Source organism: Antechinus flavipes, chromosome 6, assembly GCF_016432865.1.
Source record: "Antechinus flavipes isolate AdamAnt ecotype Samford, QLD, Australia chromosome 6, AdamAnt_v2, whole genome shotgun sequence".
Taxonomy (NCBI): Eukaryota; Metazoa; Chordata; class Mammalia; order Dasyuromorphia; family Dasyuridae; genus Antechinus; species Antechinus flavipes.
Window position 1 is genome coordinate 4030447 of NC_067403.1, and position 72089 is coordinate 4102535.

General features: G+C 41.8%; 1 protein-coding gene across 1 annotated transcript; it reads right to left on the bottom strand.

Moving 5' to 3' along the window:
• Window positions 1-9920: 9920 nt before the first annotated feature.
• HS3ST1 (heparan sulfate-glucosamine 3-sulfotransferase 1) lies at window positions 9921-52306 on the bottom strand. The gene is made up of 2 exons (XM_051964009.1): window positions 51932-52306; window positions 9921-11784 (listed from the first exon to the last, which is right to left on the bottom strand). Exon 2 carries the CDS (start codon window positions 11661-11663, stop codon window positions 10716-10718), a length of 948 nt encoding a protein of 315 aa, XP_051819969.1. The 5' UTR covers window positions 11664-11784; window positions 51932-52306; the 3' UTR covers window positions 9921-10715.
• Window positions 52307-72089: the final 19783 nt, after the last annotated feature.

Below are 72089 nucleotides of genomic sequence, written 5' to 3' on the forward strand. Positions count from 1 at the left end.
CCCTCATGCTCCCCCTATGGAAAATTAAAGATGGGACTGGGTGGGCTCTAAGGTTTGCTTTTAACAGTCAATCCCAACATTCAGCATCACTTAGAAAAATAATTGAATAAAGTCTGCAAAGAATAGCAATTACAGAAAAGCAGAATTTAATAAAAAAGGTGAGTTGGGGCATTGTGGGCCACTTTTCCACAGGTCGTATGATTTGATAAAAATGAGGTCATTGGAAACAGGAGAATAACTCAAGAGAGGGAAGTGGTTTTGAATCATTTGTTCTGATATTTCAGGCCACACCATTTTGCACCTTGAACTTGTATGTGATCCTAGAGTTTTATTTCCACTTTCCCAATTGTGAAGGTTGCTCAGACTGTTGGAAATGGCGTTTCTGATAGGCACGAGAGAAACCTCTACTTTAGTATCTGGTGCGATGACCAGAGATTGGAGAACAGAGCTTTTGGGTCAGAGTGGAATAGTTACTGAAAGCTAGCTTTCATGTCTTCCTGGCTTAGAGTGTGAGTTCCCTTCCGGTATTGAACTTCCTCATGTGTGAATGGAGAGTTGGATGCCAGATCGAATGCACCGAGATCTCTAGCCCGTGTTGACGTGCCCTTCTTGGAGTCCCTTTGTCTTGGTCGCCCGCATCACACACACAAACACCCATCACCCTAATTATTAGATCTGTCTTGTTGGTTCAGGAGCTCAAAAAGCCCCAGTTCCTTGGAGATGAAGCAGAAGACAGGGAGGTGGCCCTGGGGAACCCTTCTGGCTCTGACCTGATGATTCTATGACTCAGTATTATTCTGCATTTGCTGCGACATTCTCCCCCAGGCCAGACCCAGAATAGAGGCTCACTGTGCTATAACAGAATCAGGAAAGTTTGTAGCTTCTTTTGTTCAGTCATTTTCAGTGGAGCTTTGAAATCCCATTTGGGTTTTTCTTGGCAAAGATATTGGGATGGTTTGTCTTTTGCAGCTCATTTTATGGAAGGAGAAACTGAGGCAAGCAGGATCAAGCAGCTTTTCCAGAGTCTCACAGCTAGTAAGTCTCTGAAGCCAGAACTCAGATCCTCCGGACTGCATGGCCTTCCCCCTGAACCAACAAAAAAAAACTACATATTATAAATATATTCTATGTCAGGGCATATAATCCAGACAGGATGACATTCAGCTGGGTGGTGCAGTGAGCAGAGCACTGACCCTCTGGTCAGGAGGACCCGAGTTCTGGATTCAGACTCTTGCTAGCTGTGTGAGCCTGGGCAGGTCACTTCACCTTGTTTACCTCAGTTTCCTCATCTGTAAAATGAGCTGAAGGAAAGGGAAAATGCCTCCAGTGTGTTTGCCAAGAAGACCCCAAATGGGCTCACGAAGAGTAGGATGTTCTCGCACAACCACAAATAGAACGCGATAGTTTGGGCTAACCGATGGGTGCAGAGAGGGGTGGGCTGGCTCCCAGCCAGGGAGAGGTCCCGGTCTCCTGCACAGCCCGGTCAGCCCCGGCTCCAGGAGCGATTTCCCCGGCACCTTTCTGGCTTCTGCTCTAAGTCAAAGCGCCAAGGCCAGAACGCAGCGGAGACCTCCTGTGGCCCGGCCGGGGAGAATACGGCCAGGACGCTGTGGCCCGGCCGGGGAGAATACGGCCAGGACGCCAATGGCAGGTGGCCTTGGGGAGGATTTTCCCGGTGGAATTGAAGCGATTTGCCGATGCTGTGCTGTCTGTTCCCCAGCGAGCTGGCGTCCGAGGGCAGCTGTCTGCCTGTCACAGACCGGGCACAGATCGCTGGACTTTCCTGTCCACATTTACAAGGTGGGCAGGTCTGGGCCGAGACACGCTTCGGCCTCCAGGCCGGGGTTCCGTTTCCCAGTAACGTGGGTTCGCATTTCCAGCCCCAGCAGTCAGAACTATCAGATATCAGTCCTCACCTTGGCAGAGAACTTGGCTTCCGGCCAGAGAATCCCTGCGCGGAAAGCTTCCCGGGGGCTGCGGCCTGGAGAGCTCCTCCGGGAGGGCCGGGAAGGCGGCTGCCTCCCCCTTGGACGAGCAGTTGCGTGGAGATTCTTCCGAAGGAAATATTATGAAACCAGTCGGGAGCGTCAGCGGCTGGAAGCGCAGGCGGGATTGCGCAGCCGGGGCTCGCCGACGTCAGCCAGCAGCTGCGGGAGCCCCTCCGGGCTTCGTTTTCCGGCGACTTGGAACAAGTTTGGTCTCTGGCCATGGCGATGACTTGTGAAGTTGGTGCCTTGGGAGGAGCTGGCTCGTCAGGGGACTGAGGCTGGTGGGGAAGGGGAGGACTGGGACATGGGGGCAGGGAGTGAGGCTGGCTTGTCGGGGTACTGAGTCTGGTCAGAGGACTGAGGCTGGTCCAGGGCCTGAGGCTGGTCGGGGGCTTGAGGCAAGGGCCATTGAAGGGTTGACCTGGTGATTGGAAGGTGGGACCTATCAGGCCCAGAGCCACAGGAACGGACTCCCGAACGTCATGAACAACAAAAAAGAGCCTCCTGGCTCATTTGCCACAATGAGAGGGACGGTCAGTTTCCGGCCCTCAGCCGTGTGGCTCTAAGTCACTCACTTGATCTCTCTGGTATAAAAGGAGCGGCTGGAGCGGCTGTACACACGGCTCTAGCTCCCGCGCTGGGACTGTCCCCATCACCGGTCAGTCTATCACACGCCAGCAGAAAAATGAACCAAGAGTTGGGAGGGAGTTTTGCAGAAGCCACAGATGCTACAAGAAGGTGGGAAGATGACCCAGAAAAAGTGGAGAATATGTGTGGAGTATTGGGTAATGTCTAGACAGTTTATCTTTTCATAACATAATAATTCATTTTATTCTCTGGTAAAAAGGGAGGGCCAAAAAGTTTTAAGCGCGTTTTCAAGATGGGGTCCTGCATCCCTAAGGAAGGGATAACTGGATTTCAGCTCTAAATCTTAGGCCCCCTTGGTCTTTGGGGCTTGGCCATGGGGATCTTGAAAGTGTCTTCTAGTTTTTAGAATCCCTGTGAATGGGATAGGACTCTCACGTGGGAGCTGCAGGGAGCCTGGAGAAGCTCTATTCCACTTTGCACATTTCCCCATGGAATCAAAAGATGGAAGAAAATCCCCTAGCAAGAGAGAGGGCCAGAAAAGTGAGGATCCGGCCGCCTCCCAAGCCTCATCTTCCCTGACTCCATGCTGTTGCCTTCTCTTTGTGTGCAAGGCAAATAACAGTGAACTTCCCCTCTTCTGGAAAATTAGATCCTGGCAAGTCTAGAACCTTCAGTTGATAGAATGGACCTAAGACACTAAGTCCAATGCCAAATGTTAGAAATAAGAATCAAAAGATGAACCTCAAATTGGATAAAATAATAAGAATATAAGAATTATATGATTATGCTTATGATTATTATAGCCAGCAGGGTTAGTTCAAAGCATTTATGTTTCTCCTCAGTATCTGGCACATCCTAAGTGCATCCTAAGTCCTTTTGCAAAAGCAAAAAGACAGAACAAAAAAAGGGAGACACTGTCTGGGGGAAAGCCACGGATGTAAAGAAGTGGTAGCTCCAGAAAGGAGTTCCAGTTGGGGATCATCGCGATTGCTCACCATTATTCCCTAGCACATTCATTGGTTTGCCCTTTCCAGAATGGACCACGGTACTAATGTGATTTCTGCATCCAGAGCAATAAGTGGAAAGAGAAAGGAGGGAAATGTTGGGGAGATTGACAGGACGAATGGCAAGATGGTGGAGTGGAGTTCTGGAAAATTTGGCCAGGTCTGGTTAGAAATGGGGAGGCAGGGGACTTGGGCTAACTCTCCAGTTAAGACAGCAGAATTTCCAAAGATCTCAGGGAAGATTAATCCTCCGACACCAGTGTATTATCTGGAAGGCCCATGGTCCAAGTGGTGAGAAGCATGGCGGCGGGTGACAAGAAGCCGCAGGGATCCATTCAAGTACGACATTTATGTCTAGTTCTACAGTTTGCAAATTGTTCCTTTTATCCTTAAGATGAGGGAGGTGCTATTTTTGTCCCCATTTTCCTGGTGAAGCTGGTGCTTGGAAAAAGCATGTTGACCTGCCCAAGGTCACACAAGCAGTAAGTGTCAGAGGCAGGATTTGAACCTGGGGATTTTTGACTTTAAGACTATCCTATGTGGCTAAAATATGTTGCCTCTCAGCTACAACTTAAAACTCCCAGTGGAATGAAATAAAATTCCATTTAGTTAGATTGGAAGGATTATCTCAGAGAAATAATTGACTACAGAGGTTCTCAAGCTGGGGTTTGTAGATAGATTTCAGAACATAAATGAGCTTAGGAAACATATAAATATATTTATTAAAATTTTTAAAAATCTGAGAAGGAGGTCTGCAGGTTTCACCAGACTGGCAAAGGAACCCATGACATCTTAAAGGTTAAGAACCTCTTAGCCTAACCTAGTTTTATAGATGAGGAGTTTAATGTGCAAGGTCTTAGAGATTACTACCCATATTTAAACACACATGTTTTGGTGTTGAACCCAAACCTCTTTCCTGATACTATGTGCTCTTCCCATCATGGAGAGCCTTCTGCTAATATTTCATACATATTAAAAAACTGGATTTTCTACAACACAAATAAAATTCTTAGTAATGTTCACCTGATTGTCACCAACAGTCTTTTATAGAATTTGACCTTAAAAACCTCTAAATTGTTTTTGAGATGAACTAAGATGGGGGAAAGAAGGCAGAATGTTGGAAATTGGAATTAAAATTAAAATGGAAAATGGAATTAAACCAAAAAAAAAAAACCCAAAAACAAAAAACTTTGTCCCCTTGTGTATAGGTGAGAAATATTGAGAGGATTTGGTTTTGTCCCTTCTGGATATTCTGGATAGTCCTTTCCACGTCTGTGGTTTAGGAGATCAATCCTGAGCTGCCTAAAACACAAGGAGATAAAGGGACTTGCCCCAGTATCAGAAGCAAGAAATCACCCTACTCTAAATCCCACATACTAGAGATACTTCCATTCTACCTGACAGAAATGAGAAGATAAATATTTATTTTCATGTAGCCAAAGCCAAACATAATGCTTTTCCAGCCTTCTCCCATGGCCCTCCAAAGAGGGGGAATAAAAGGCTGATATCTTTCCATTTTACTGAACTAACCTAGGGCTAACATGTGGAAACCCGGTCTTTAGGAGGAATAATTCGATTTTACACCATTTGGGACAGAGCTGTCTGATGGGCTCATTAATTGCTTGGGATTGCCATTGTTTATGAAGTTGTTATATAACTTCTGCATGGGGATGTTAGAGAGGGAACATCTGCTTCTGGTCATAGAGCGGGGAACCTCTGAGGTCATTCCCAATTCTCAGATGCTCAAATTTCTTTGTTTCTGGTAATTAATTATTTGCAATAAATATACTTTCCCTGAATTACCTGCCCATTTCAAGAAATACTTTGGCTAACCTAGTTTCCTAGGGGAGTGTCTTCATGGCCTACCTGCCTTGGTGCAGAAACCGGCTTTCTCGGTAGCTATAAGGTGTATTTTTAGGGCCTGGGAGTGTCCGACTGATTTGAAATACATTTTCTGAAAATAGTTAAAGGTTCTGTGACCTTTCTGTGACTGCCTTTTTCTCAGCCTTACTTTCAGGCTCAATGCAGAGCTTACCTTTGCAGACATCTTAACAGTCCACCAGGATGGTTCTTCAAAGTATAGATTAATTCACATTTTTAAAATTAAAAAAAAGAAGTGTTCCTTTGAGACAGATGTGCAGAAAGATGTCCCATATCAACTGGATACTTCAAGCAAAACAAGATAGTATTGTGTAAGGTTTTGGATTATGTGGAAAATAGACATAATTTCTCAAGTGTATAATTTTGAAAAGCTGCTAGGATTTAATCGCTCACTTTTCCAATTATTATGGAGTCACTTAATTCCTGGTTCTTGGTCTTCTTATGGAAAATGGTGGAATGGGACTGACTTCTGGACATCTAGGTTCCCTTTCAGTTCTAGATCAGTGTTCCTTTGGGTTTCAAATTACAGAAAGGAGTAAAAGTCAATCTACATTTTGCCTTTCTCTATAGATCAGCTTGTAAGGGTATTCATATATAGAGTTCTCCCTTCCATATCATAAAAGTTAGGGTCACAGTGCCCCTGCAATCTGGAAAATTCATGGAAACTGTTTTGGCCCTCCCTTTGTACTAGAGGAGAAGTCTGACTTTTTTTTTTTCTTTTTCTTTCATGAGGTCTTCCCAGTACCTTATTATAAAATTTGGATTGATATTATATAATACCATACATATATTTAATGCATTTTTCAGTTTCCAACCTCTTTCTGTGTTGTCTGTAGCCTTTACCTATGGATAGTTTCTGCAAAACTCCCCTCAAATTTCCATTTCACTTCTTACGTTTCCCAGGATATAGAAAAACGTGATGGGGAAAGTCGCAATATGGAAGGGGATAACTGTATTTGGGATCAGATCTCTTCTGGGTTTTTTCATCAATTGAAATCAACCCTGAGGTCACAAAGTCACAGACTTTGTTGGAGGAGAGGGATCTGAGGGATCAGATCATTAATTTTGCAAATGGAAAACAAATGCTCAGAGGAGTGATCCAGCTTGCCCAAAATTATACACCTTGTAGGGTGACTGAGCCAGGACAAGAATTCAGTGTTCCCAACCTGATCTGGTTCTTTCAAAAGGGCTATAAAAGGGCAAGTCTATATCAGGCAAAGGTATCCAAGCAGACCAGGAAATTTGCTCCAAACATAGCTCTTTCTCACACTAGTTAGTTGGCCTATAATGAAATGCAGTGTGAACAAACACACAAGAAATGTGGCTGGATCTTAACAATCAAAGTGTTGATGGAGATGGTTTGATGAGTTCTTAAAGCAGCCCCAGGAAAAAATGGGGGCTGGTGGGGGCTCAGCTAGGGAAGATGGAGGGACCAAATAATCACATGCTCAGCAGCTGGATCACAAAATCTTGAAAACGTCACTCTTTTTTGTTGTCTGGACCTGTTGTCTCATCTGTCAAATGAGGGTGAGAGATTCTATGACCCCGAGATACCTTCCTGCTCTAACTCAAGACTGTTATTTCTCTTCCTCCTATCGTGGTGCCCTTCAGCTTCCTTGATTGTTTGTCAGCATTACCTTTCCTTTCTCTCTTGTATTTTTCCAAGCCCTTCTAGAGTCTGCATGAATAATCAGAGCAGGGTTAGCTCCTAAGGGAGGAATGAGTGCCCCTTGTCTTTAGCCACTGTCTACTTGGGAGTATTCACCTGATCAATGAATGGATGTTGGGAGAAGCTCATCTTCCGTAGAATTTCTCATGCTGGTTCAACAAATATATTGGCAACCCCATGTCTTGGCGAGGTAACTTGAAGCTGGTTCTGAGATTGAAAAACCTGGATAACTAAAACTATTGCTTAGATGAACCTGTAATTGCCTACAATATTTCAGCTAAACTTATTTCATTAACTTACATTATTGGAGCCATTCTTCTAGTCTCTAATTCGATGTCTATAATCTTGGTTTTCAATAAAATTTAACATTAATACTTGCAAATCATTGGGCTTGGTATTGAGCTAGATTCAAGGCTAATTTTATAGCTTCAAAGACCCTTAGAATCTGTTGGAGAGATAGGTCATGTCCACAAGTATTGACAAACCAAACTCAGAAGTATATTAGAATCACAGAAATTACCAGTACGAGGGTGAAGGAGAAATTACTTTACACCCTCTAACACCTATTTAATGTCAAATTGTCATGGCGCTCTGCACCTAATAGGAGGAAGATCTGGAGGACAGGGGAAGAAGGAGGAATGAATCGTTTTCATTTTATAATTTTTCATGGGAACATTTCCATTTAAATGTTTCAGAAAATATGCTTTAGTGAGGAAAAAGTTCCAGTTATGTCAATACTCGATGGATTTTTTTCTTGTTGACTACAAAAATGGCTCTTAGCTGCTGAATCAAGTCCTTCCTCGTTTACCTAGTTTTTAAGAGTCTCGGTAGTCTTGTAGTAGCAACATTACATCATAAAGGAGAGGAATCAGTTGTACTCCAACACCTAGGCTGGGCTGTAGTTCTACTGGTTTCTTTAAAGTACTCCCCAACGCCAAGTATACCATAAACAGTCTGACTTCCTTGCCTCTACTTTGGCTATTCCTTTTGCTTGTGTGCTCCTTCTGTCTTCTTCCTTTACATACCCTACATCTTACCCATCCTTACCTTCAATCCCTGTTTGGCTTTTTCCAGGAAACCTTCCCTGACTACCCTGGTCCACTTCGAACACTGGCTTCTCTGAGTTCTTGTGCGTGTGTGGTCAGTCTCACACAATTTAGCCCTTCTCTCAATTTTTAGGGGGGATAAATTCAGTTAAAATCCATAAACACGTATTAAGTGTCTTATACAATACTTTGACAACTAACCTTTAAGAGAATAGAGGTCATTTCATTCTATTCCATTTTATGATTGCTGTGTGCTCTCTTGGTGTTTCAAATAAATTGGATGGTCCCTGGGGGCAAAGAATACATCTTCTACTCCTGAATAGTATCTGTCTACATTTTCCCAATGTTAGCACCTGAAGGAAACTTGGAACACAAAATAAGAGAATTGGAAGGGCCTTGGGGTCAAGAATTAAGGGATTTAGGACTTTTAGATTACTCAGTCCCCTCTACTTTATCTCCCTTATTTTATAGACAAGGTGAATGAATTTCAGAGAAGCAGACTGACTTACTGAGTCACATAGTAAAATAGCAACAAAGCTGAGGAGCTGGGACCCAAATAGACCCTTGTCCCTCCTACTCCATTGCTTTTTGTTTGTTTTTTTGCCTTGTTTTGTTTTCTTTTGCAAAGCAGTGTGAGGATCCGTTCTTTCCACCACCCCAGTCCCTGGCAGGTCAGAAGGATGTTCTTTCATGGTAAAGGAGTTTTTCATCCCACCCATGGGTAACTCCTGGGACATCCTCGGGGCAGGTCAGTCTCCAAAGTGACCTGCTGGAGCAGAGAATGGCCATGAGTGATTCATCCAGGAGACTCCATGCTGATTAACATCTGATCAGCTTCTAGGAACCCAGCCTCTACTTTCAGATTCCAAACAGGGCCCTGATAGGCAGTTTGCATCCTGGAAGTCAAGAGCTTTGCCTAATTCTCAGGCTTTGAAACAAATTTGGTTTTTAGGTATCGGGAAGTCGAGCTGGCCGAGTCCTTGCAGGGTATAGGATTTTTAAATCTGGAAGGGACATGAGAGAAGACCAGTAGCAGTCCTTCTTTATATACACAAGGTAACTGAGGGCCAGACAGGTGAAGTGGATTGCCAGAGGTCATCAGGACCGGCACTTGGGTCTCTAGCCTCCCAAACCTGCACTCCTTACACAACCCCGCACTGAAATTGTTCTGTAGTAAACCAAGTTCGATTTGCTTTTCTGGGGAACAGAGGAATGACTGAGATGGGAATAATCTAACTGCCCAACGATGAATCTTCCTCAGGATCCCAAGAATTACAAGCAGAAAAATGCTTAGAAATTACCTAGTTTAGTCCCGTTTTAAAGACAAGCAAACAGAGACTAGAGAGTTTGGTCATAGGCTAGAATTGCTTTTTTTTTTTTTTCTTTGCTGCAAATATCCAAGTGCAGCAATGGCTCATTGACTTAATATTGTGTGATTCGGGATTACAATTGGCTTGCCACCCATGTCTATGGATAACGTTCTCTGAAAGGTATCAAAACTTCAATTGGGGCTTCCTTTAACTGGGGCTTTGGGAGCATCCTGTATAAGTCAAACGCTGCCTGAGAGTGGGGCCCTTATTCTCTCCTATTGTTGATACTGGCTTCTCTAATTTGTGAGGTGCAGAAATGAACAGGATGGCACATTTGGGCACAAACCAACTCCTTGGATCAGAGTCCTTACCTAGGCTGGTGTATGTGTATACACAAACAGCTCTATTCTATATAAAACTCTATTTCAATGTCATCGGTTTCCTTGGATATCCTCTATATTTTATTTTGTGTATTTAAAAACATTATTCCGAGGAAGGGTCCCCAGGCTTCAGTCGCCTGCCAAAAGGGTGCATTGACTTGAAAAGGTTAAGAAGCGCAGACCCAAAGCGTTCGGCTTTTATGAGATGCTCTGTAATCCATACAAAGTTTACACAGGGTTGAGACCCAAACTCAGATATTTGCCAAATTTCATTTCAGTCTGGGAAAAAGTGCTACTTCTGCGAATAATAAGGCATGTCAGGCAAGATACATTATTTTATGAGGCAAGTCAAAGAAATCTGATGACCACAGTGAGGCATTAAAAATTAAAAGAACTGCAGGAAAAAAAAAAAACAGATTGAGAAACATAATGCACAAGCAATTTTCCATCGGAAAGTGATAAAGGGGTCTGGATATTGCAGTCTCGCACTGCCGGTTGCCTCAGGTGTCGGGGGCAAATGGATTTTGTACTGAGAAGGACAACGCGGTCTCTAGCAAATCTTATGCAGTGAAATATTTTAGTTCCTTCATATAGAGACATCGTACACCATGTTAACAACCATGAAAAACAATACAAAATGCTTTCAATTTAACAAGTAGAAAAATATAACTAGTATATATGGCAATTGTGAATCTAATACTGTACATAAGTAATTTATGGATTTTTACAAATAAATTATAGCTTCAATGCCCTTTGTTATTATTATTAATATTATCATCGATATTTTTGTCTTTCCTAGACACACACCAGAACTTAAGAGTAGAAAGGTTCAGAACCTCGCTCGGGAGTCTAGTGCCAGTCAAATGTTCTGCCCACAAGCTCAAAGAATTTCTTATTTGGCTCATGAAAGTATTCGTGCAGTTTATTGAGTAGTTTGGGATCCACTTGAGGGTGTGCTCTTCCCTTTGACTCATGTAAACACCGGTCTCTGCCGCTGTCCCTTAGGCAGTAGAAGCCTTTTGTTTTATTAAAATAGAAGTTTGAAGCATTGATTTGTGGAGCCAGCTTCAAGAACCGCTCTACTTTTTCGATTTCTGGGAAAGGGTCTCTAATGAGCTGATCCCCATCCACGATGTGAATGTGATCGAGTGGAAAGTACCGGAGCCAGTTTTGCATGTGAAAGTAATAGAGGCTCCGGTTTATTGCCTTGTATTCCACGTTGAGCTCCCCGTCTTTGATGAGGAATTCTTCGATGGACGGGTAGGGTTTGTGTTTTTGCACGTGGTTATAAAACACTTGAGTATAGTCCGACAGAACTCGCTCGCTGGGGTCTCGCAAGATCAGGAGCAGTCTGATGGAGGGGTTCATGTTATAAACTCTCTCAGGCACTTTGGACGAAGTGAAGTAGGCGGGGGTCTTTTCTACGGTGAGCTGATGAGGGGAAGAGTAGGGCATCTGACTGAGGTACCATTCCAGGCCGTTTCCATAGTGATCTTCCCAGTCAAAAAAATGGACTTCACTTTCAGCAGCCGCTATCCCCGGGTGCAGACTGAGCATCTCCAGCAGGGCTCGGGTACCGCCTTTCCTCACGCCGATGATGATCGTCTGGGGCAGCCGCTGGCTGGACCCGTTCAAAGGAGCCCCGTCTTGGAAGTCGCTTTGGAGAGAGCCTTTCCTTAGCAGCTCTTTCTGCCCGGCTTCGGAGGGGGCTTCGACTTGGGAGCTGGCGGCGGGATGAGAAGGCACTAGCTGGGGCCGGAGGATGAGCAGCATTGCTCCCAGAACGAGTGTCGTCATGGTGGACGCTGGTCTAGCTTCACTCAGCTGGAGGAGGGGTCATGAAGCAACTGCCGCATAGAAATGCCTTCACACAGCTCCTCCTGGTCCTCGGCACATATATCTGGCAACGGGGATCTCACTGCAAAGGAAAAGAGACAGAGGTCAGCCATGGAGCCGAGCGGAGCCCACAATGTCTGCACCCGGGGACCGAAGGGGGCGAGTCACCGCCCTTCTCCTGGCCGGCCTCTGGGTATCTGTGAGACTGAGGGAGCTGGAGCTGAGCATCTCTCCCGAAGGTGTTTCCAGCTCTGACATTCAATGTCCTTTGGGTCCTCCTGAATTTTAGCATTCCAGAACACTAGAGTGGTTAGAAACCTAATAAAGCAAGGGTCGTGATGTTCTTAGGAGAACCCCGTGTCTGCCGGGGCTTATTTATAGATGACCAGATGCAGGCTTTGATAGCTAATAGAAGCTGCACATATCAGTAATTGTGCTATTCGGGGCTGCTTTCGTATCATAGATCATTTTTGGCAACAACATCTGTACAAGGCAACGCTAACACCCTCAGTAATATTCAGTGCAATTAAATATGAATGTCACACACTATTAATTATTCATTCCGTATGTGTTTATTGTTTGTCAATGATATTCATTAGTAAACATTTTTATTAGTGACTGTTTCCCTTGAATATTTGTATAAATTTAATCTTATTATTTAAGAATAGGGGTGGAAGCTGATTTCAAAGAATTCATGATAAAAAAAAAAAAAATGCCATCTGCCTCCAGAGAAAGAATTGATGTTGTCTCAATACAGACTAAAACATAGTGCATTTCCCTTCTCCCTCTTTCTTCCTCCCTCCCTTTCTCCCTTCCTTCTCTTTTTCTCCTTTTCCTTCCTTCCTTCTTTTCTTTTTTCTTCTCTTTATGAGTCCTTTCTTCCTTCCCTTTATGAGCTCTGCCTCCCTCCCTCTCTATCTCCTTCTCCTCCTATTCTCCCCCCAGACCCTCCTGGGGAACCATGATGAAAAGTATAATGCTTTCTCTTTTGGGGAAAGGGGAGAGAGAGAACTTTTGTATTCCAACTCTGGCAAAGTTCAGATGAAGGAGAGATCTGCAATTTTTATCCAGCTAATTCTCTGTACCTCCCACCCAAGGAAGCCTCACAAATGAGGAGTAAAATGTCTGTTTAAGGATAAGCCCTCGTCCAATGCAGATCCCTTCTTCCTAGATGCCTTAAAAGTCTCTGTGAGTGACTGTGATCAAGCTAATTAATAACTGGGTGGCCTGAGGTGATGCATCTTTCTGAAATTACCTGGGGTATCCCCCAGGTAAAACACACACACAGTCCATCCATTATTGGATCCCCAGTTAAAACACGGTCAGTTTGGTACATTAATATAGCTACTATTTCACTAGTATAAACTGAGAAATTAGAGTCATCTATATAATATAAAGGAGCAATCAGAGAAAATTTTATGCAAGTGACATATAAATATTAGATGGCATTAGGGTTTTAATACATGGGGACAAATGTAGTGTTTATGGAATCGGGGAGATATTTTCCCTATATGTTCCTTATAATTAAAGCTTTATATAAAATTTTATAAAAAATAAAAACCTGTCATGTTTCTGGTAGAAAATTAACTGAGAACAAACCATTTACCCCTCAATAGCAAAATGGTTAAATTGTGATATAGGAATATAATGACATGATGTTAGGAAGACTTCAAAGTTTATTTTTAATTTTTACATTTGATGCTGTATCACGTTCCTTTCCAAATATATACTTTTTTCCAAATATATACTTCCCTCCTTCCTCCCTAGAGAGCAATCACCCTCAAACAAAGGGGAAATGGAGAAAATAGTTTCGCAGAACTAACCAACGTCTCTGTAATTCTAGCTGTACGTCCAATGCTTTATCTCTACCTCTGCCAAGAAGGGACCAGAGTGCATTTTCTCATCCATTGTTTGAGGTCAAGTTTGCTCTGTCTGCTGCTTTGCTTTTCTATTTACATTTTTGTAGTGATTGATTACGTTGTTTGTCTAGTTCTGAAACACAGGAAAAACTGTATACACCTATATCCATGTATGTACATATTTATGAAAATATATTTACTACTAAAAAGTGAGGTAAGCAGAATCAAGAAAACAACATACATAAAGACTACGACAATACGAAAGGAAAGAACACAAAACAAGCAAGCATGGCCCTGGAGAAGGGCTGAGAAAGGTACATCCTTCTCTTCATTTCGGGAAGTGAGGGTAGATGGTGTGAATGTGGACCACCGACTCTATCGCCAGATGAAGTCAGTGTGTTAGTTTCCTGAACCGGCAGGTAGATACTGCACCGAATAGGACAATCTGGAGTCAAGAAAATTGGAGTTCAAACCCAGTCTCAGACTGTACTATCTGTGTGACTTAATTATTGTTTGTCTCAGCCTCCTCAACCGTTAAATGGGGAGCTTAATCCCCTACCTCCCAGGGTACCAGATAAGATTATTTATAAAGTGCTTTGCCTGATGCTGGAATATAGTAGGCACTTAATAAAAGGGAAGGGCCCTTTCCCTTTTTTGTTTTTCAATCTTTGTTGCAGTGGATAACTTTATGAGAAGGGAGTGAACAAGGAGGAGTATATATTCATAAATCCAGGTGATATAAAAACAGAAGATATGATGAAAAATAAATTGTGTGTGTGTTTGTGGCCTCTTACTTATAATTCATTTCATCTTTCTGAACCTGGCTCTTCTTGTCCATGTGGCTCCTTCTCATCTGCATTCCCTCCCTCAAAGGGGCAGCTACTGGCTGGAACAGGCAGGGAGACCTAGACTCGGATCTTGCCCTTGACGCAGGCTGGCTCTCAGTCCTCTAGGAAGCTTCCTAAAACTATCAAGTATTGATCTGTATGAGTAGATAAAGTTTTCTCATCCAGGGATTCTTTATTTCTATTTAATTATAGGTCCATTTTCCATTCCAGTTCTTTTCTCAGACAGCCACTGTGTGAACCAAACATAATAATGTATGTGAAATCATTTGGTAAAGCACTACCCAAATAGGAGCTATTATCATCATTAATCAAGGTAGATTTGAAATTTGCTTCATTAGGGTGAAATTCTTCAAACTGCACAAATGGAAAATGGAACCTAGGAGACCCTGTCTTGTCATCAAACCAGCAGGGCAAATATCCTATTATACAAATTTGGTTTGCTGATTTTTGAATGTATATTAAGCAGTAATGCAATTAAAGCAATGTCGGTCTTTTGAGAATCACAGACCTTTAGAGCTGTAGGAGACCTCGGAGATGATCTAGAATAATTCTCTAATTAGAAAATTTAAAACAAACAAAACCCAATACTGTCGTGAGACCAGGACAGTTGATAAAGCAACGACGCATCTTATGTAAAACCGCCATGATTTCTTTGCTTGAATGGTGATTGTCCCAGAAAACTGTGGGCGCATTGTTCCTGTAGGTATAAGGCCAGGCTTTCTGTTTGTGGGCATTTTAAATGAGTGGACCACCGTGTTCAAACAACGGAACAACTGATCCATTCAGTCCAACTCCATTCCTTTTTTGAAGCTCAGATCAACCGGGCTGGCCAAATGAACCCATTATTTTTGTATTGTACTGATGTGACCTCAGAAATAGCAGTCGGGACAACCTTCTTTGTATTTGTGCTGAGAGCTAATTCTGAGATTACTGTTAGAATTGAACAGTCTTATGTTCAACCTCTTCTCTCTGTTGAAGAGTTAATTAAAAATATTGCTTACCAAAATACATGCTTTGTATTTTGCAATTCACACTACTGACTCCCTAATGACTACTAGCAGCTACTTCGGTCGCTCCTTCCCGCAGATATTTGCTGAGCACCTATAAGATACAAAGCACTGTGCTGGGCACTGAGGAGAAATACAGAGAAGTAAGAAACAGCTTGGGTATCATGATGGACTCTTGTCCGTGACTCTCCCAAGCGCCGGCTTCCTCTTCCCCAGAAATGACGAGCCACAGTCTCCCTTCACCCACCGTGGCCACTCTGCGTCACAGCAGTAGAACATGGTGACGAATGGGCCCCTTTTATCTCGTAGCCCCGGGTTCCTAGCACAGGGAATTGCACGTAGCAGTGCTCCACACAAATACATGAGGAACGAATGAATCCCAGGCGTTAGAGCTGGAACGGTACGGAGTAGCAGAAAGGGCCGTGGACTGTGTTTCAGAGGCCCGAGTGGCAATCCTGCCCGGCCAAAGGTGCTTGACCTTTCTGTATTGATTTACCTCTCACAGGGCTGTTAGGAAATCTATTATCGTTCACATAAATGTGTTCTACAGTTATCGATTCTGATCATGAGGACAATAATAATTATCGCCCCATCATTTTCTGGGGCACTTGAAACTCCTTTGTTCCCACAGAATGCCTCCTTTGACCAAATGAAATTCCAGTGACAAATTCCGTGTGTTATGAGCTCTGATTGGGTGGATTAAGTGGGTGATAACCTAGCTGAGGAAATGAGGGAAGCTTCGTCTTTAGGCCCAACATGTTGAGGCAGGGAGAGGGACTGACCTTTCCATCTCGGGAAAGAATCCAGAGATTCCTTGGCAGGCCCAGTCTTGAGGGATGGGGGAAGTGGACAAAGAGATCACCTTTCTGAGGTCTCATCAATGCACCCTAAATCAGACGGTCTCTTTAGGACCTTGCCTGCCTTCCTTTATGACTTCCATTAGGGCAGAAGCCACACTCGTGTGTGTGTGTATGGGGGGGGTTGTTACCCCTCCTTCTCTGGGCTCCCACAGAGCTGGAATTGAGGGGGGTAACTTGCTATAGAGGCAGAGCTTCTCAATTACAGACCCCCTGAAGATCAAAAGACAGATCTTTCCCACAGCCCTTGTTCCATTCCCTTTTCTTAAAGGGAGAGATAATAATAGCATCTCTTTCGCTCAGGTATTGTGAAACTCATATGAAATAAAGTGCATAAAGGGCTCTGTAAACCAAATTAACAAGAAAGCTTTTCTTCTGAATGATCAAAACCCAACTGGAGGCATCCTAATAAGTCAAAGAAAAATACTCTTCCCTACTCCTACCCTCTCCAGCTTTACGGGAAGAGGCGACACACAATTAAGGCAATCAATGGTACTTGAACCAAAAAACCCAACTGCCAACTTAAACTGGCTTTCCAACTTTCCTCTGTCTATGATCTTCAATGGAAAGAGGTTCATACTGTCACAAGATGGACTGTTACATGAAAGTTTCCAGGTCTTCCTAACTGACCTAAAAAGTCTGCTTCCAAACCAAACCTGATTAGTCTCAGTTTAGAAAGTCAATTTGTTCAGGGTTAATGATCTATTCTCATCCCCCCCTCCAATCTGCACTGCTTGGAAATCTTGTCCCTCCCTTTGCCATGAGTATTAATACAATTCATAAAACCATTCATCTGTAGGGGAAGGGATCTGTGTATTGGGCTATTTTGTTCAGATTTTATAAGTTTTGGCGGTGCCTTCTCTACAACAGCTGTTTGCCTGCTCTCTCCAAAGCCCCAGTTCCTCTCACTTCTAGCTAACTCTTAGCTTCTTTCCTCTTTAGGCAAAAGACTGAGGCCATCTTGTTAGCAAATCTCAAAATTCTCAGTGTTCTACCCCTTTCTCTCCTCCTTCTCTCCAGTTTCAGGAGCTCCCCTAGCTTGGCAAGGCTTAAAAAAATCACCCATGTGCTCCACAACACGCCTTCCTAAGCCTATAGGCTTTCTCTCCTCCTATTTATCTACAAATCCCCCCTCTCTGCCGGCTCCTTACCCTTCACTTCTAACACGCCCCATCCTTCTGCATCCTAAAAACAGACCCAAAATGAGACAAAACAAAAGCGTTCCTTGGAGCCGCCTCCCTGCCTCTCTTCCCCCTCACAGTCAAACGTGTAGAAACTTGCCCCGTTGCCTCCTCTTGCTCATCAGCCGATCGCCCTCACTTTCTATACCGTTCTATATCCATTACTCGTGTTTAATGAGTGGGATGTGGAAGGAGTTGGGGGTTCAGGAGAGAAGAAACGCTTTGCAGCAGCTGGTGGGAGAACGTGTAGCCAAGCCCTCTGAAATGGGAGGAGGGAGCCACCGGAGACGGGTCCCCTCTCTACGTAAATGAGGAGTGTCTAGGTTTGGACCCACACCCCTGGTAAGGGGAAAGGAAGCCCGGAGAACCCTCCACAACTGGCTTTCTAAAATGGAAAGTATCAAGTCTTGCTTGGGAAGATTATCATGAGCTTCCAGAATCCTTGCTGTTTTATTATTATTATTATTATTATTATTGGGAGACCAAAGGCATAAGACAATAATGAAGATTTACAGATTCAAATAGGAATCGTCTCCATCCCTGGGCTCGGACTCTCCCTTTGAGGACCCACACAGGGAGCAGAGGGCAGACGAGGACTGGATTTGCTTTGACCTGCAGGGACGCCTCCAGTTGGGTTTCAATAATTCAGAAGACAAGATTCCTTGCCTTTGGTCACACTTGGTTTACATTTATTTATCACATGGCTCGGCCCCCCGGGGAGCTGTTAATGAGGTGCCAAATATATATGAAAAGGAAGAGGGGGGAGAAGAACAAGAGCACCTTCAAATGCCTAAGACTCGGCTGAATATTTTACCAGAGAAAGGCAAGAAAATAACCTCCATGAACAAAGAGACCTTTTTCCTGTGTGTCTTTTATTATCTAATCCACAATCTGAGACTGAGTTTCAAATGTAATTATGGCTACAATTCTCCATCTGCCTCGCACAGAAATGTGTGCTGGGACACAATGAATACTTGGCTACTGCAGGGAGGGGCAGTGTAGTGTACCTGCGAGGGCCCACTGCTGGGTTCCGATGGACCTTGTGGGGCAGGAAGAGCTCCGGACTCGCCTTGGAGACCCGAGTGCAGGTGCTGGCTCCCTGTGTGACCCCGACCATCATCTCCCCTCCTTGTCCCTCTACCCCCTTTAAACTGTGTAGTGTGGACAGGAAGGGGGCTGTCCAGGACTGCAGACACTGACTGAAATGCAGAGTCTGGAAGTGTTTTTAAGGGGAAGGACAGAGCCTTGTTAAATGCTACACAGCCTGGGCTCTGGGTATGGAGCTTTGGTCTTTGGGGAAGAGAGGCCCGGGTGGCTTACGCAGCGTGTCCCTAATTATTAAAAGCAATAGCTTATATAATATTAACATGTGAATATTAAATATTTTATATAACTTTGGAGAACTGGACTAAGACTTTGGGGAAACACCATCTTATATAAGAGGATCGTGTCAATTTAGGTTGATTTTACCTCCCCAGCCCCTTCCACCACAGCCACAAGCTGCTCTGTGTAAAGTAGAACCCCCCTGCCCCCCAATATCTGCAAAGTAGAATTTGGTTTCTGATCCTTCAGCTTGCTTGCTGGGGGACTGAGTAAGTCACTTCCCCTCTCTGACCCTCAGATCCCCTTAAGTTCAAGGAAAATGAGAATCCTCACAGAACTCTTATCCTCACAGGACTGGAGTGAGGAAAGGACTTTGTAAATGTTCAAGAGCGGGACAAAGGTCGGGGCCGCCGTGGCTCTCTCTTATATGATGTTAAAGGCTATAGAGAAGGGGCTCCAGGCATCTGGTGGACCCATTATGTGGCAGGGGGAGGTTGTGAGAGAGAATTACGGAGCATAAGAAGGGATGTCCAAGTTGTGATGCGAACCTTTCAAAGGGAAAGCCCCATTGATGACACTGGGGATCCTTACAAAATACTGAAATTATCCTAATTCTCCAACCACTAGGCTTTTCTAGTATATAGGACAGTCCAAAATGAGGGCCAGGAGCCCAACCTGAACTCTCATAAACAAAGGACATAAGGGGCAGAGAGGTGACACAATGGATGAAATATCAGACCAGGGTCAGGAGGAGCAGAGTTTAAATGTGACCTCTCAGACGTTTGACACTCAATAACTGTGTGACCTGGGCAAGTCATTTAACCCCAACTACCTCACAAGAAAATAAATAAATGAAGACATAGACAAAGGACAGAGCTGGAAAGGGGAAAAGGAGGAAGGGAGGAAGAAAGATAGAAGGCAAGGAAGGATGGAAGGAAAAGGAGGAAGAGGGAAGGGGAGGAGGAAGGAAGAAGGTAAAGAAGGAAGGATGGAAAGGAGGGGAGAGGTAGGGGAGGACAAGGAAGAAGGAAGGAAGGAAGGAAGGGAAGGAAGGTAGGAAGCAAGGAAGAAAAAGAAGGAAGGAAGAAGGGGAAGAGGAAGGAGAGGGAAGGTAAGCAGGAAGGAGGCAAGGAAGGAAGGAAGATTTCAAGAGAGGAAAAGAGGGAAGAAGAAAAGAAGAGGGGAAAGGATAAAAAGAGAGGAAGGAAGGGAATGAGAAAAAAAAAGAGAAAGGGAAGAGCATGTATTATTTAGTATATACTAACACTATGTCCTGAAGATGTGGCTAGTCAGTCCACTCCAGTGCTGGGAAGACCTGACTTCAAATACGACTTCAGGAATTTACTGTGTGACCCTAGACAAACCATTCAACCTGCTAGTTTTGCTGAACTTTAAAATGGGGATAATGATACCTCTTCCTTGCAGGGTTATTGCAATGATTAAATGAGGTAATATCTGGAAAACTGGTCACCAGTGCCTAGAGCTCAGTGGACCCTGGGTAACTGCCTATCCATTTGCCCTCCCCCTTCCCCCGAGCATTTATTTAATGCCCATCCTGTGCCAGTAAGCCCTGGGGGATACTGAGGCAAACACAGCCTCCTCCCCTAAGGAGCTGACGTTATAATGTGGGGACCACAACCACGTGCTAGGTTCGGTGGCAATCTGGATGGCCAAGTGTTTACCAATGTTTAAGGTGAAGGAAGAATGGGGGAGGGCAAAAGGCCTCAGAGGGCTCCCCCTTCTTTGCAGTGTTTTGTTATCTTGTTAATATTCAATTAGTCAAATGGGTCTGTGGTCTCGGGGATTTGGAAGCCTCCCTAGTCCCGAGAATTGTGGCCAACCCATCCTGCGTCTGGCCCGCTCCGTGGCCTCCTGTGGGATGTGCCGGAGGCTTTTTGTGCCTTCTCCTCTCAGGGACCATCCACCTGGGGCTCCCCCATGTACCTCTTGCTTTCTTGCCCCATGACCGGCCCCATTTTCTCACCCCGTTATCATCATTTAAATCTGACCCCTCTTCTAAGCCACAGGAGTCCGAGTTATTTTTAAATCCCTCTCCTGGCAGGTAGGCAGGGTAAAAATAGAGCTGCCCCTTCCCATGCAGGCTCTTCTGGCAAAGGCGGGCCGCTCCTGCTAATCTTGGGGAGAGCCAGAAGCATCTCCCTCTCCATCTTTGCCCGCCGGCTTCAGATCACTCTTGTAATGGTGTCAAATGAATACATTTGCCAGGTCATCTCTGAAACCCAGAAAGTAGGGAACAAAAGCCTCCGCTGGTGCCTGTCAGTCTCAGAAAGGACATTGATATTTCAAGAGCTGCATAAATATTTATTTTCTCAAAATTGCCTGCATATGACACTCTTCAATAAATGTTGACATTGGGTTTTGTTTGGATTTACTTATGGTAATGGGACTAGGGGTGGGAGAGCTCCAGTTCAGGATGTAGACCCCCTCAAAGGTCAGGCCACACAATTTTAATAAGTTTCCTTCATTTTCGGCGGCTGAAATACTGAGGGAGATTGAGCTATTTCCCCTCCGATCCTAAAAGGATTGCCTGAACTTCCCTCTGTGCGCTTAGCTTCTGCTTTTAAACAGGGAGCTCCTTGAGGGTAGGGGCCATTTTTCTTTTCCTCTGTATCCCCTGCCATGTGCCAGCTGTGTACCCGATGCTCCTGGGCTGGACTTGGCTCCCACTTTTGTCTTCTCTTTCTACATACGGTAATCTTGCTAGCCTGTAGACCTCCTATGGTACTCTTAAGGTAACCACCGGCACCGGTACCACCCCCAGCAGCCTCGGATGGTTCCGAATCCCTTCCAGATACAGTCCAAACTGCAAGTCAGTCTCCCACAATAGCAGGAACCGCTCTCTGGGGTTACCCCAAACCCTTCTCTTCTATCACTCTATCCACCCCGCAAATGGCATCTCCGATGCACTGTAACTCTTGCTTCTGGGCTTTAGCTCATGCTGTTCTTCTGGCTGAAATGTATTTGGTCCTTTTAAAAAATTTTGTCCTTCCCTAAAAACCCAGCTGACACGCTCCCTCCTTCGTTCTAACATCAAGCTTCAGTCCATCTTTTTAAGACTTCTATCCATTGCTCCTGTTTATGTTCTCAGGCTCTAAACAGAATTTGCCTAATCCCTCTCAATCAAAAACCAAACCAAACCAAAGCACAAAACACAAAAACTAGACTATCTTCCTTAAGTTTTATCTTTTTCAGAAAAAAAATTTCTAGTTTTTTATCCAGTCCCCTTGGATATGGCAACTCTTCCCCGACCACTCATCTGCTCACTCCCCGGCTTCCTAAGATGGGGTGCACTCTCCCCAAGGTCTGGGCATGGCAGAGCATGATGGGATTGTCAGTTCCCTCACTACAGATATTCTGGATCAATCTCCTTGTGTTTGGGGGAACCAGGATTTCACATTACTGCTTCCTATTAGGCTTCCCACTGTAGAAAGGAGCCTTCATCATTTGGAGGAAAAGAATGATATCACTTAGAGACCTCAAGCTATTAGTCAAAACAATTTGGCACTAGATTGAAAATATAAAAGTAGATCAATGAAACAGACTAGACAAACCTCCTTAAGCCTCCCACCACATGCCCTCCCTCTAGGTTTGTGGATGAGAACCGAAAAAAATAAGGACATTTAGCCAAGAGCACACTTTTCTGTCCTCCTCCTCATCTTACCCCACTCAGACAGTTTCCTCCTCCGTGTCCGCCTTCTCCTTTCTTACATGAAGAGGGGGTACTTAATCTTCCAAACGAAACCCCCCTCCCATGCACCCTTGGTCCCTCCCATTAACTTTAGCAGATTGCTCCCCCCTCATATTCACACTCCTCGTCTTCCAGTTCACACTATCTCCTGGCTACTTCTGGGCTGCCCACAAACCTGCCCGTGTCTATTCTTTCCTTAAAATATCCTCACTTGATATCTGCCATCCACGTCTCTTCTCCCTCTCTTATCCCATCCATTTGGGAGAGACAGCCAGACTGGATGTCTCAACTGCTGATTCACGTCTAGACCCTCCGGTCCTCCGGAGCTAGATGTGGCCACTGGACCCAGATGGCTCAGCAGGAGAGAGTGGGCTCCCTCCCTCGCATGTCACGGTATCACCTCCCTGATGTCATGGTCCTCTGTGAGAATGAAGGACGAAGAATAGCAGACCCTCTAAGATCTGGCTCCCGACATCATCCTTCAGCTGAACCTGGTCTCTCCAAAGTTGCCTGCAGCCCCGTAATGGGTCCGTTGAATGGTCTTTTCTAAGTCCTGATTCTCCTTGATATCTCTGCTTCCCACACCACTGATGCATTTTTTCTGCTGGAGCCGCTCTCATCCCTTTGGTTTTATGGAATTGTTCTCTACTGATTCTCCACTTACCTTCCTGACTATTCTCCCAAGTCATCAGCACTAACCATGGGTTTTCCCTACAGTTCTTTCTTGGGTCCTCTTCTTTATGGCCACATCAGCTCTCATGGATTCTATTATCATCACTTGGTAGATGACTTTCATATCTATTGAACTCCAGTCTCCCATCACCAGCTTTGTTTTGGACATCTCAGTTTGGATATCCCATAGCCACCTCAAAGTCAGCGTATGTAAAAATTAATTCATTACATCCCCCCCAAACACCACCTTCATTCCTTCTACCCAGCATTCTTAGGACAAAGCCTGTTGCTGGAGGGGACCAGTCTCCAACTCACTTGCAGTCAGCGCACCTCCAAGCTGTTGTTAAGTTTCACACCATCTCTCAATATGTTCCCTTCTTACAGCCATCCCCTGTCCTGAAGACTCTTACCCCCTCCCCCCCATAGGTACAATAGCCTTCTGGTTGGTCTCTTTACCTCATATTTCCCAACGCCAATCCATCTTTCATTTGCCATCTTTCTAAAGTATAGCTCTGACCATGTCATCCCATTCCCCCCCCAATAAACTCCAATGACTCCCTGTTTCCCAAGACCAAATACAATATGCAATCTAACATTTAAAGCCCTTCACAAATCGACCCTTTTTTGTACTCCCAGGCTGCTTAAAGTTCACTTCTCTGCAAATATGAGAAGCAGCTAGGAGATATGATGGATAGAGAGCCAGGTTTAGGGTCAAGAAAACCTGAATTCAAATTCTCTTTCACATAGTCACTAAATGTGATAATATGGCATATATTTAAACCCAGATAGCCTCTGTTTCTTAACTTATAAATGAGGTAATGGGGTAATAATTTCTACCTCAGGGATGCACTAAGAATCAGCTGAGATATGTAAAATGCTTTGCAATCTTTAAAGCCATATTTTAATGCTAATTATCAATAGAGTCATCTAGGTGACATAGTGTACAGAGAACTCAAGCTGGAGTCAGGAAGATTCAGGTCTGAAACCTAGCTCAGGCCCTAACTGGCTGTATTCCTGTTGGCAGCTCGGCTAAATTGCGCTTGTGTTTCCTCATTTGTAAAGTAGGGTGATCGCAAGAACTCCCAGGGTGGTTATAAGGATGCAACGAGATACTATATGTGAAGTCACTCATACAAAGGTTCACTCCTGTCGCTCTCCGATCCAGCTACTCTGACTTGTTGGCTGTTCTTTTCCCACACAACCCTCCACCTTAGACTCTATCCTTCCTTCCTGGAATTCTCTCCCTCCTGGCTTCCTTTGAGACTCGGCTCCAATCTCACCTTCCAAGAAACTTATATCTAATCCCTTTTGCTACTAATTCTTCCCCCCTCTCTATGGCTTTCCAAGAACATTAGATACATGGACATGTATGTAAAATGTGTGTATGTATAGATGTATATGTATATGTACATATAGCACATATGTTGTTATTTATGACATCTCCTCTAGGAATATGTGAATTCCCTGAGGGAAGAGACCTCAGTTTTGGCTTTTTTATATCTATAAAAGTTTGAACTGTGACTCAAATACTGTATGTAATAGATGCTTGTTGACCAACTGACTGATTAGAATTATGAATAGAAAGTGACTCAAATTGCCCATGTCCTTTGATCCATATTTCTCATTCTTGATACTAGACATACACTCCCAAAAAAGTCAATGTAAAAAAAAAATCCATACACACTAAAATATTTATGGTGTATTATTTTTTTTTCCTGCCGGCAAACAAAGTTGCAGAACCAGAGTGGTCCCATCGACTGGGACATCACTAGACAAATTGCATCATGGGGATCCTAGCTTCTTAATAACTGTGTGGACACCTACATGCTTGCATGTGTGCCATGGTTCCCTTTGACCGTCTGAAGAAGCCCATGTGATTCTTCCTCGGATGTAGAAAATAAAATACATGAGATGAAAAAGGAAACTAATTATACTGAAATACACTGATCAAGTTGTTTTGTTGTTGCTTTTAAACAACAAGTCAATGGACAGCAGTTAAAAACTCCTATGAAATGGAACCTAACTTTGCTCCAAGAAATTACCAATATAATCAATCGAATGAAGCATGAGGGAACACGTGAAGTGATGAATAGTGAACAAAGTAGAACCAGGACCCACACAATGCACAATGGTTAGATCGAGGTAAGTGAAGGAACAAGAGGCCACTTGAAATAAAACTGCAGAAATAAAATAAGTGACCCACTTTGCAAAAGTGGAGGGGACGATGAGTGAGGAGCAGTTTCGACAATGTCAGATTTATTCAATGTGTTTTTCAGTTTTGATTAACTTAAAACAAACTTATTCATCTTGTTGCACCAAAGTTGGCTTTTGGGGGAATATATTAGGAAATTTAAGTGATGAAAAAAATCCCTAAAATATATTTTTATAGGAAAGCTGAGGCATTTTTTATCCAGGGACAGTTTTTTAGTCCTAATCTTTCTGATCCTGAATGAGTTGTCAAATGGCCCCAGTAGACAATGGGTTCGAGTCCTAGAAGAATTAAAGCTAATGACAGGTCAGGAACCATTTCAAAACATTTTCTGAGGGGGCTTTAATCAAAGGAGCTTTATGGTGGGGAGGTCATAGGGCTGCACAAAGAGGAGCTCAGAATTACCCACTTTCATTCTCAGATATTGTGTAACCCGGGCTGTGGTGACCTAAATAAATCCCACATCAGAGAACCCAGCCTGCTGACATTGTCAGGGCCTGACACAGTTACCTGAGAAGAGGGTGGGCTGGGGCCCTCGTTACCTGGCACTGTTTAGAGAATGGGGATGTGCTGGTGGGCGGGCAGCTCCCACTGCCAGCCAGGACTGACTGCTCTTGGGAACACGCTGGAGGCGCGACTGAATCTGGAAACTTCCCGAGATAAAAGTCTTCTGAAAGCACGAACCTATCTGGATTCAGCATGAAGATGAGCATGAGCAAGAGATCTAATTGCAAATTAGCTGCATGTTGTAATGTGTTTTAGCCAGTGGTAAACACAAAGCCAACGCGGGCTGGGGCTGCTGGGGTCCCTCTCACCTGAGAGCCCGCCGGCCCTGCGGGCCCCCACTGCTTTTCTCTGGCTGGCTAAGCTGGCCCAAATCAGGGATGTCTCAGACTAGCCCCGTGGGAGTGAGCGTGTAAAGGATGTGTAAAGAAACCCACCCATGAGCCTCAGCAGAGACTCTGAGCAGGTACAGGAGTCAGAATCCAGGGATTTGCCTGGACTTAGACAACTGGTCCAGATCGGAGCTGGGGTGGAACTGAAGACTTCTGGATTTTAAGTCTAACCACATGTAGAGATAGAATAACAAACGACATAACCATGTGTGTGCAATTGGGCATAATCTGGTGTATGACACGGACAAACACAGAAGCGTGTCTACATATTAGATCCATATGGAACGTACTACACGCGTAAGAATAGGAGCTGTGTCTAATTCCCAGATGAGGGAACAGTCCCTGCCAGCGTCAATGGCTCCATCTCTGCAATGGCAGGGAGAGGTTGAGGGACTCGCCTAAAGTCCGATCCTAGATTTGGACCTGGGTCCTCCTCCACTATTTCATACTCCCTCTAATACAGATCCAGAGGCAAAACATAGCACCGGGCAGGGGAAAGCAGCTGCATTTGAAATCTGAGGTCCTGACTTTGAATTTAAACTCTACTACTTACTCTCTGTTGTGGCCATGGCTAAATCAGCCCCTCTTTCAGCCTCAGTGAAACTAAATGACTTAAAGGTCTAAATTCATTACCCACTATTCTCTAAATGTATATATATATATACACATATATATATATATATATATATGTATATATATATATATATCCATATATATATACACACACACTGTGAAAAAGAATTACATAAATTTGCTCTCTATTGCTATTAAATGATAACAATTTGAATTTTATTTGGGATACCATAAAGACCCATTAAAAGGTTTTGAGCAGAGATTTAACATGAACAGAGCGTCACAAAAAGGCATATGTTCCTGAATTGTGGATTGGAGAATTGAGAATTCCCCAAAGGAGAGGTTCGGAAGAGAAGCGATGGGCTCACCCATGGAAGACTATTGAAATGTTCTTTTGGTTGGTAATGAGGGTCAGAGCAAGAAAAACAGAATGATATAGGACAGATGCAAGAAGACTTGGAGGCAGAAGCAACAGGACTTTGTTATATGATCAGATACAATAATTGATATGAGAACAGTATATCAATAATCAGGAATCATATTTATCCAATTCACAAATACCCCCAAACTGGGTCTACAAAGTGGAGGCAATTTCAAATTTATCTGGAAAAGAGCTGGGAGACTTAGAGGAATGCAGATTCAATGTGATATATCAGCCAGAAAGCTTTTAGACTGTATTGAGAAGTATAGTGTATAGGAACAGAGAGGAAAGAGCCTTCTCAGCTTCTGACTTAGGCTGCAGCTACAGTAACATCTTCATGTCCAAGAGCCATATTTTAAGAATGACTTGGACAAACTAGACACTTTTCAGAGGGACATAAGTAGAATAGCAAAGCATCTTAAAATCATGCCATATAACCTTATAAATATGAACTTATAAGACAGAAGACTTAGAAGGCGGGGATAACCATCTCAAGTATTTAAAGACTTGTTCAAGAGAAGAGAGTTTTACAGCATTTTTGTTTTCTCAAAGGATGGAAAAAGGAGCAAGAGGAAGTATCCATGAAAAAGATATAGACTTAATATAAAGGGACAAAGGTGATATATATGTATGTATGTATGTATGTATGTATACACAAACACACACACACACATACAAACTCACACTTCTTAAGAGTCAGAATTATCCAGAAGCATGATGGACTGCCTTGGGAAGTAGAGTCGGTTCCCCAGTTTTGAAAACGGGAAACTGTTGATCCCACAGACACAAACAGTAACATCAGAAGGAGCCAGTTGGAAGATTTTTAAAAATCATCATCATCATCATTCTGATAGAGCTGTGTTGTAATAACAACTATGTCCAGCAGATGACAACACATAAAATACCAAGTAATCCTATCTGACAATGCCTTCAATTTAAGACTTCAGTATCTATAGAATAAATAATGCTTCATTTTATCAATTAAGCTTCAAATGGTATTAATGAATTTATTTAAAACCGTGGATGAGTACATTGAGATCTCACATCTAATGCTGGCCCCCTTCCTTTCCCTTGACCCAATCTTCCTTTGGTGACCTCCTTCTCCCCTTTCTTAATTGAAATGCTGATTGTTCCTCATCATATCTAACAGGAATACAAAGCAAAGTTAATTACCAGCTTCACTTTCATTTTTTATTTCTGACTATTAACGATAGAAGATGACTTTTAATGCATATTTTTAATGGAGTCTATCACCACTGATTAATTATTGGAACCAAACTGACAGGAGGTGAAGAATATCAGTGATATGTTTGGTAAACATTTACTGAACACATACTATACATTATGCGTATGAAAACATGGATATTTGCCAATTTCCAGTAAATCTTATCAATGTAAAGATTAATTTAAATAATTTCAGCCAAAAAAAAAAGTTAATACTATGTAATGTTCTCCCCTTACTATATTTCTAGGCAAGAGTAATCGAATGGAAGGAACACAGATCTGGGAGGGAGATCTTACTTTTAGTTTAGGCTCTATCACTAACTAGACAAATGTCACTGATTAAGTCACTTCAATGATTTGTAGCTTATTTTCTCATCTGTACAATAATGAGATTAGAATTGATTATCTAAAGTCTTTTCCAAATTTTATATTAGATAATATTCAATTCTTTTCAATTTATTAATAATCTTTGTACAGCCATAAAGAGGCAAGTGATATAGTAGCAGCTGTAGTCAAGAAAGGCTGAATTCAAATTCTAACCCCAAAACTTATTATCTGGCAACCCTAAGGAAGTCACTTCAATCTGCCAGATTTCAGTTTCCTCATTTAGAAAATGGAGAGAATAATGGCAATAATAGCGTTAAAATGAGCTATTATTCCTAAAGCTCTTCACAAACCTCAAAGTATTATATGACAGGGGAGATTTGCAGAATACTTCCAAAGCTCAAATATTCACATGTTTGCAAAATAAGTCAATCATTTCATCAAGAAGAAGTGAAGACCTTTTCTTTCAAACCAAAAAAAAAAAAAAATCCTAAGACTTGTCAAATTGTGACGTCCTTCATTTAAAGTTCCACAGACTAAGTGCAACAATCACTAACAATGTTTACATTATACTTTAGGGTTTAAAGACCTTTCCTTAAGATAATAAAGTATGAGTTCTTCTGAAAATATTATTATATCCATATTCAGTCTATTGGCTCAGATTGGTGAAGCACCTTATCCATATTTTAGGCCACAGATTTAGAATGACAAAAATACTTGGAGTCTACTATCTTCATTTTACAAATAGGGAAATTGAGGCATAGGGAAGATAAGTAAATTTTGCAGAGACACAAAGTCAGAGACCAATTTAAATTCAGGTTTTCTTGGCTCCAAGTTCTGTGCCCAATCTACAAGGTCACGCTGCCTTCCTAGGCACAATTAATGAATAGCAGAACCTATATGGGGCTCTGGCTTTTCTTGTGTCCAATTCCACTACACTGTGATGTTTCTCTGTAGATTTATTTATATTCTCAGCAATGTGCATGAGGCAAAGTTTCAGAATAGATTCCTTTCTCTTGATCCTTTGACAAGCCTAGAACAAATGTACCTTCTGGTCAAAAGCACCCTCCTTTCATGGATCTCCCAGGAGTAGTGCTTAGCAATGGGTTTGCCCTTTGTGTAGTGGATAAATATTGGATTTGGAGTCGGAAGACCTTAGTTTAAATCTCCTTGTTGATACTTCCTAGCTAACGAGCCCTGGGCAAGGAATTTCATGTCTCTGAGCCTTCGTGACTTCATTTGTAAAATGGAACTGAAATTACCTATGGTTCATACTTCGTAGAGTTTTTCTTTTTTTGAGGCTCATAAGAGATTATTATATGAGAATTTTTCTTATTATTTTCATCATTGTTGTTGTTGGGTTGCTTCAGTCTTGACCAACACTTTCTGACCCATTTGGGGATTTCTTGGCAAAAATACTGAACTGGTTTGCCATTTCTTTCTCCATCTCATTGTTCAGATGAAGAAATTCATTAGTGACTTGCTCAGGGTCTCGCAACTAATTAATATCTGAGAGCAGATTCAAACTTAGGTCTTAGTCTGACTGGAGGCTCAGCACTCTATCCAATAAGTCACCTAGTTCCTTATCGTCATCAGCAGCAGCAGCAGCTAAGGAAAACTCCCAAATGAGTAGCCCATATAGTTGATTCAAAAAACATTAACAGATGCCTAGTGAAAGAGGTGAGGGGAATGGGAGAGTAAAGCTGGGGCCATTTTTTATCAAAGCATATCTTGGGAAGGAAACCTAGAATATAGATGAGTTTTCTCCTGATCGTCCCAGAGACTTCCAGTTGACCTTTTTTAACAATACATTCTTCAAACTGACTAGACATTTATCCTTTTCTTGTTATTATATTTCTTCAGCTTTTGTTAAAAAGTAAAGAACAAATTTTTATTAGGGAAAACAAACGAGGGGCAAATGAATGTCCTTGACACGAAAGAATTGTTAAACTGTTATTTCTTAAGTCGAAGAATTTGACAGGAGGATGGATGGGGGCTTTTAGCTGCACAATGTCCCATAAAAGCCACACATGAAAGGCAGATGTTACGTAAAATACATATATATCCGGGGTTATAAACTCTGAGAATGAGCTAAGTTTTCATTGCATCTTGCTACTCTTCTCCCTTCTCAAGGCCATTAATGCAATAATGAAGCTAACATATACTATAAGGTATAGCAATTTGTCAGTTAGAATGAGATTTCCCTGAGAATAAGTTCTCAGAGGTGTCAAAAGAATAAAACTTACTGCAGTGTCTTTGGTAAAAGTAGGCTCATAATAGCCAATCTGCCAAATTGCTTTGCTTCTTTAAAAATCACCTTCAATTCCCCTATAAGCACGTGGTCCTCGGGTCCGGTACCAGAGAAGGACCATTGTGTAATGGGAGTGTCTTTCTTATCAGACTCTACAAAATAAATGGAGAGAATGGTTTTGGAGAGAAGCAGAAGTTAAATGGATAAGTATAGAAAATGGTCAGATTGGTTTTCATTTTTCCTCCATGATTTTTGTACAACTGCTTAAGTTGGGAAAAACTTTCGAATAAATGTGATTCACTAAAGAGAATTTTGATCAAACTGAATCAAACAATTATCATTTTCTAAATAAAGAGACTGAACAGAAGCCAATCTGGAATTCGAGCTTATTGCATATACTTCATCAGCAAAGACATTGCTGATATTGGGGAGGGAAAAAGACAGTTTCATCTCTTTTCTGTTGTGTTCTGACTTTTCTAGTTGCTTTTTTATTTCTTTGTTTTTTGGTTGTTGTTATTTATTTAAATGTTTTGACTTTTAAGATAAAAAAAAAAAAGGTGCATCTTTTAAAAAATCAGCTCAAGTCTCACCTTCTGCAGCGGGCCTTTTCCAGTCTTCTCATTTCTAATTAACACCTTCCCTCTGAGATTACCTCATGTTTACACTGTCAGTGTCTTGTACCTACAAAAATGTTCGGCTGTTGTCTCCCTCACTAGAGTGTGAGCTTCATGAAGGCAGGACCGTGTGTTTGTTTTTGTCTTTGTTTTGTTTTTCTGTTTTTATATCCTCAGCACTTAACACACTGCCTGGCACATAGTATGTGCTTAATTAATGTTTCTTAACCAAAGAGGAAAATGATCTTTTGTTCTGTGTCACACAGGAGAAAAACTTCAACTATATTCCCCTGGCCTTAGAAAGGAAGAGAAAAAAATAGAGGTATAATAAGGTCAGAATCACTGAATGTCGAGTTGTGTGTGTGTGTGTGTGTGTGTGTGTGTGTGTGTGTGTGTGTGAGAGAGAGAGAGAGAGAGAACTTTCAGTCTTTTATTTTTCTAAAAGGACAACTATTATGAGACAATTAGCTTGTGCACTGACTTTAATGGGGGATTATAAAGTGCAATTAAAATAAGAAAAGAAGCAGTTGCTGATTATTTTTCAAACATGGATTTGTTTAAATCAGGGAAGGCTGATGACATGCATCAGAGGTTTCCTAATGAATTGCCTGATGCTATCACAAAGTCATTAACTATTATTTATTATATATTTTTGGAAAAGTGCTTCAAGATTGGGAAAGGGCAACCACCATTTTGTACCTTAGTTTTGTTTTTTTTTTTTAAAGAGAAAAATCCCACTTCTGAAAATAATAACATTAGCTATGAGACAAAAGTGGGGCAAATAAAGAATATTTCTCTGAAAATAGAACATTGCAAAGTAGAATCTGCACAACCTGGAAGTCTTATTCTTTTTTATCTCAGGAAAAAGCCAGAGATTCCAACCCTCAGAATGGAATTCATTATGGTAATAATTAAGTCCTTCATGGAGTCAGAGAAGAAAAGGAATTCAACCATTATCTTGTCCAAACAGCTCAATCCAAAGATAGGAAAGCTGAAGCACAGAAGTGGGCAGAGATTTCCTCAGGCACACACAGGAGCAAAACTCAGGCTTATGTTGAAATCCAAATCGTAGGTTTTGTTTTAAAGATTCAGTCCATCCAGCTCCATCTCCTAAACCCTCAATCTCTGCTTTCAAGTCTAGAATTTCTGTTAATAAAACACTGTTCTCAGGAACACCAAGGAGAGAAACTCCCAATAATTCCAACTCCTCCTATCTCTTCAGTCACATGCTCTTCCTTTGTTTCCATCTCCCTACTTTGAGTTCATGTCCCTGTCAAGTCTCACCTGTGAATAAGTGTATCTCTATCCTATTTTCCCCACTTTCAATCCATCCTTCAAGTAACTGCCAGTAGAATCTTCTCCCAAAATCACTTGGATCAGCCCCTTGCAGAAACAGACACAAACTATTCTCTGTTTTACATGAATGGTTAAAAACTATGTTCTTAGCTTGAAACTCAAGGTCCTGTATGTTTTGACCCTTTGATTCTCCAGTCTTTTAAACCAGAACTTCTTACTTTTTAAAAAACATAATAGTTGCTTTTTTATTTTTCGAAATATGTAAATATAGTTTTCTACGTTCATCCTTGAAAAATCTTGTGGTTTCAAATTTGTCTACTTGCCTCCTGACCTCTTCCCTCTTCTAGACAGCAAGTAATCCAATATAGATAGGCTACATTTATGTCCATTCTTCTAAACTTATTTCCACATTTAAATCAAAAAGAAAAAAAAATGAGAAAGAAAAAAAAAAAAAGAAAGCAAACAAGAGCAACAACAAAACAGGTGAAAATGCTATGTTGTGATTTATTCTCAGTCCCCACAGTCTCTCTCTGGGTGCAGATGGCTCTCTCTGTCACAAATTTATTGGAATTAGCCTGAACCATCTCATTGTTGAAGAGAGCCACGTCCATCAGGATCGATCATTGTATAGTCTTGTTGCCATGGACAATGATCTCCTGGTTCTGCTCACTTCACTTAGCATGAGTCCATGTAAGTCTCTCCAGACCGCTCTAAAATCAATCTCCTGATCATTTCTTATAGAACAATAATATTCCATCACATTCATGTACCATAACTTATTCTGCCATTCTCCAGCTGATGGGCATCCACTCAGTTTCCAGTTTCCTGTCACTACAAAAAGGGCCACCACAAATAATTTTGCACATGTGGGTCCTTTTCCCTTTTTTATGATCTCTTTGGGAAACAGGCCCAATAGAAACACTACTGGATCAAAGGATATGAACATTTTTAATAGCCCTTTGGGCAGAGTTCCAAATTGCTCTCTAGAAAGGTTGGATCAGTTCACAATTCCACCAACAATGTTTTAGTGTCTCAGTTTTCCCACACCCTCTCCAAACATAAGTCATATCTTTTACTGTCATCTTAGCCAACTGAGAAATGTGAACTCTAAACCAGAGCTTTTTTTTTTTTCCATTTATGATTCCTTTTCAATAAAGAAATTTTTATGGGGCCTCAGGTATACAAGTATATAAAATCGGTATACAAATCAAACATTTCCTGATAATAAGTAAAAATTTTGTGATCTCTACATTCAGTTAAGAGACCCACAGTTTAAGAAGCTTTGTTTTAAACTATTACTACGCGGCACCAATGGTCTACTGGATTCATTGTCTTTGGAATCCAGTATCGGCAAATCTTTGGCACACTGAGTCCATCCTCCCTAGAATTCCTTCCCTATTCCTTTCTGCTTACAGGAACGTTAATTAAGGCACTTGTGCTTGCTACCTTCTGAATTTAGCCATTCCTTACTATTTTAAGCTACAAGGGTATCTCTATTTTCTGAATAATAAAGAATCTTGGATTTGAAAAGTACTTGCAAAGATCGTCTAGTCCAACTCATGCCACAATATAAACAACAATATCTCTCTGATGGATCCACTGTCTATTTGTAGAGCCCAAATAATATCTTCTGAAAAAATTCCACTTTTGGACGGTCTTATCAACTCATAGAGTTATGAGGAAAATTAGACAACCAAACAGACAAACACAATTTGTTAACCATAACTAAGTTACATAGATATGAGCTCCAGAAAGGTCATTCCGTACTCTAACCAAGACCCATTCTATTTTTTTTTTACAAGCTTATATTTTATAGAGAAGTAATACTTAGTCACTCTGTAACCTTGCAGATGGACAAGGAGACTGATTAGATCTTCTATTATTAATCTCTATAAATTGATGTTGATTTTAAAATTTTGTTTCCAGAGATACAACTTTGGGAACTCAAATTCTTTCAATATTCTCCAATATTTATTTACTTTAATTCTCCATGGATCCATAATTCAATCACAGCGATTGAACTCTGAATCTTCTCAAGTTAGCCATATGACAAATCTTGTAATGCTTTAGATGTAGGTTTTATGAGTTTCTGTGGTTGAAAAGAAATCCTTACCAGATGGCCAACTTTCAGTGACCAGTCTTCCAAAATTGGAAAGACTGGCCCATAAGACATTCAACTCAGCATCAGCTGGCTTAAGTCTTTTTCTGATTCCTTCCTTTCTCCAAGCTCTAGTTATGGCAACCTCTCCAAGACTACCTTGTGTAAAATTTGGATATCTTGTGCATCTACTTATGTGTTTACCTCATGTGTACTGTTTTCCTCTAAAATACATAAGCTCCTTAAAGGTAAGAATATTTTCCATTTGTGTCTGTGGTACCCGGGATAATGGATGAACGTAGGTGCTTAAGAAAGGCTTGTTGAATGATCAGAGGAAGGATTCTCCAAGCCAAAAATAAATCACAGGCCTTTTGAAATATTGAAGTACATTCATATCCCATTGTCCTGAGTCTGCATGGCTATACCTTCCCTGAGGGAAGTAACCATGTTTTATTCATCTCTAGATCTGCCACAGCGTCTTGTCCATTCCAGATGCTCAATACATATTTACTGAATGATTACTAGAATAGATCAGAGGACTTGGAGTTAGAAAGGCCCTTGGCAATATATTCCGGCCTCCTCATCTTACAGAAAAGAAAACTTCTCTGACTTGTCAGAGAAGTAGGAAATGGCATTAGAATTCTACTGCTGAATTTAGCCTTCTTTGATTCCTGTCCCATAATGGTATTTTAAGTTTCAACACATCTCTATCAATCTTCTAAGTGTAGGTTGGTATGTGTGTGTGTTATGTATGTGTGTGTGTTTAATGGAAGCGTTACAAATATATATTTTTTTTCTAAAGAAATTTCTTAAAGTAAGGGAGGCTTGAGAGCTTAGAGGTTTGCTTTTAATCCACTCTGTTCTGCCCTACTTTAATGGAAGCGATCATTTGCATAGAAAATAGAAATCAGAGGACACAGCTATGCCATTGTAGTTCTGCAATTCACTACCCATCTTGATGGCCTTGAGCGAGTAACTTAACTCTGTTGTGCCCAAGTCAGTTTCTTCATTTCTTTTTAGAAAAATGAGATGGTAAAATTAGTGGCCTTCTGCGCTCCTTTCTGCATCTAAAGACAAAACCCTTTGGTCCACTTGGAGAGCCTGTGGTCCACATTCTGAGTAAACATGAAATACCTACATCGCATTCCCAACAAGCTGTCTGTCACCCAGCTTCCTTTGAAGCCCTCTCTGACGGGAAGCCCATGCCATCCCAGAATGGTCCGCTCCACTGGGACATTTCTCTGAGTGTTCCTTACATCGATCCCCAGTATGCTTCAGAAGCTGCCACACCATCGTTCCTGAACCTGAACTTTTAGGCCAAATGGAAAAACTCCAATCTATCTTACCCATGAATAATAACAAGTCTAATTGATGCAGTGTTGGGTATTTGAAAAAGACTTTCCCAATAGCAACCCTGTAAAGTAAATACTATAAGAATTATCATCCCCTTTTACAGATGAGGAACTAAGACTCAAGAAGGCTAAACCATTTATCTGAGACATCAAAGGCATTAAGTATGAGTGTTAGAATCTTCATGGGGGGCTTTTTACTATTACTAGTTTTCTTGGAAGCAGGAAGATCAGAGTTCAAATCTGCCCTTGGTATGACCTAGGCATAAAGAACGAGATTATAAATAAATTAGAGGAACATAGAATAGTTTATCTCTCAGACTTGTGGAGGAGAAAGAAATTTGTGACCAAAGATGAACTAGAGACCATTAGTGATCACAGAATAGAAAATTTCGATTACATCAAATTAAAAAGCCTTTGTACAAATAAAACTAATGCAAACAAGATTAGAAGGGAAGCAACAAACTGGGAAAACATTTTCACAGTTAAAGGTTCTGATAAAGGCCTCATTTCCAAAATATATAGAGAACTGACTCAAATTTATAAGAAATCAAGCCATTCTCCAATTGATAAATGGTCAAAGGATATGAACAGACAATTTTCAGAGGATGAGATTGAAACTATTACCACTCATATGAAAGAGTGTTCCAAATCATTATTGATCAGAGAAATGCAAATTAAGACAACTCTGAGATACCACTACACACCTGTCAGATTGGCTAAGATGACAGGAAAAAATAATGATGAATGTTGGAGGGGATGCGGGAAAACTGGGACACTAATGCATTGTTGGTGGAGTTGTGAACGAATCCAACCATTCTGGAGAGCAATCTGGAATTATGCCCAAAAAATTATCAAAATGTGCATATCCTTTGATCCAGCAGTGTTTCTATTGGGCTTATATCCCAAAGAAATACTAAAGAAGGGAAAGGGACCTGTATGTGCCAAAATGTTTGTAGCAGCCCTGTTTGTAGTGGCTAGAAACTGGAAAATGAATGGATGCCCATCAATTGGAGAATGGCTGGGTAAATTGTGGTATATGAATGTTATGGAATATTATTGTTCTGTAAGAAATGACCAGCAGGATGAATACAGAGAGGCTTGGAGAGACCTACATGAACTGATGCTAAGTGAAATGAGTAGAACCAGGAGATCATTATACACTTCGACAACGATATTGTATGAGGACATATTTTGATGGAAGTGGATTTCTTTGACAAAGAGACCTGAGTTTCAATTGATAAATGACGGACAAAAGCAGCTACACCCAAAGAAAGAACACTGGGAAACGAATGTGAACTATCTGCATTTTTGTTTTTCTTCCCGGATTATTTATACCTTCTGAATCCAATTCTCCCTACGCAACAAGAGAACTGTTCGGTTCTGCAAACATATATTGTATCTAGGATATACTGCAACATATCCAACATATAAAGGACTGCTTGCCATCTGGGGGAGGGGGTGGAGGGAGGGAGGGGAAAAAAAATCGGAACAGAAATGAGTGTCAATATAATGTAATTATTAAATAAAAAATTTAAAAAAAAAAAAAAAAAAAAAAAAAACAAATCTGCCCTTGGACCTTTACTGGTTTGGCAGAAGGTATCCAGGACAAATTGTGGAACAAACAACATTCTATTGACAAATCACTCACTTTCTTCAACTGTAAAATTAGAATAATAATAGCCTTCATCTCATAGGATTGTTGTTGGAATCCAATGAGATAAAATTTGTAAAGTGCTTAGAACAGTAATGCTTATTTTCCTTGGAACTTCATTGCCCAATACCACACTACTTCAAGCTCTTAACAAGGATTTTCCTGTTTCTAAGTATCTTATTCTCCAGGACACTCGTTCCACTTCTTTCGACTGCTTCTCACATGATATGATCTTGAATGACTACAGTGATGGTCCGCCTTTGGAGGGTCACTAGATTGTTATAGGATTTGACTTAAAAAAAAAATCCAGAATTGAGTATAATGCTTCAGACCTGGTCTTTTTAGATCAAAGCCCAATGAGACTGTGGCCTCCTCCATTATAGATAAAATATCTCCTTTGATGGAATCTGGGCTTGTGCCCACTTTTTTGACTGCCATGCCATCTAGTTCCTAGAACTTCCAGTACACTGAAGTCCTTGGATCATGGTTCACTTATGTAACCTCTATCACACATTGTTGATATTTTAATCCCAAGTGGAAAACGTTATATTTATCCACATTAAATCTCATCAAAAATGTCTCATTGTCCCAGCATTTGACATCAATTTTGATTTTAAATAATACCTAACACATTACTAACATGTTAGTTAACTGCCATCTATAGGTAATGGGACCCTATCAAATGAGAGAGAGAGAAACAGAGAAGAAAGAGAGAAAGATAGACAGAGAGACAGGGGCAGAGAAGAAAAAGAGAGATGGACAGAGAGAGAAAGATGGAGACAATTCCTCGATTCTTTTAAAGAGTATTCCTCAAAGTGAGACGCCTTACTCTACAACTCATCAAAATTTCACCAATTAATTTATCATATACCTACTGTTTATAAGATTCTGGGAACAAAACAAAAACCTGATAACTTTCTTAAGGAGGACCAGAGCAAATAAGATGGTACAAATAAGATTATTCTAAGGGGTTAAGTAGACATATAGACACAGTGTTGACAGGAAATTTGAGGGAGAAATCACTTTCTCTTCTTGAAAGAAGAGGGCTAATTTAAGAAGTAGAGAGGTAAAAAGATACTGCAGTCACAAAGGATGACCTGGGAAAATGTATAGCCGAAGAACATAGGGCAAGATCAAGAAGTAGCTGACCACTTGGCTTGGAGAGTGTTCAGAGCTCGGATGTGAAATATGAGTTAGAATGGAACCAGATGACGATTACATTACTGAGGAGTGATATCCTTAGCACGAGGCTTTCGGAAGATTTTTTGGCCACTGTGATAAGGATGGCTTGAAACGGGGCAAGATGGGGCAAGCAGATGAGTTCAGATCTCATTCCGGGAGTTCCAGGAAGGGGTCATGATCTGGGCTGGTGATGGGAGTGGAAAAGGGACAAATGTGGGAGGAAATCCTCCAGAATGTGGCTCTATCTTCCTTTTCAGACATTAGCTACCACTCCCTTTCCTTTACATAGTCTGTGGTACAGGCAATCTAGCCCATTCGCTATTCCTCAGTCACAACAATTGTGACACATAACATTCCGTCTCCTGTCTCAGAACCTTGAACTACATCCTCATACCCACTCCCCCAAAATGTTTAGAACCCCCAGCTTCCCTCCAAGCTCAGCTAAAAGGTCCTCTCCTCCATGAAGTCTTTTCATATTCCCCTAAGCTACCAATAGACTATATATACATATTCACATGTGTATATCCATATGTGTATATGCATATATGGGAGGGAGAGAGAGGGAGTTTAAGGTTTGTTTTGTTTTTTGTATCTTTCTCCAACCCAACCTTGTTTTTTTTTTTTTTTTTCCCCTAATGTCTGCTTTGAATATTTTTTTAATGTCATTTTTTGTTTTTTGATTTATGGTTATCGGCATCCATTCCTCCTATCTGTGTTCCTAGCCAAGTTCTTCTTCAAATTAGGTAGGAAGTAAGATATACCTACTTGTTTCTTTATTTTTAGGTAAGTTACTCCATCTTGAATTCTAGTCTGAATGTCTCCTCCAATAAAAATACAATTACTCTTTTTATTAATTATTAATTAATATTATTAATATAGGAAATTATAAAATCCATTCTAGATGTAGATCTAGAAACTCAGATCCAATAGGCAAACTTCTCGGGTTTCCCCCCAAAAACTGTTGCTAAAATTAGATATTATTGAAAGGTAGAAAATGTAGATCTATCCTATAAAATAATTTCCTTAAAAGAGTGGTTAAGTTTGTTCTATGTATTTCCTGCCATCCAAATAATATCATTTCATTTATTCTTATCATCATATGTGTTTGTCTTCAGCACTTTCATTGCTATTCTCTTTTAATTTTTTTTTCATCTTGCATAATTATAGATATCATGCAGATTTAATGCAGAGCAATTAGGGAAGACCTTTATTTAGACCAACATATCTATATCTATCTATCTATTGCCTGACCTATGTATCTGTCTGCTTGTCTGTCTGTCTGTCTGCCTATTTATCTATCTAACTTCTGTCTGTTTATTTATCTATCTATATGTGTATGAGAAAGAGAAAGAGAAAGAGACAGACAGTAGAACACAGGAATGTAACATCACCCTACGGAGTACACTGGTGTTTAAGAAAACTAAAACTGTGACTTAGAAGATTTATTTGTAACAACAGTCTTAATAATTGGAATCTTCAACCATAATATTACCTGGAAGAGAAATCAGTATTTTTCTCAGCCCAGGAGAAGAACAGCTAATGAGGATCCTTTTTACTACACTTAAAATATGGAGTCATCTACTCCACAGTAACCTCTCTGAGAGTCTTTTAAACACTTTTATTACCTTAAAACTGTTCTGGCACTAAACAAATTCATAGTGGAAGTTTTCGATTTCCCAGTTACTCCTTCGGAGCACTAAACGGCGTCTCTGTGTTCACCATATTGGTTTTTCCAATAACGGCTCGGCGCTGCTGAGCTCTTAATACCCCTTGTAAAGGAAGAGCTAATGCTTTGGTAAATTCAGTTCTGACCTGGTGACCAGCTTGAAGCAGCTTCCAAAGGGGGCTAGGACTTAATTCAAGTCTGAGGAAGCATTTTTGGATCTCCCTTTGTATACTATCTTCTCCCATTAGAATATATAGACAGTCTAGTCTGCATGTGTATCTATCTCTAGTACTCAGCCCACTGCCCGACACAGCCTAAGTGCCCACTAAATGCTCAATCTATCTCACTTTCTAGATGTACAGGATGCTCAGCACCTAACTTGTACATCTTAGGTTCTCACTTAGCAAGCAACGTAGAAACTCCGAGCCCCTCTTTTTTCATTCTGCTTTTCCTTTCCTACTAGGATGAATTTAAGATTAACTTCTCAAACAGCTTGAGCCATTAACTTCATGATCATTTCTACCCACTGAGGGCAGGAGGGCACATGGTCACAAAGTGGGTCTCAGCTTCCTTCTTTGTAAAGTGAAAAGACTGGACTGGAACCAAAGATTCTCAACATTTTTTTTTTTCCACTCATATACTTTTTATCAGTCTGAAAAAATCTACAGACCTGCTCAGAATAATGTTTTCAAATGTTTAAAATAAAATGCTCAAGATTATAAAAGAAGTCAATTACATTGAAATGCCGTTAATGGTATATTAAAAAAAAACAATAAAGTTCACAAATACCTGTCTCTCCCCATGGCCCGCCCCAGGGAGGAAATGGTCCCCAGGATGTGTTCCAGCCTATACCATCTCTAGCTTTGAACGCTGTCCACTAGGACAGCTTCCTTAGTTTCTGGTTCACAGAACTCACCCGGCAGCATCCAGAGATTTCAAACATACTGAGGCTCCAGGGAGAACTGGGCTCCTGAACTAAGCTGAATGAAGTACAAGGGAGCCTTCTGGAGGCGGCTTTCAGAAGACTTTGGCGTCTTTTCACTCATGTATTTATTTTTCTAAGCACAGCTATCTGAAGTGCTTTTACATTTCCCTCACATCTGCAATTGCATTTCTCCTCCTGTATTTGAACTGCTGATACAGAGCTTTGATTTGCTCCTTTTTTAACTAAAGAGAGAAAGCATTTACATAGGAAAACCTACTGGGGCATATATACATCCTCTTCTCTGGGTAGGGATTTGAGGAGAAGCTCAATGAGACAAAAATGTGCCTCAAAAAGTGCTGAAATGAAAGTTCTCCATGGACAAAGGGAAAGCAGATACTTTGAACTACTTCTTTCTGAGGATTCCAGTTCCTCGGTTCTGTAGCCTTGAACAAAGCTCTTGCCTGCTCTTCATTCAAATGAATGCACACCTTGCACAGTCTTTCTCTGTCATCCATCCAGGGGAAAATGGGAATCTAGCTCGATCCAACAGTAAGCATCTACTGTTGAAGTTTAATGCAGGGAGATAGATAAACCCCAAAGTAGCTTCTGTGCGCAAGAAGTTTGTGTTCTACTAGAGGGATACAAAATGATAACTGGGAAGTATAAGTGAGTGGATCAATACAGACCCCTTACCTAGAGAATTCAGGTCTTGGAAAGGGAACCTTGGCATTCTATTGGGTTTGATACTCTCCATTAGTTAAGATCCGCTATTCGCTGTTGAACCTTCCAACATGTCTCCCTCCTCTCCATCCCTGGTAAAGGAATATCAGTACAAGATGAGGAAGCTCCCTACCCTACCCTGAAAAGTTGGGGGAACCATGATCAGGACCCATGCTAGGGAGTGGTATCAATGGCCCCCCGGTAGCCAACCAAAACTACACAAGGAGCAATAACAAAGCACCCTACCACCATTTGTTGAGGGGTTTGTAAACTAGAAGAGACCTTTCTCTTGGAGTGGCTGAAGCCCATTAAGGCAGAGTCACAGATCGCCAAGAATGATGACCATCTCGGCTGACTTTTGCTTAACTTTTATTTTTTTCTTTGCCCCAAGGGAAATTTTTGTAATTGTGTACATTGTTGTGGTGTTAATTATTCAAGTGACAGTGATAAAAAGACCAAAGGCATCGATGACGCCCAAAATACAAACCCATCAAAACAAACAAAAAAAGGCGGGGATTATTTCTCCTTAGACCTAACCTACTACCACAGTAAGTGAGTGATCCCGTATTTATTTGGAGATGAGCCAGCTGCCCATTGGTGGGGAATATCCTTCAAGATTTCTGTTATTGGTTCTCTTTTTTTTCTTTGAATTTTATAAACCTACCTGAAAGGCTAAGTGGTAACAACACATTGAGTTTGGTCATGAGTTTTCTGATTTTCTGGAAGGGAGCAGTGTAGCAGAAGGAGGAGGTATTCCCAAAGTATTCTTGGGCCTGACTTCATGAACTGTAGTGTGGAGATACAGCGTCGGCCTCCAAGGTGTCATATTTTAAGCTTGAACAGAGAAACGGTGAATTCAGAGGAGCCCACCTGACCTGGCCCAAGAGGATGATCCACAACCTCCTTCCCCAGCCCACTGGCAGAGGAATTATTGTTCAGGTTTCTCTACACAGTCTGGTGGAATCGAGCCCCCAGAGTCAGGGACTCTAAAACACAGGAAAAACCAAAAACCCAAGATCACAAGTCAGGAGATCCACATTCTGGTCGTGGCTCTGACTGTCACTGAAGTCACTGAAGACAGCTTCTCATCCTCCGTTCTAATGACTTTCCTGCTGACGCGGGCAGAACCATATTCCATCTAGCTCCCCCGTGCCCCGAATGCACTCCTCCTGCTCTCTGCGCAGGGCTCAGCTCAGAAGTTCCGTCTCCCATCGGCCCAGTTCTCAGCCCAACTGGGAATCACTCTGTATCGACTTTGGAAGTGTTCTTTGTTATTTAGACATGTACATGTTTTCTCCCCCAGATTACAAGTGCCTTGAGAGTAGCTATCTTGATTTTTCTTTCTATTTTTGTCTTTCTATCCTCAGTGCTTGCCACAATTCCTGGAACATCTTAGACATTTGATAAATACGTGGTGAATTGAGTTGGCTTTAGACAAGGCCTTTAGTCTCTCTGAGCATCAGTCACCTCCCTCGGAAGCTCAAGGAGTTGGACTGTATGATGTCCAAGATCCAACCTGCTCCAACCTGCTCCTAACTCTCTCCCATCCTCAAAGAAGAAGACCTGAAAATGTACTTTGGCAGATTTCTACCTTAATCCCTATGGGCACCCGTCTACCAAAGCAGACGGCAACTTTTCCATGACTTCCCCTGCCTGTCTTTCTATCAGAGAGGACTTTTCTAACTCTCTGGGACTCTGAATATCTAGGGCTACCCAAATGGTTATTCATCGCTTGTCTTTTTAAAGGAAAAGCTCCCTTCCTTTTCTTGCCACGTCTGTCCTTGATGATGTCTTTCAGTTCTCACTTGCTAATGATCATTGCTGGCAGTTTGTTCTAGGCCGCTTACATCTGCATGACTTTCTATCGCTCTTTGGGCTACTTGAAGGTTTGATTCCTCTGTGACTTGTGCACTCTGAGAATTACAGCCATGGAACATTACTAGGAACAGAATGGTGTTTTAAGAGACGAACTGCTGTGGCACAGAACAGTTTGAGCATTGAAAACATAGAATGTTTGCCGTGCGATCCAGCTAAAACTCCAACTGCTTAGTTCTAGGTTCAGCTCATTGCCTAGCAAGAGTTCTCTTCTAAGACAAGTACACAGATGAACTAACTCGGTGGACCACCTGCCCAAGTCCTGGATGATACTTATTGTTTATCCTTTTTAAAATTTTTTAGATTGGTCAGCCCATTCCCCCCCTTTCCCCGGATTCACAGAATTTCAGAGCTGGATGCAATTTATACAGTCACTTGTGAACGGGCCCCACTATCCGGAGGGGATCCTAATGTCACCTTGACGGTAGTAAACACCTCAGGAGAGCATGTGTCTCTCTGCTTTATACCTCGTTTGATGTCAAAGTCCAAATTCAATGATCAGTGATTAAGAGCCTACGATACACAAGGCAGCCTGGCAAAGTAGATAGAGAACTGATCTCAGAGTCAGGAAAACAAGTTCATGTCTCTGATCTAAAAACACAGGCAGTATTACCTGAGCACTCAGTGCCCTGGGCACTGTAAGAAATTCTCCACCTCTGATGGCAAAGGGCAAATCTTCATTTTGTGCCTCACTTTTTTGTTAATAAAATTATAGTTAAAATTTTTAAAAAGGAAGAGAATAGAAAGAGGAAAAGGAGATGAAAGGAAAAGAGACGAGAGAGAGATTCTAACAGCCTAAAAGAATAAAAACGAATTTAAAAAACCAAAAAAGCAAACTCATTTACTTGCAAAGAATGACATCTCCACTAGGGAAAAAATGTCTATTTGATTCTGTACTTGGCTGCTCATAATCTGCCATTTATGTCATCAGTGTAACTCTGGACACTTTTGGAATACCATTAAAATGGTCATTTAAGAATCTCAGTAGGACAAGAAGAACCTCAAGTCCGGGCTGATGCCTCCTGCACTCTAATCCAATCGATACAAGAAAATGAAAGACTGTGGCTGCTTGGGCAGAGGCGACTCCCGGCTGGTCCACGACAGTGGAGGAATCCTGCCCAGTTGTCTGAGCAGCAGAGAGCCGGAGAGACTCGTTGAGAGTCATCTAAAAGCCAGAGGCCGGGGTCGAACCCGGGCCATCCCTACACCAGCCGGCACCATATCCACGGCACCCAGGCTGCTTCAAAATTCAATCAATATTCAATAGAGATGGAATATTTGCTGAGTACTTAACAAAGTACAGGCTATGACAGTGGATACAAATAAACAGAAGAGGGAAAGGGGAGAGGGAAAGGATCAGGACAAACATTTATTTTATGCATAATTAAAATACCTAACATTTGTATAGCATTTTCTCCATCTCCAAATGCTTTCAAATTCCTAATCTGCCTGGAGTCTCACCAAAGTCCCTGGGAAGTGCGCAGGACAGGCAGTGACAGAGGGAGTGCTTTTTCAGTGGAACTGAGATTTCCCCTCCGTAACCTCTCTCATACACCCCCTTCTTCTTTCTGCCAGTGACATCACCCTCAGCACCTCAGGGTGGGACTGTTGCAGTAGCCTCGGCTCCCAGTTTCTCCCCAATCCATTTTATTGTCTCTCCCCTGGTGAATCATTCTTCCTAATGACCAAGTCGTTCCCCTTTCTAATCACCTCCAGGATCAACTATAAAATCCTACTGGGCATCCGAGGCCCTTCACAATCTTCCCCTCCTCCTTCCTTTGCTTTTACCTTCAGTCCTGTTACCCCACCAACCCAGGCCCCCTTGCTGTTCCTAGAATAGGATCCACCATCTCCAAAGCAAAATCTGAAAGGCAGTTCTCCAGGCTTAGAATGCATCCCTTAATCATCTCCTAGGAGATATCTTTTCTGATCGTTGTTAATGGGAATGCTCCCTCTGTTAATCATTTGCTCATCCTGCAGACAGCGTGTTTGTACACAGCTCTACCTGTCCGTCTGTCTATCCAGCATCTATTTAATGTTTTCTCTCCCATGGGAAGTCTTTTGCCTTTTTTGAGAAGTCTTCTGCCTTTCTTTGTATCTCCAGTGTTTAGTGCAGTGCCTGGCACATAGCAGGCACTTAATAAAAATTGATTGATTTCTTGATCACTAAGCACAGAGAAGTTAAGTGGTTCATTGTCCGTGGAATACACAGTTCACTTTCCCCATACCTGGCTTTGTTCATTCCTCTCTCTTCTGGAGTGTTCTTCCCCTTTCTTCTCAATATAGCTAAAGCCTGGCAAGCTTCTAAGACTCAGCCCTTAAGTCACATTTCTTCCTGGTAGTTTTTCCCAACCTTGCAGAAATTTCTCCTGCCTTTGAACTCCTGCCTTCTTTCTCTTTTGTTCCAACTACTCAGCCTTGAATTGTTAGCTCTTTTCTTGCATATGTCTTATTGTCTGCATTTGCCTATAATAAAAAGTTAATTTTCGGTATGGAACCTTTGAGTGGCAATCCATTTTTATTGCCACAGCCCTTTAAGCTAACAATCTCACCATTGTTTTTCTTCTTACTTTGTAGTTCACAGTGATAGCCTAAGCTTCAGAACTAGAGCGCACCACAGAGAAAGTACCTGAGCCCAGTTCTTCTGACCCAATTCTGAATTTTACTATGGCATAGTTGGCAGACTCTCCCTTACATTTCGTTCGACAGCAACTCCAAAGCACTGAAGGCTTTGGTGATGGTACGCTACGTACATGGGAAGGAACGGTGGGGAGACCATTACAGTTGTCAAGGCAGGTGCCCATTGCATTCTGTACTAGTATTCTACTGGTGGGAAAAGATTTCAGAGAGAGAGTGGAAAGAACATCGACAGGACTTGAATGATGATGGTACTTGAAAAATGAAAGAGTAAAATGGGAGTAAAGCCTTTTCTACCCAGTGCCATCCTCAGTACCTAGTGCTTAGTCAACTTAATTCAGCTGACTTACAGTATTTTCTAGCAAGGGTGAGTTGTGGTAAGAGACTTCTAAAAGTCAAATGGAAAAGTTGGGTTTGGGGAAAAGACAACTTCCCCTTTTTTCTCTGTTGAGTGGAAATTTAGGAAAGTACCCTGTACAGTCTGTTCTTGTAGATATCATGTCTAAATCTCTGTGACCCATTTGGGGTTTTCTTAGCAAAGATACTAGAGTTGTTTGCCATTTCCTCCTCCAGCTCACTTTACAGATGAGAAAGTGAGGCAAATAGGGCTAAGTGACTTTACCCAGAATCATATAGCTAGTGAGTATCCTAGGCCAATTTAAAGTCAGAAAGATGAGTCTTCCAGACTTCAGGCCCTGTGCTGTCCCCACTATCACTCAGATGCCCTTGTACAGTCTGGGTACTCACGAAATATCTGCCGATTAGCTAATTTGCCCAAGGTTATGCAACTTTTTGTGAAGAAGGTCACCACTGGAGCTCAGGCTTCTTGAACAGTAGTGACCTTTTCAATAAAACATAATTAGCCTAAACTGGCTATCTTAAAATTTATTCTTGAATTAATATTTAGATGTGCACAAATATTCAAGGTCATAAGACTAGGTCAGACCCATGGACCAACAACCCAGTGTTCACCCTATGACAGGGGAACCAATAAACGATTGTGTATTTTATAGGAAAGTGTAATGATTTTTTTTATATCAATCCCAAACTTTATGGGACAGATGGAAAAAAGTCTGCATTATTAAATATATACTATAATTCATTGAGACAGCATTAAAATGGCTGAAATGATTTGGGTCGAGCAGTACATGGAACACACAAATGATAGTTTAAAGTAGAATACTTTTACTAAGTTGGGCATAATAGTCTGGAATATAGTGACTTCCATAGGAATTAGTTTAACAAAACCCATAAATAATTTGGAACGCAGATTTTGAGCATTTGAGGAATTACAGGACAAGAGGAGGATGTAGGGAGAAAAATGTCGTGCAAGCGCCACACCATTAACTATGTTTAAAGTTAGTCCATGTACATAAACAACCTATGCTGGCTTTATGGGTGTTCCCTGCCACTACTCCACCCATCAGAATAGCATTCTTGTTCTTAGTTCTCTGCTGTATTTATATTATAGAAATACAACTATGTAAGGAGGAAGGAAGGAAATAGAGCAAAGGAAAAAAAAAATAGACCTTAGACAAGGAAAAAATCAGAAAGTGGGGACCATAGAATCTCATAGAGTTCATTTTATAAAGTTCCCAGTGCTACTACTATTTGACACTGTGCTCAGCATGTTACCTGAGCCATTGTTTTCCTCATCCTATGAGGAACATTCACAGGATCATAGATTTGGAGCAAAAACAAACAAATAAATAAATAAATAAACAGACTTTAAACATCATCTTCCCTAACCTTCTCATTTTATAGATGAGAAAACTGAGGGCTAAGGAGGCTGATTTGCCAATGGTCACGTGGATCATAAATGGCAATAATGAAGAGCTAAACTAAGATTCCACATGCAACATCCTTTTCTACTTTTCTGAGGTTGCCTTTCATTGGTCTTAAAGGACCTCTCCTCCTATTCTGTATTACAAGATTTATTCTAACTCTAATTTGTTTTGTGCTAAGGACCCTTCCAGTTCTGTGACCCCACAAATCAATAGTTCTGAGAGAAGAAAGCATGAATCCTGTATGTCTTGGGTTACTTTTCAATAGTCTAGGACAATCAACTTCCCTCGTCCTCCAGCCAAGCAAAATGTCCTAACAATGTAACCTCAGTACACATTTCCATTAGATATTGGATACAATCTCCTTGTACCTCTGAAATTCTAAACTCCAATTCCACCAGAGCAAAAAAAAAAACTATTCCATGTGAAGTAATGCTTTTGAGATGTGAATAGAGGAGAAAAAAAACCAAAAAACAACAATGAACAAGCAGTCATTCCTTTGCCCCTAGATTTGACACAGAAGTGTTAAATTGCCCAAGTTTGCTCATGGCTAGACCCCTCCAGTCACCATCATTTTTTCATTTAAGAATTGGGAAAGTTTGCCCCTTATTCTCTCTTTGTAGATTCAGAAATACAAAAGGATTCTGAAAACAAGCAACATTTCAAGCAAAGTTTCAGTTTCCATCAACAGTGAATAAAATAAGCTTTCGGTTGGTTGCCTAAAGTGAGAGAATTTTATTTAAAAAAAAAAAAAACCAAGCCATCTGCCTTTCTTTTATCTTCCTTTCCTCCCTGCAGACCCCCATCTCAAGGGATCACTTCCTTGCCTCAGGAGCAAAAATTCCACATCCATGCTGGCTTCAGTCTCTCCACAGAAATGCTTCCCTGCCAAATGTTCCCTAGTACATCTTCCTAAAGGACTGTCACTTCTTAATACTGGCTGTAATTAACTGCTTTGGCTAAAGGTGCTTAGTCATGAATTTATTGATCCATGTCAAGCCCAGCTGAAATAGTCAGATCCCCTAAGCAAGCCCTGGGAAATACAATGCACAGGCTGATGTTTCCCTGCTCGGTGCTAGAGAATTCTTATGTAAGATAATCATTCATTTTCCCGTGTGATTTTTGCAATCCTGTGCTACCCCGCAAAATAGAAGGGACAAAGAAAGGCTTCTAGGGGGTGATTAGCGTTGGACGAGTTCAGCCTGAAAGAGTGGGGGCAATTTAGGCAACTTACAGGAGTTTCACCCGAGAACTGAAGCGAGCAGCTTATCTCTACACCGAAAGGTTATTCGGGGAGAAGAATAGAATCCATATATATGACAAGTCTCCTCTAGAAAATCCAAGCATATTTTTTAAAATAAACTTTTCTTTCTCATCGTGCTAGAATAAGGCTTTGACTTAGAGCTTCCGTTTGCACTTCCCAAGGAAAGGCCTTAATTTAGGGAAAGGTAGGAAACGAAGGCCCGAAGAGTTGGCCACCACCAGCGCCTGCAGAGCCTCCTTCCCCTGCTCAAGCTATCAAGGTAATTAAGCAGCAGTTCCTTCTCCCAAAGGGAGCTTGCTTTCTATCAGCAGCAACCGTCCAATGATCTAATGGATGTCTCACAAGCCGCCCATCTGGGTTGCCAGCGATCTGAGGCGCTTGTGGAACTCCGGGCGAGATCCGGGTGCCCTGGAAGCCCCTCTCCTCTCGAAATCGCTTATCTCCAATGTTTCCAGCTGGAAAAAAGCCGGCTCGGGGAGGGCGGGTGGCGGAATTGACTGGATTTGCGGTTATCTCCCCAGAGCCCCTCTAATCCCAGAGTCTGTACACAAGGTGTGGATAAAAATAACCTGCAGTTAAGGCTGGGGGGGAGGGGGGAGAGGACTAAATCCTATCAATTGATCGATCGACCTCCTCCGCAGCTCAGCAACTAGCTGGGGAAGGGATGCTCTGGTTCTGGGGAGGGAGGATCTGGGCGATCCCGAGCGGCAGGCAGAACCGGCAGGCGGGACTAGAAGGCACGGCCATCCCTGCCCAGGAGCTGGCTTCCTTTTCCTTGGGCTCCCCGCTCCCTCTCACCTGGCCGCTGCCCAGACAGTTCCGGGTTCCCAGGCGCTCCCGGGCTAGGGAGCCGTGACCCAGCGGGGCCGTGCAAGGTGCCAAGGGCAGAGCCCTCCGCCTGCAGGCGGCGGGGGTTGCCAGGGCCACCCCTCCCTTTGGCACCGGCGAATCGGGACCGCTACTTCGAAGGGGCGAGGGAAACAGTGCTGGATCTTAAATTGAATTTACACCCGCGGAAAGCAGGGGGCTCGGCTCGGGCTCTTCCCGAGCCAGTGTATGCGCTCCTTATGCTGGGTTCGAGTCCTGCCACCCCCTCCCCCCCAGCACTCCCCACTGAGATTTGCAGACTAGAAGCAGAGGTTTGGAGGAGGGGAGGGAGAGTTTGTAACTGATATTTTCATGCGTAGTATCTGGGGCACTGGCAGGCTGGCCGCACACAAGCCCTAACGCACCTCCTGCGAGATGGAAAGGCGCCCTGCCTCCTTCCCTTTCTCCAGCCCAATTTCTAGGGGAAAAACCCGGAGCCCCTCCCATCTCCACCCCGAGGGACTTTGGCAAGGGCCCCCCACTTTGCCATCCCCGAGCATCGCAGCTTGGCTCAGCGACGCTTCCTCCTAACGTGCTCCTTCCTACGGGGAGAAGGCTCGGGGACGGATGCTGGAGAGATGGAGGCAGCCCGGGAAGCTCTCGGAACCGAACCGGAGCAGCCACGTCTCCTGGTCCTCGGGGCCAGCCCGTTTACCCCGCGGGGCACCAAGAGGCCGGGAAAGCAGGGCCGGGGCAGGGGGCAAAGCCCGCTTCCCGCCCTCCCTTTCTTCCTCCTCCCCCTTTCGGGCTCCAGCGCCAGCCCTAAAGCACCTGTCGTCCCGGGGTGCTACTTGCTAAGAGGGAGAAGTCCGTTCTCGGCAGCTCGGGGACCGGAGCACTCGCCGCCCTTTCGCGGCCGTGGCCCCGCCAACTCCGCCTCGGGGGCGCTCGGACCCCGAGCCCTCGCTGCTCCCGGCCGCTGCCCTCCCGCTCGGCTCACTCACCTGAGTCGCGCTGCCCAGTCCGTCGGCGTCCCGCAGACGTCCCTCGGCCAGGGCCATGGGGCACGGCGCAACTCGGGAGAGAAGTGGCCGGAGGAAGGGGAGCAGGCAGGGGCGAGCTCTTCGCGAAAGCCTCCGGGACCGGAGGATCGGCGCGGTGGAGGCGTGGGCGGGGGGCTGCGGGAGAGCCTGGGGCCGGAGGCCGGTGGAGGATGCCGGGGAGGAGGGGAAGGAGATGCCCGAGGACAGGGGAAGGGAGCCGAGGTCCGCCGCCGCAGAAGGCTCGGAGAGGCGGCGGGTGCTCCTGCTACGGTGCGGGAGAGCGCGTGCGGGAGGCTGGCAGCTCCTGGTCCCACGGGGAGGAGAAGGGGGAGGAGGAGGAGGAGGAGGAATAGGAGGAGGAGGAGAAGGAGGAGGACGACCAAGAGGAGGAGGAGGAGGAAGGCGACAGCCCCGGAGGGAAGAGGAGGACCGCGAGCGCCCGCTGCTGCCGAGCCGGCTCAGGTGCGGGCGGCCGGGGCTCAGGCTCCTCGGCTGCGCAGCCGAGCCCGAGTTCGCTCCGCAAACTCTCCCGTCTCCTTCGCTCTGCTCTGCCCTCCTTCTCCCTTTCCCTCCCTCCCTCCCTCCCCAGCACACGTCAATGGGCGAGCCCGCCCCGCCCACTGACAGTGGCCGTTCGGGTTTCAGCACCCCCCGCCCCTCACCCCCAGCCCTCCCGCTGGGAAGAGAAAGCCCGAGTCCGGCGAGTCCACCCGGGGGAGGCAGAGCTGGGGTCGCTTTGCCCGGGCTTGAGAGAGAAGAAGGTGGGCACTGCCTGCCCTTCCCCGGGGGCGATCGGCGCAGGAGGGGCGCTGCTGCCAGTCAAGCTTTCGGGAAAGCGCGCTCCCCCGGCGCCCAGCGTGTGCCCGGCTCGAGCCTCCTGGGGGGACTGACCCACCTAAAGGCCTCGGGGCCAGCTGCCTTCTCCCCTCCCCCAGCCCTCTCGGAACCCCGCACCTTGCCCCTCCCCCGCCCTTCCAGGTAACTGAGGCCCCAGAGGCAGCCCCCGCGAGCCCGGGCTGCCCGGGGAAAGGGAAGGGCAGACGCGGCCACCGGCCGCTGCGGCCCGCGGGGAGCGCCGGTCCGGGGGCTCTGGGGCCCCAGAGCCGCCCCTGCTGCCGCCCCGCTCGCCGGGTGCCGTCGCCATTGCAAAACTCTCCTCTGCCTTCTCCGCACGGTTCCGGCTTTATTTAGCCGGCTGGCTTTGATGTGCGAATTCCAATCTGGGCTTCAGGGAGCGAGTGTGTGTGTGTGTGTGTGTGTGTGCGCGTGTGCGTGTGTGTGTGTGTGTGTGCGCGTGTGTACTCTCCTTTCCCACTGACGAACCTATTCTGGTGTGGCTCTGAGGGAATCCACGCTTAACTTGTTAAACTTGAGATTTAGTGAAGTGCCGAGTGTGAGCCCTAGGCAAGCCTCTCCCAGGCTGTCTGTCACCATCATCACCATCATGGCCATGGTTATTTTAGAGCCCACTCTCACTTCCCGTGAGATGGCAAGAGTTCTGTTCCCACAGGTCCACGCAAACATAGTTTCTGCAGGAACCAACACATTTGATACACACGTGGTCATGTATAGGCGTCCCTCTGAATGTAAGTGAACATGTAGATGCACGTTTGAGACCATAGAAGTGTGTCTTAGATGGGTCAGACATTCAGATAAGTAGCCATTGGGAGAGCTCCAGCAGATTGTTGTGGGATCCAGAAACTGGGCTCCAGATTCTCTATTTTCTAATTATGAGCAATGTAAGTGGATGAGTCACTCCAGCTCTTTCCTCTTATTGGGCAACATGACCACCAGGCCTTTGCATTTCCACACCTTGGGCCAGCAGTCTCATCTCACCTGTTCTCCCTTTCCTCACCTAGAAAATGAGGCTCTGACCCATGGTCCTTTCTAGCTCTTCATTCCAATAATTTTCCAAACTTCATTTATTTGGAATTCTTCATCTCCCTTTTTTAAAGAACAGTAAAGATGCTCCATTTGTGGAGATATTTCGGGGAGAAACTCACAGTCTTAACCAGTTCAAATCAATAGACAGGCATGGAATTCCCCGGCCAGTAAAAGGCTGGTGTTTCCATGTTGCCGGAGAAGGCTGAGAATGTGATACTGCTACAGCTGAAGCTTCAGGATTTTGACATCATAAGCTATTAGGGATTTCCATGACCACAGCTAATTCTTTTCTCCAGGCTAAATGTTGGCAGATGATTCTAAGTAGAAAATGCAAATTTCAAAATCACTTGAAAGTTCCATTTTGAAAACCTCTGGGACTCCATTTCCATTGGCTTTAGAAAGAAATTCGATTCCTCCCATCATTGTGAAGAGCTCAGAGTTCAGGCACCTGGGGTTATGTGGGACAAGTTGTATATAGGGTGGGGAGCCACCCTCGTGGCCCTCGGGTCTCAGAACCACCCTGCAAGGTTGAACTGACATGCTTGACAAATTCAAGAAGAAATGAGTCCATTAATACTTTAGGGTTTTGGGAACTCTGTCCTAAAAATCTCAAAGAGCTTTCATATTAATATGTGATCTTGTCCTTACAATTTATATGTGAAACGTGAAAGGATAAATGTTGCCTCTACTTTTGCAGCCAGGGTTATAACAAAGCTAAGTGACTGGCCAATTATCATATTAGGCAGGACAGAATCACATATACGGTTCCTAGGCACCTCTTCATCCATACTTCTAATTCTCTGCTGTTCTATTTTTTAAGCAGAGTATACTTCTTGGGGGGAAAAAAAAAAGTAATAATGACATGAACTATATTTATGAATTACTCAAATCACTCAACAGTTGAGCACTGAACTAAGAATCAAGAACTAAATTCAACCCTTTGGGTACCTTATCATTATCTTTATGATTTAGGGGAAGCTATTTGACCACTCTGCACCTTGACTTTCCCAACTGTAAAATTAGAGAATTAGATGAAACCGAAAACGATCATTTTCAGATTAGACATTCAAGGATTTTAAATATTTCTTGAGAGTTTACTGGGTGCTCAGTCCTGCAGGATATAAATTAGGACTGTAAGCATAAAAGTTTGGATCCCTATCTCCATGTGTCTTTAATTGAATAAGAAGTTATGATCGTAGCTTCAATTTTGCACACTATCCACCAAATTTCTATCACTAAGACCTTAAAAGGTATCCAGATGACTCTGGATTGTTGAAGGCCATGATACTAGGTAGAACATAAGTTTTGGCAGTCAGGTGTTAACCCGGTCCACGAACTTCATGATAGACTGTAGGTTGTCTTCCCAGAACCAGCCTAGCTAAGGTTAAAGAGGCTTATCCTGTTGGCTGCAGGGATGAAATACTGTACTCCAGTAACTCTCAAAGATTAACTCTGACTGGATCCTTACCATGTGTGTGTGTGATGGACCCCCTGAGATGTTTCCTAAAATCAATGGACTTCTCAGAATCATGTTTTCAAATGCCTAAAATGAACAATAGCAATTATATTGAAATATAGTCATCAAAATATTTTCAACAAAGTAATTCAGAGACCCTGGGTTAAAACCCCTGATTTATGAGTCACAGAGTCACTGGCTCTTATATTGGTAAAGGAAGTCCCTACATTGTCACACTTTGTCACCGTTTCTATTTGATAACAATTAACCATTTACAGACTCTTCACTAATAACTATCTTGAGAAATAAGCAGTATACTCATCTTGTTTCACAGAAAAAAAAAAAAAAAAAAAAAAAAAGAGGTTTGGAAAGCCAACTTGCTTCCCTAGATAGAATGCAAACTCTTTGAAGACAAGGGGTATTTCATTTTTATCTCCTCTCCCCCCGCATCTGCCTCCCCAGTGCCCAGCACAGTACTTGGATCATAACAGAAGCTCTAAATAAATATTGGTTTCATTGGTTAATGGTCCCAAAGCTCCTCAGTACTAGAGAGAGCACTTCAAGCTAGATCAAGGTAAACACATGCAACAGTGGAGGAACAATGCAAGAAGAGGTAATGATCAGGAAAGGGGCAGAGTGCATCCTCTAAGTGGTTTAACAATTAAAGCAACTGGAGACTGCATTGCCCATTTCCCGGGTGAAATAAAGCAAAGGATGGAGCACTCTGCAGCTGTAAATGCCCAAGCTGTCGATTCATAATCACATCGGAAACTCAGGGAATCAAATTCCTGCAAGGGACCTTAATTGATACCTGGTCCAACTCCCACATCTTACAGATGAAGAGAACTGAGTCATAAAGAAGTGAGCCAGGCTTAACCAGTCCCACAGTCAGTTAGCAGCAGGCTAGAGGTTAGAACTGAAATTTCCCCGCTTCTAATCGAGTGTGATTTCAATCATGTGGTCCAGCCCTTTTCTCCATGCCAGGGTTAGGCAGCTAGGTGGCACAATTGATAGAGTGTTGGATCTGGAATCGGGAAGATATGAGGTGAAATCTGGTGCCAGACATTAATTAGCTGTATGACCCTGAACAAGTCACCGAAATGCTCTCTGCCTCATTTTCCCCATGTGTAAAATGGAAACTAATTACTATTACTTTCATTGCATCTTTTTTTTTTCTTTTCCAAGGCTGAGATAGAGAAAAAATAAAGGCAAAGAAAATTATGAACAGAATTCTTGAGATTGTTAAAGTAGCCAGATTAATTTTACCTGTATCCTACCTCACATAATAGAGTATTCTCCATCCCCACAATTGATAAGAGGATGCGGGTGTCCCATGTATATTAAGCTAGTGCACCCTATACTCTCATAATAGCAATTTGAATACTTCAAGTTAATAATGTGAATATTAAGGAGTCCAATGGGATTCTTTAGAAGCAGGGGAAATTGTGATCAGGTTAAAAATCCAATTTTAATAAAGTTTCCTAGTCCTGATTTACATGGCACACTAATCGCTCTCGCTGCTGAATCACCTTAAACATCAAATGTATTTTTAAAAGGCCCTCATTTTGTGTGAGGCTTTATGGCCCCCGAGTAATTGCATACTTCCTATTCTTGCCTGGGAATAGAATCTCATTTATAAAGCAGATCACAGTGGATCTGCAGCCTTCTATTCCCCTTGGAGTTAATCATGCAGATCAAATGGACCTTCCAGACCACCTAGCCCAGTCTTCACAATTGACAGAGAGGCAGAGTACTGGCTTTGGAGTAAAAACAGTCTTTGATTATATGATTGAAAAAGTCATTCTTTATCCGTGTCTCACTCTCCCTCGACCGTAAGATGAAAAAGCTAGGGCCCGGTGCCTACAGTGCCGAACTTTGGAATCAGGGAAGCTTGGATTTAAATCCTACCTCGCACCTACCTTAAATGTGTGACCTCAATTTTAGTTTCCTCATCTGTGAAATGGGGATAATAATGACAAACAACTTCCCCCCCTAGGATTGTTGTGAGAGTCAAATGGCATAACATGTAAATCACTTCCCAGTCTTTAAATCGCTATATATAAATGCTCATTATTAGAATGGGGTTGGACTAGGGTTCTCCCTAGTTCTGGATCTTGTGATCTATGAGTCTGACATTGAAGCTCACACAGGGAATGTGACTTGCTCCACATCATTTATTCACCCTAAAAGTCTTCTATTAATATGACCAACCGAAGAGAAAACAATTATGCTGGAAGAGTCATATTTATATCTGCAAACAAATCTACTGATTTGATGCGGTTGAAGGTCAAGTATTGTTTTAATTCACTTATCTCTTTTCATTTTCTAATTAGTCCGGTAACCTTATTGTCAGAGAGGAAATGATTGACTTCTTCCCAACACCATGGAACTTAAGGCCTTTTCTGTACCAAAAATAAACCTCTCCAACTCATGCATATATACATTTGAAAACAATGTACCTTGGTCCTTATGAACACATTACTCATGTTTCCTTGGACATTTTTAACATCTTCCCTGAAGTCCTGACCTCCGTCCCTCCCGAAATTCAACCAAAATTCTTGGAATTTAGAGCTGAAAATAAACTTAAAAGTGATCATATTTAACCATCTCATTTTACAGGTGAGGATATTGATCTCAGAGTGGTTAAGTGACTTGTTTAAAGTCAAATAATACTTTATTTGACTTACTTTTTTGGAAATTTGGCTCATATAGAAATATGATTTGTGCTATTTCATATATATTGTTGAGATTATGTTGCTTGTCCTCTCAGTGGATATGGTCGGGAGGGAGAGAGAGAGTTAGGAACTATAGAATGAATAAATAAATAAATAAAAATTATATTGTAGTCTACCTACCAAGATACATACAAGAACGATAAGAATAGAATTATAGAATAATGTTCCCTGAAATACAGACCTAAATAATCACTGAAAAAATATTTGCTCATGTGTAGCCTGATCCATTATGCTAAAAATGACAGTAGTAGGAAAAAAATAAAAATAAAGCAAGAAACAAACACATAACAGTCACATATTAAGGTAGAAGAACCAGTATCCATAGCTAAATCTTCTGACTTCAAATCTTCTGTCATTTCTATTATACCAAAAGGATTTAAAGGGAATGCATTAAAAGATGGCATTTGATAATAACTCCATTCAAAGCTTTGTTCTAAGTCCAGATGTAAAATCAAGATAATGATATGAGACTTTATCCCAAAACTCCAAAAGTCACATAAAATCATGTTGCTTTTGTGTCAGAGGGATACAGTGACTTACCCATAGATACTAAGTATCTATTGTAATAATCATCGTAATAATCATGTCTACTATTTTTTAAGGACTTTATAGTTACAAAGCTTCTTTTTATGTATGCGTCTTTGATTCTCACAGTCAGAAAATGATATTTCCTCTATTTTTATCATTCTGTGTTTCCATTCTATTTTATTCAGCATTATAATTATGGTAAAATTTTGAATATTTTCTTTTCTGAATTAAATCCCCTTTGCTAGATTATAAGTTGTATGGGGGGGAGAGGGATAATGTCAATTATCCTTATATTGCTTTTGCCTAACAAAAGCCTTTGTTTTTTTTTTTGTTAAATTGTCCTCTAATATGTTGTCGAGGAAATTTCCTCAAATGATGCAGGTAGGTAGTTCTTGAGCATCTTCAAATCTCAGAGAATTTCCTAGCTCTAAGTGACTTGACTAGGATCACATAACCAATATATATCAGAGACAGACTTGACTCTATGACCAGCGTGGTGTCCATTACATCACATTTCCTATATGCAAAAAAGAGAGGAACTGGGCTTTTGATTTTGTCTATCTGGGGTGCTCCCAGATGAGAAAAGTCCTTGCACCATTGAAAATTAGCACCTTCTCTTCAATTTACAGTCTTAAATAATAAGTGCTTCAGAAAAGGTGGCTGAATCAATAATCTGTGAAGCAGACAGTATAAGTATTATTTTCATTCTACCAACAAGGGGATTAATACTCAAATGGGATATAATGAGTTACAAGGCCATTGTTGGTAGGCAGTGTAGACACAATCAGATCTTAGTTAGGACTCCAAATCCAATTTTTTTTTTTTAAAATCACAAACTTGACTGAGAATGGAAATTTGACTATTCGTTCCTTGAAATTGTATTAACTTTCCAGAAATTTTAATGTTTATAAAAAATATAAATCCAATATCTGTAACATTAACATTCATTTTCTAATTGAATTGAGTGTAGTCAATTTATAAAAGAAAATGCTAGACCTGGAATCATAGTTTGTTGTTTTTTCTCTGTTCTGTGAATAATCAGCAGTGATGGAAGACTACAAATGCCTGCTGAGCGTGACCCACAAGATCTAGATTTGGGGCCATCACATATTTATCAGTTGGGTCCAGTGAATAGAGAACTACATTTGGAGTAGGGAGTTTGGGGATGGGTCTGGGCCCTAATAATTAGGAACTTTGCAGGAAATGATTTAACCTGAACAAGTCTTACTTTCCTCATCTGTGAAGTGAGAATGATAATACATGGATTACGTACCTCCCAGTGTGGCTTCAAGGAGAGTATCTTAAAACCCTCCTACAAATTATCCACCTATCCAAATTCTGCCCAGCCATTGCAGAAGGCAATCTAAAATTGGGATGCGTGGGTAGATCTTAGGGGATCTGCGAATTCCCTGCAAACGAAAAACCAAACAAAATATTTTATTGAACAGATCTTTATCTGAAATTGAACATTTCCTTCAGTTATTTAAAATGACTCTGAAAAGGGGTCCATACGCTTCACCAGTTAGTTAATAACTGATTAACTAAACAAACAAATAAGTAAAAAGGTCTCTCAAGTTCTAATACCTGCTTGAATTCTCCCTCATGTTACTCTCACTTCCATGATCCCTCCTTTACCAAATTCCTCTGGAATACATCTACATTACTATCTGCACTTAAAAAAACATAACTACTCTTTGTCATGTAGCATCTCTTCCCAGCTAGAGCAGAAGAAAGCTCATTTTAAGCAATCGCTACTTTCTATTTCTTGGCTATATGCCAAAATGTGTTGTACAGCGTTAGAAACTTAGCTGGCCTCCAGAAATAGTCGATTGATTGATTATTTGATTGGGAAGACAATAAAGTTGCTGCAATGAGCCCTCCCCGTTCCCTTAGCATACCTAATCAAGGTCGTATTTGTATTTAGGAATATACCAATAGTACTATTTCTTTACAGGGTGAAAGGCCTTTCATGTACATGATCATGCTTTATCCTCATGATAGCCAACCCTAGGAGGTAAATAATATGCAAAATCACTCAACTATTTTACATATTTTACACATGGGATCCTAAGGGGCCTGAGTGCCAGGCTAGGTATTTTTCAGTCATAATCCAAAAATCTTTCCATGATAACTCACTGATTTTCCAGAGGGCGTGCTGAGAATGAGCATTCCCGTGAACAGAGGTAAAGTATATTTTTATAATGATTCATCTTCCCAACATTTTTTGACATTTTTTGAAATATGAACCCCTTTGCTAATGATCAAATTAGGTGGGGGAGGGAAAAGGAAGGGCTTATCTTGTCTTCCTTTCTCATTATTTCATTGTCTTCCTTATCAAACAATCAATCAATCAGTTATTTATAGAGTTCCTACTAAGTCTCTAATTTTGTATCTTTGGGATTTGGCCAACAAAAACACTTTCATAAATGCCAGTTATTAATGTTCTTGCCGATGATGACAATGATGATGAAGGAAATTAAATGAAATATATCCACTGTGAGATTATTTTTAAAGGAAGCAGGAAACATGTCTCTGCTTTCACAGTATATCCTGAATGACTAGAGATTTATGAATCTTTTGAGGAAATGCTTCTTAGCGTTTCTTAGAATCCTTCGGGCTTCTGCTCTAACTCTTGGAGGGTCTTCCCTCCAAGTGTCGCCAGTCCCTAGCTAGCCACATACTCACGGCAAGGCCAGAAGCACATTTTCCTGCAAGCTGGGCCTTAAAGTAACTTCTGTTACTTTACTTCATTACTTCAGTAATTACTTCAGTAATTGTCCTCTGGGACCTTGTGCTCCAATGGTGGGGAGCTGAAAGGTGGGAAGGAATTGGCCACGATCAGAAGCGGAACTAGGAAAAGAGAAAGCTGGCCAGTCTAAATGGAGGGCGAGGGGTGGAGGGAAGCCCACAATTGTGGGTCCGTGGGAAGAAGGCTGCAGGAAGCCAAAGGCTTGGGGACTGGGGGATGGTCAAGGGGCACATGAGGGCTGAGGCAGGTCAGAAGCAGAACCAGGAGAAGAGCACTTGAAGATGGAGTTCTGAATCCTAGGCCTCTGGCACTGGGAGCCAGCTGTGCTGAGGTAGAAAGCAACTGGGCACTGAGAAAGCCCAGCTCTTGCGCAGGCCCTGCCACCCACTAGCATTGGGAAGCTCATTTAATCCTCTGGCACCGATTCTTCAGCGCTCTCCAGCTTTCTAAGTCCAGGGCAATAGTGTCTATCTGGATAATCCAGAGAATGGACAGCACGTCCCAGAACAAACCAGATTTGTGGCCAAGGCCTCATTCCACCTTCTGGAGGGGACATTGTAGCACTTTATGCCGCAAGCCATTCAAGGTAAAATGCTTAACATTGTTCACTTGACTTGTCTCCCATCTCTCTCCCATTTCTTGTCTTTGTTTCCTTCGAGAAATACAGAGGAGGAGACAGCTGAGAGCATAAAAGGATGAGAATAACATAATGGGAAGACGTTAAAAAGCTTCCTTGAATTCCAAAATACAGTGTTACATAACAAATAAGTTACATTTGTCAGGATGGAATAATATAAGGATGAGCTAAATAAAAAGGCAAAACCTGTCATCATTTCCAAAGATTTTCAAATGGCCAATATAAACAATGTAATGTTTTTGTATTTAAAAAGATATTTCAATTTATTTTAGTAAATATTTCCCGATTAAAAATTTTAACAATCTTTTTTTTTTTTTAATTGTGCTTTCCAAATTCCCTCCTCCAGCCCTTTTTCCTCTCTTTTTTTTAAACAATAAAGCAAACACTTTGATTTAGGTAGTACATGTGAGGTCATGGCAAATATATTTCTATATTAGTTATGTTGCAAAAGAAAATACAAACAAAATAGGAATTAAAATAAAGTTTAAAATATGTTCTATCTGTTTTCAGATCTCTCTCTGATGGATAATATTTTTCATCACAGATTCTTTGAATTGTCTTGGTAAGGGTAGCTAAATTTTCACACATCATCATACTTATAATATTGTTGCTGCTGTGTACAGTATTCTCCTGGTTCTTTTCACTTCAGTTCATGCAAGTTCACCTCATCCTGCTCATCATTTCTTATAGCACAATTGTATTTCTTCAGAATCATATGCTTTAACTTGCCCAGCCCTGCTTCAAGTGATGACCTTTCAATGTCCAGTTCTTTGACACCACTAAAAGAACTGATTATATAGAATATATATTAAATATTATAATATATTTATTATATATGTATATATATAATATGTATGTATATTATATATATTAATGTATATTAATATATATATGTATGGGTATGTATGTATATATGCATATATATATGTATGTGTGTGTGTATGTGTGTGTGTATCCCCTTTTCTTTGATCTCTTTTGGGTATAGATTTATAAATGATATTTCTAAGTCAAAGGGTTTCTAAGTTTGATAGCTCTTTGAGCATAGTCCCATAGTGTTCTCCAGAGTGGGTTGGACTGGTTCACAACTTTACCAGCAAGGGACTAGTGTCCCGTTCTTTTCATATCCTCTTCAGTTTTGTCTTTTCCTTTTCTATCACTCTAGTCAGTCTGATAGATGTGAGGTGGTATCAGACCTGTTTTAATTTGCATTTTTCTAATCAGTAGTGATTCAGAGATTTTTATATTGTGGCTATTAATAGTTTCAAACTTTTCTTCTGAAAAGATTCATTCCTTTAACCATTTATCAATTAGGTATTTTATTGTTTGTTTCTCCCCATGAAACTATCTCCTAGTTTTATTTGCTAATTCTTTTTTTTTTTTTTTTAACTTTTTACCTTTCAGTTTTATTACTATCTCCTTCAATTTTTAGAATTTGCATTCTGGTGTTTAATTAGGAATTTTTAATTTGTTCTTTTTCTATTTTTTTATTTGCATGTCTAATTAATTGAACTGCTTTTTCTCTGTTTTATTGACATAACTCATTTAAAGATTATTTTCCCCCTAAATAATAAATTAGCTCTATCCCATAGATTTTATCAATGTTTTCTAATTGTTGTAATGTTCTTTAATGAAATTATTGATTTTTTATGATTTTTTTTTATCCTCTCATTCTTTAGCATCAGATTATTTAGTTTCAAACTAGCTTTTAATCTATGCTTCCTTGACTCTTTATTAATTTTTATTGCTTCATGATCTATTTATGTTTTCTGCATTTGGTTGTGAGATTTTTTAATGTCCTAATCTGTATACCTCTGATAAACACTTCTATTCCTTTTTATTCCCTTTCAGTATCCCTCCTCTCTCTCTCCTCCCCTCCCCAGGTCTACTTTATCTAAATTTTCTAAGATTTCATTCAACTTCTTGGCTTCTTTCTTTTTTATTTTATTGTTCAATTTATCTGGCTCTGATATCAGAATATTGAGGTTCCCTACTAGTGTAGTTTTACTATCTATTTATTCATGTAATTCATTTACTATTTCTTTAAAAAATGTAGATGCTCTGCCACTTGGAAAGTCAAATTTTCTATTCAACTCTGGTCATTTCATCAGGAATGCTTGAAAAGCCTCTAGTTTCTTAAATATCTATATTTCCCTTGGAAAGATTATATTCATATCATCTGTGGATGGCTTTGTTATTTTCAGCGGTACAGTGATCCAAGACTACACTGAAGGACTTATGATGAAAAATGCTATCTATAGCCAGAGAAAGAACTGATTATGTCTGAATACAAACTGAAGCCTGCATTTCTTGAGTTTTTTGGGAGGAGTGAGGAGATCTGTTTTCTTTTTTAACATGATTTTATAAAAATGTTTTGCACAACTTCACATGTGCCTTCTCAATGAGGGGGAGGTGGGGAGGAAGGGAAAGCATCTGGAACTCAAAGTTTTAAAAACAAATGTTAAAATTATTTTCTTTGTAACTGAGGAAAATAAAAATATTCAAATATAATAAAGTAAAAAAGATGATATCCAGTTTTTCTAGGTAGGTTATTCTTAGTTATAATGTTAGGTCTTTTGCCTTATGGGACATATTATTTCAAGCATTCTTCTAAATCTTGTGTGATCCTGACTGTGGCTCCATGATATTTGAATGGCTTCTTTCTGTCAACTTAAAATATTTTCCCTTTGACTTGGGAGCTCTAGAGTTTAGCTATAATATTCCTGGGAGTTTTCATTTTATGTTATCTTTCAATAGAGACTGGTAGATTTTTTCAATTTTAATAGTTTTATAGCGAGGTCCTTTTTGTTTGCTTATTTTCCCACCCTATTTCTTGATTTGGAAGTTTATGTTAATGTTGGGCTCTGTACCCAGAATGGGGGAAGAGAGGTTTTTTTTGCCCTTTTAGAGCTAATTCTGAGATATGGGAAGTTTTCAGTGGATCCAAGATGTTCTATCCGGGAGAGAGGTTTCTGCACTGCTGTCTTGATGTGCACTCTGGTCCTTTCCCAGGAAGGACCTTTCTTCTCTTGGGACTAGAAATTTACTCAGTGTCCTTGATATCCTGGGATCTGACGTGATACTGTCCCTCTGGGCTTCCTTCCTTCTTGATGTAGGCAGTGAAGGTGACAGAGTCTGGACCTGCATTCGGTACCAGAACAGGGGTACCCCAATGACCGCTTCCTGACCATTGTTCAGGAGCCTCTGAAGCTGCTGCTGTTTCTCTCCATCCGGTCCCACCACTGGTGGTTCATCTAGGTGGGCTCTGGACCAGCCTCCCTTACAATCCTCAAGTCACAGATCTGTTTCTATGACCTTCTATGTTGTTTGGGGTAGAAGAATGTCTGACCTTGTGTTGTCTCTGCCCCCTTAGAGTTTGGTTTGAGATGTTCTTTCCAAGTTGTTGGGAGGGGGATGTTGGGCAAGCTCAGCTCCCCTCCTCCCATATCTCCACTTTTGGAAGCCCACATTTAATATATTTATTGAGGATTAGCTAGATTCTAACCACTGAGGAGCAGAGATACAGAAGACATAGTCTGAATCCTTAAGGAGTTGACAATTCATTTAAGAAAGTAAGATGGGAGAAAGCAATAATACAGTTTTAAAGGACAGTGAGTGTTGGAGGACCCACTCATGGTTACTACCTTTGTGATCTTGGACAACACACTTAAAATTTCTGAGCCTCAGCTTCTTTATTAACAAGAGGCTTGAACTAGATTGTTTCAGGATTTCTCCTCTCTCTCCCCATCCTCCTAAGTACTAATGTCCTACCTTTCTACCATTCATTCATTCCTGGCTCTGCAACTTAGATGACTTTGGGCAAATCACGTATTCCCCTTCTGGTCCTGTTTCCACATCTACAAAATGAGGGAGTTAAAGTTGTCAAACTGTAAGCAACTTCTGATTCTAAAAGTGCATGATCCTGTAGGAACCTTATTTAACCGTATCTATTAAAAGATACCTCACGATCTGTTAGCAAACGAATGGTCTAGACAGTGGTAATGGCAATGTCATCGAAGTTCAAAGGAGTAGAAAAAACATTGTTTCATTGCCATGATCATGAAAGGCTTCAAGGAAGAAGGGGGGTAGAGATATAAAAAGCCATTTGAACCAAGTTCTCTGGCTTGTTGATTGTACTAAATTTCAAGACTAGCAAACAGAAGGGAAGATGGCATGAGGCAATGGAAAGAGCTCAGAACTTAGATGGAGAAGATCTTGTTTTTTTATTCTGGCAAAACCATCAAACAGATTTGTGCCTTTGGGAAAATCACAACCCTTCTGAGCTTTACTTATGTACAAATTGGGGATGATAAAACAGACTTCTCATCTCTGGGCTGTTGTGGTCAATAAGACAGCGTATGTGATTGTAACCTGAAAGAGCCATCTAATTGTCAGTTGCTATTAATATTCATCATTCACAGTAGGATCTATTGTTGCTTGAGAATGAAAACACAGATGCAGGCAACACCAAAGTTGATTACAGTTTCTGTCCAATTTATTCATTGCCTTATTCCACAGTATTTTCTTCTTCTCACTGAAGTCTATATTAATTCATTTTACAATTATTCATCTAACACATTGGGCTGCATTAAGAAGGGGTATACCTTTACTAGGGAAATGATTATTCCACTATACTCCGTGGAAATCAAAACTTATCTGAAATATGATATTCAGTTCTTGTCACCGAGGTTCAAGAAGGACATTAATACATCAGAGAGTATCCAAAGGGAGGCAGGTAAGGTGATAAGGACACAAGAACAATATCATATGAAATTCATTGAAGGATTCAACCAAGGATTCAGATTCAATCAAAAGAATTGGCTGTGTTTAACCTGAAAAAGTGAAGGCTTGAGGATGACATGATAGCTGTACTTGAAAGGGAGTCATAGAAAGTAGAGACTTAGACTTATTCCATCTAGACCCAAAAGTCTGAACCAAGAGCAGTGAGTATAAATTTCTAACAGATCGAGGTAGGTCTGATTTTAGAAGGGGGATAACAGTTTACTAAAATAAAATTGTTCACAATTGGAATGGAGTGTTTCGGATGTCGGTTCCTTTTCCTTGAAGGTCTTTAAACAGAAGGTGGGCTAACACATAGAGGTTTGAGTTAAGGTTTCTTTTGCATATGGATTTTACTACATGGCTGTCCTCTCTTGGCTGCCTTCTGTCATGGAACACTCTTCCTCCTCTTTTCCTGCAAACCTCCCTGACTTCCTTTAAGTCCCAACAAAAATCTGGCCTTTTGCATGAAGCCTTTCCAGTGCCTTTTCTCTATTATTTCCTAGAAGTTTTACTTACTCTTCAGATCTCGATGCAGAAGTACTGCTCCTCAAGTGGCCTTTTTTGATCTCCCCAGAAAGAAATGATCACCACTAGGAAATTAAATTAACCAACTGACAAGCAAAGATCAGACTCTAATGGAAGGGACAATATGTACTTTGAGAGAGACCTATAAAGTAAACAGAATTAACATCAGAGTGGAAGGCTGGCCAGGTCTGAGACTGATTGCTTCTGGTCCCAAGTTATCTCTGCTTTTAGAAGGGAACTTCTAAAGTGACGTTATCATCATTGTCGCCTCCCACCACCATCATCATCAATCATTTTCGGGGCTTTTTGAGACCTAAGACCTGTTTTTAAACACCCTTTTGAAATGTATAAACCAATTATTATTATTAGTAGTAGTAAGTGTCAGAGCCAGAGCTTCAAACCAGGCCCCTTTCCTCCAAAGCTCTCTGCTCTTTCCACTCTACTCTGCTCCCTGATGTCTTGGTATCTTCCCCAATTGTCTGATATGGAACCAGAGAACCAGAGCTGGTCTCAACGTAGAATCAGATGCTGAAAGGTTATCAGTCCCAAAAAAGGCAGGCACAGTACTTGCCACTCAGCAGTCAATGTTGATTGGAACGAAAGAAAATAAATTACTCAATGTTAATGAAATCCTTAATAGAGTTTTAACCAGACCTTTTGGGCATAACCGATTTTTTTAAATATGGAGAATCCTTTCCCTCAAAAAATAATCACAGTTTTAGAGATTACTTTTCAAAGATGAGTAATCTCTAAAACAGTGATTTTTATTTCAGATGGGGTCAGTCTCTTTGCCTAAGTACTAAGGAGCCAGGCAGGTTCAGGTCACAAGGTCCATCATTATTAGAAGCTGAAAGGGAATTTGCCACAATAAGAGCTCCAAGTTTGTAAGGAAGGAGATCCCTTAGCAGACATATGCTGATGCCCTCGGCCATCTCAGACCTGGGTGACGTCCATTGCCTTGTGCCTTCTGACACAGGGACTGGGAACCCCCTTCAAGGCCGCTCCAGGGGCCACGTGCAAGGGCCACTAAACAACAGGGGGAGGGGAAGGGCAAGGGCAACATCGGGGGCTCTGTTGAGTTGACTTGATGGTTTAAAATTGTTTGTGGCCTTCCAAAGCTGGTATTTATGGAGAGATGGAGTGACGTGTGTGTTCACCAGGGTAGAGACCTGCCATTTAAGGGACTTTGCCTCCATTTTGGTGGACAGAGAGCTTCTCCCACCTCCTATCTAAGAGATCTGTGGCTCACCCAGGATAACACGGCCACGACAGGTCAGAGGCTGGACTTGAACCAGTAGTTCTTGATTTCAAGACCATCTCCTAATGGTTACATCCCACTGCCAAAGGCAGCTGGGGGGTGGGGGGGGGGGCAGTGGACATAGTCAGAAGTGGAAAGTCCAGGAAATCTGAGTCAAATGTGGTCTCAGACACTGGCCAGCCGGATGACCCTGGACATGTCACTTTACCCAGTCTGCATCCATTTTGTCAAGTGCACCAGATCCCTCCTAGGATCAGTGTGAGGCTCAAATAAGATTACTCAGTAAAACACTGAGCAGAGCACCTGGCACATAGTAGGTGCTTAGTAAATACTTAATTTCTCCCTTCTTTTTATGATCTCCATGTGGGACCCTAAGTCTCAGAAGCTCAGTCAGATTCTGTTGTAGGAAACCGAGGCCTGGAGAGATGAAGTGAGTCACACAGTGAGTAAATGGCAGCTTCAGATCCAGACTCCCTCTTCCCGAGGTACCCCCAGCGTCCTGAACAAAGCAGGGAGGCTTTCTCGATGAGTCATATTGAGACACAGCAGGGGTTTATATTAGCAGTAGATTCTTTTTAAAAAACGTGTTTTAAAATAATAGCATCACTAATAATTGCTGGGAAAATTAAGGAAAAATGAGCAAATAAAACTTTTAAATGGTCTCAGATAATTCAAAGAAGGCAAATGAAATTTAGCAGATGAGAAATAAAAAGTGAAGGGAATGGAGCACAGATTTTGAGCTAGAAATGACCTTCCATGGCCTAGAGGCCCCATTTTGCAGAGGAGAAAGCACATTCTCCTTCAGCTCCTCGCATGGGCTTCCTCGGCTGCTGTTTCTGAGGCCGAATTGGAAGCCGGGTCTTCCTGAATCCAGCTCCATTTTGCTGTATTGACTACGCCAGCCGCCTCTCGAAGACTGGACCATTAACAAAAAACCGATTGGATAAAATGGGAAAACTACTTGCAGAAATTGAAATTCATTGAAGAAACAGTGTTATATCAGTTCCCTGTGAGGAGTCATAAAAGTGAACTTTCTGGTTGCACAAGGTCTCAGGCAATCATCCCTTCGTTTCCCTGATTGCTGTCATCAATCCTGTTGGACACACACACATATAGATATATACTTACTGTATATATAGGTATATAAACATATACCATATATATATATGGATGTGAAATGAGAGGACTTGTTCCCTATTTCTAAAACACACACACACACAGAGATATATACTTACTGTATATATAGGTATATGTTTTTACATATATATATATGGATGTGAAATGAGAGGACTTGTTCCCTATTTCTAAAACACATACATACACACAGATATATACTTACTGTATATATAGGTATATGTTTTTACATATATATATATGGATGTGAAATGAGAGGACTTGTTCCCTATTTCTAAAACACACACACACACAGAGATATATACTTACTGTATATATAGGTATATGTTTTTACATATATATATATATATGGATGTGAAATGAGAGGACTTGTTCCCTATTTCTAAAACACACACACACACAGAGATATATACTTACTGTATATATAGGTATATGTTTTTACATATATATATATATGGATGTGAAATGAGAGGACTTGTTCCCTATTTCTAAAACACACACACACAGAGAGATATATACTTACTTATATATAGGTATATGTTTTTACATATATATATATATATGGATGTGAAATGAGAGGACTTGTTCCCTATTTCTAAAACACACACACACACACAGATATATACTTACTGTATATATAGGTATATGTTTTTACATATATATATATATGGATGTGAAATGAGAGGACTTGTTCCCTATTTCTAAAACACACACACACACACACACACACAGATATATACTTACTATAGTATTGTGTATCTGTGTATCTGTGTATCTATGTACATATACATATACGTTTATATACATACATCAATTTGATTTATTATATATATAAATGAAATGAGAGAATTTTAGACTTAGATGTTCTCTAGGTCTAAAAGTCTGCTACTTTCACACACACACACACACACACACACACACACACACACTAATAGAGGGAGTGGCAGTTAGTTAGTTTGTTTTTTTAAAGGAATTCACCCTCTGAGACCCAGAGACTCCGGGGTATAAACAGTCGCCTTCTCAGTGTCTAGCAGAGGGAATCTTGATGCCATCAGGCATTTGACAGAACCAATTCTGCAGCTCCTATTCTCTGGGGGAGAGCAAGGGGATGTGGCAGAAGTGAGGGGCTCCGGCCTTCAGCTGGTGGAAATACATTTCTGCCGGAAGCTCCAAGAGCAGGGACCTGCCTTCTCTCATAAACATATACAAGATCTCCTTTAGTGTTGAAGTAAGTGATAGATGCAGGGTGGATTTGTCTACGCTAGAGCCCTTGCAAGGAGAATCTTTGGGATGTTAAAGATCAAAGGAACCTTAAAGATAGGGAACTCTTGAAAAGGTTCCAAAACTAGATATCAGGGGGCTTATGAATTTGGGTGGGAAAAAAATCACTTATTTTTCTTTGAATTTTCTTTTCCTTCTTTTATGGAGGAGTCCATTAAGTTTCCCCAAACTGCCAAAGAATGCCTGAGACAAAAAAGAAAAAGAAAAGCATTAAGAAGCCCTGGTAGAGTCCAGCTCCCCAACTTTACAGAGGAGAACCCTGAAAGTTGAGGTGCCTCGTGCAAGGTCATAGAGCCAGGACCACACTCTTCTGGGACCCATCACCACACAGAACCTTCCATGTTACTCTAAGTAGGTCGAGCATTTCTGTCATTGTGGACATCAATGGTGATGTTGAACTCTGCGATTATTTTTTTCCAGCAGAGATATTTTCCTCCCCAACCCCTAAAACCGGCCATCAGTTCCTCCATATTCAAAGCAAACCTTGTTGACTGTAGCTTAAAATATCGGCTTAAAATGGGCATCCCATTCTCGCTGACTCCACATGGTGTCAGCCCTTTGGTTAATGACCATGAGCCACTGCTTATCATCCCTGGGAAGATGTATGATGGCATCAAAATCATTTGAAGCTTTCTTGTCATTTGTGATGGTTTACAGACTAGACTCTGGGCTCAGGGGAGAAGCTGATGTCTCTGACTTTATATTTGTTCCAGCCATGCTATTTTTATATACAGCAGACTTGCTAAAGTTAGAAAGGTCTCTTGGCTTTCCCATATCAAATGTGTATCAAATAGCATCTTTCATAGCACTACAATATATTCAAGCTGGAAGGGACCTTGGAGCTCATCTCTTCTACCCCTGCCATTTTGTACCTCGAGAAAATGAGGTCCAGAGAATTTCGATGGGACCTCCAAGGTCACAAAGTTAGTGAAGAGAAGAGAGGGGATCCAGACTCCACAACAACTGCTTTCCGATCCCTTTCGGAAAGTAGGGGGCAAAGAAGGATGCTTAGAATGGGGAAGGACAGCTGAGAGAGAGAAGAAGGAAAGGAACAGGTGCTTATTAAGTACCTACTATGTGCCAGGGTCCGTGCTAAACTTAACACACATCTCATTTGATCCCCCGAACAATTTTGAGAGCCAGGACCTGTTAT

Excerpts from the sequence above, each read along its gene's own strand:
- HS3ST1 (XM_051964009.1), bottom strand. The coding sequence starts at position 11,663 with ATGACGACACTCGTTCTGGGAGCAATGCTGCTCATCCTCCGGCCCCAG.